The following is a 72,089-nucleotide window of genomic DNA, read 5'->3' as shown; positions in this document are numbered from 1 at the left end:
AGATAGATAGATAGATAGATAGGAGATAGATAGATAGATAGATAGATAGATAGATAGATAGATAGATAGATAGATGATAGAGATAGATAGATAGATAGATAGATAGATAGATAGATAGATAGATAGATAGATAGGAGATAGATAGATAGATAGATAGATAGATAGATAGATAGGAGATAGATAGATAGATAGATAGATAGATAGATAGGAGATAGATAGATAGATAGGAGATAGATAGGAGATGGATAGATAGATAGAGAGATAGATAGATAGATAGGAGATAGATAGATAGATAGATAGATAGATAGATAGATAGACAGGAGATAGATAGATAGGAGATAGATAGATAGATAGATAGATAGATAGATAGATAGATAGAAGATAGATAGATAGATAGATAGATAGATAGATAGATAGATAGATAGATAGGAGATGGATAGATAGGAGAGAGATAGATAGATAGATAGATAGATAGATAGATAGATAGATAGGAGATAGATAGATAGATAGATAGATAGATAGATAGATAGATAGGAGATAGATAGATAGATAGATAGATAGATAGATAGATAGAAGATAGATAGATAGGAGATAGATAGATAGATAGATAGATAGGAGATAGATAGATAGATAGATAGATAGATAGATAGATGATAGATAGATAGATAGATAGATAGATAGGAGATAGATAGATAGATAGATAGGAGAGAGATAGATAGATAGATAGATAGATAGATAGATAGGAGATAGATAGATAGATAGATAGATAGATAGATAGGAGATAGATAGATAGATAGATAGATAGATAGATGATAGATAGATAGGAGATAGATAGATAGATAGATAGATAGATAGATAGGAGATAGATAGATAGATAGATAGATAGATAGATAGATAGGAGATAGATAGATAGATAGATAGATAGATAGATAGATAGGAGATAGATAGATAGATAGATAGATAGGAGATAGATAGGAGATGGATAGATAGGAGATAGATAGATAGATAGATAGATAGATAGATAGATAGATAGGAGATAGATAGATAGATAGATAGATGATAGATAGATAGATAGATAGATAGATAGATAGATAGATAGGAGATAGAGATAGATAGATAGATAGATAGATAGATAGATAGATAGATAGGAGATAGATAGATAGATAGGAGATAGATAGATAGATAGATAGATAGATAGATAGATAGATAGGAGATAGATAGATAGATAGATAGATAGATAGATAGGAGATAGATAGATAGATAGATAGATAGGAGATAGATAGATAGATAGATAGATAGATAAATAGATAGATAGGAGATAGATAGATAGATAGATAGATAGATAGATAGGAGATAGATAGATAGATAGATAGATAGATAGAAGATAGATAGATAGATAGGAGATAGATAGATAGATAGATAGATAGATAGATAGATAGATAGATAGATAGGAGATAGATAGATAGATAGATAGATAGATAGGAGATAGATAGATAGATAGATAGATAGATAGATAGGAGATAGATAGATAGATAGATAGATAGGAGAGAGATAGATAGATAGATAGATAGATAGATAGATAGATAGGAGATAGATAGATAGATAGATAGATAGATAGATAGGAGATAGATAGATAGATAGATAGATAGATAGATAGAAGATAGATAGATAGGAGATAGATAGATAGATAGATAGATAGGAGATAGATAGATAGATAGATAGATAGATAGATAGATAGATAGGAGATAGATAGATAGATAGATAGATAGATAGATAGATAGGAGATAGATAGATAGATAGATAGATAGATAGGAGATAGATAGATAGATAGATAGATAGATAGATAGATAGATAGATAGGAGATAGATAGATAGATAGATAGATAGATAGGAGATAGATAGATAGATAGATAGATAGATAGATAGATAAATAGATAGATAGGAGATAGATAGATAGATAGATAGATAGATAGGAGATAGATAGATAGATAGATAGATAGGAGATAGATAGATAGGAGATAGATAGATAGATAGATAGATAGATAGATAGATAGATAGATAGATAGGAGATAGATAGGAGATGGATAGATAGATAGATAGATAGATAGATAGATAGATAGATAGATAGATAGGAGATAGATAGGAGATGGATAGATAGGAGATAGATAGATAGATAGATAGATAGATAGATAGGAGATAGATAGATAGATAGATAGATAGATGATAGATAGATAGATAGATAGATAGATAGGAGAGAGATAGATAGATAGATAGATAGATAGATAGATAGATAGGAGATAGAGATAGATAGATAGATAGATAGATAGATAGATAGATAGATAGGAGATAGATAGATAGATAGGAGATAGATAGATAGATAGATAGATAGATAGATAGGAGATAGATAGATAGATAGATAGATAGATAGATAGATAGATAGGAGATAGATAGATAGATAGATAGATAGATAGATAGGAGATAGATAGATAGATAGATAGATAGATAGATAGATAGATAGATAGGAGATAGATAGGAGATGGATAGATAGGAGATAGATAGATAGATAGATAGATAGATAGATAGATAGGAGATAGATAGATAGATAGATAGATAGATGATAGATAGATAGATAGATAGATAGATAGATAGGAGAGAGATAGATAGATAGATAGATAGATAGATAGATAGATAGATAGGAGATAGAGATAGATAGATAGATAGATAGATAGATAGATAGATAGATGATAGATAGATAGATAGATAGATAGGAGATAGATAGATAGATAGATAGATAGATAGGAGATAGATAGATAGATAGATAGATAGATAGATAGATAGATAGATAGATAAATAGATAGATAGGAGATAGATAGATAGATAGATAGATAGATAGATAGATAGGAGATAGATAGATAGATAGATAGATAGATAGATAGGAGATAGATAGATAGATAGGAGATAGATAGATAGATAGATAGATAGATAGATAGATAGATAGGAGATAGATAGATAGATAGATAGATAGATAGATAGGAGATAGATAGATAGATAGATAGATAGGAGATAGATAGATAGATAGATAGATAGATAGATAGATAGATAGGAGATAGATAGGAGATGGATAGATAGGAGATAGATAGATAGATAGATAGATAGATAGATAGATAGATAGGAGATATATAGATAGATAGATAGATAGATAGATAGATAGAAGATAGATAGGAGATAGATAGATAGGAGATAGATAGATAGATAGATAGATAGATAGATAGATAGGAGATAGATAGGAGATGGATAGATAGATAGATAGATAGATAGATAGATAGATAGATAGATAGATAGATAGGAGATAGATAGGAGATGGATAGATAGGAGATAGATAGATAGATAGATAGATAGATAGATAGGAGATAGATAGATAGATAGATAGATAGATGATAGATAGATAGATAGATAGATAGATAGATAGATAGATAGATAGATAGGAGAGAGATAGATAGATAGATAGGAGATAGAGATAGATAGATAGATAGATAGATAGATAGATAGATAGGAGATAGATAGATAGATAGATAGATAGGAGATAGATAGATAGATAGATAGATAGATAGATAGGAGATAGATAGATAGATAGATAGATAGATAGATAGGAGATAGATAGATAGATAGATAGATAGATAGATAGGAGATAGATAGATAGATAGATAGATAGATAGATAGATAGGAGATAGATAGGAGATGGATAGATAGGAGATAGATAGATAGATAGATAGATAGATAGGAGATAGATAGATAGATAGATAGATAGATGATAGATAGATAGATAGATAGATAGGAGAGAGATAGATAGATAGATAGATAGATAGATAGATAGATAGATAGATAGATAGGAGATAGAGATAGATAGATAGATAGATAGATAGATAGATAGATAGATAGATAGATAGGAGATAGATAGATAGATAGATAGATAGATAGATAGGAGATAGATAGATAGATAGATAGATAGATAGGAGATAGATAGATAGATAGATAGATAGATAGGAGATAGATAGATAGATAGATAGATAGGAGATAGATAGATAGATAGATAGATAAATAGATAGATAGGAGATAGATAGATAGATAGATAGATAGATAGATAGATAGGAGATAGATAGATAGATAGATAGATAGGAGATAGATAGATAGATAGAGAGATAGATAGATAGATAGATAGATAGATAGATAGGAGATATATAGATAGATAGATAGATAGATAGATAGATAGATAGATAGATAGATAGATAGAAGATAGATAGGAGATAGATAGATAGGAGATAGATAGATAGATAGATAGATAGATAGATAGATAGATAGGAGATAGATAGGAGATGGATAGATAGATAGATAGATAGATAGATAGATAGATAGATAGATAGGAGATAGATAGGAGATGGATAGATAGGAGATAGATAGATAGATAGATAGATAGATAGATAGATAGATAGGAGATAGATAGATAGATAGATAGATAGATAGATGATAGATAGATAGATAGATAGATAGATAGATAGGATAGAGATAGATAGATAGATAGATAGATAGATAGATAGATAGATAGATAGATAGATAGGAGATAGAGATAGATAGATAGATAGATAGATAGATAGGAGATAGATAGATAGATAGATAGATAGATAGATAGATAGATAGATAGATAGGAGATAGATAGGAGATGGATAGATAGGAGATAGATAGATAGATAGATAGATAGATAGATAGATAGGAGATAGATAGATAGATAGATAGATGATAGATAGATAGATAGATAGATAGATAGATAGGAGAGAGATAGATAGATAGATAGATAGATAGATAGATAGATAGATAGGAGATAGAGATAGATAGATAGATAGATAGATAGATAGATAGATAGATAGATAGATAGGAGATAGATAGATAGATAGGAGATAGATAGATAGATAGATAGATAGATAGATAGATAGATAGGAGATAGATAGATAGATAGATAGATAGATAGATAGATAGGAGATAGATAGATAGATAGATAGATAGATAGGAGATAGATAGATAGATAGATAGATAGATAAATAGATAGATAGGAGATAGATAGATAGATAGATAGATAGGAGATAGATAGATAGATAGATAGATAGGAGATAGATAGATAGATAGAGAGATAGATAGATAGATAGATAGATAGATAGGAGATATATAGATAGATAGATAGATAGATAGATAGATAGATAGATAGATAGAAGATAGATAGGAGATAGATAGATAGGAGATAGATAGATAGATAGATAGATAGATAGATAGATAGATAGATAGGAGATAGATAGGAGATGGATAGATAGATAGATAGATAGATAGATAGATAGATAGATAGATAGATAGATAGATAGGAGATAGATAGGAGATGGATAGATAGGAGATAGATAGATAGATAGATAGATAGATAGATAGGAGATAGATAGATAGATAGATAGATAGATAGATAGATAGATGATAGATAGATAGATAGATAGGAGAGAGATAGATAGATAGATAGATAGATAGATAGATAGATAGGAGATAGAGATAGATAGATAGATAGATAGATAGATAGATAGATAGATAGGAGATAGATAGATAGATAGGAGATAGATAGATAGATAGATAGATAGATAGATAGATAGATAGGAGATAGATAGATAGATAGATAGATAGATAGATAGATAGATAGGAGATAGATAGATAGATAGATAGATAGGAGATAGATAGATAGATAGATAGATAGATAGATAGATAGATAGATAGGAGATAGATAGGAGATGGATAGATAGGAGATAGATAGATAGATAGATAGATAGATAGATAGGAGATAGATAGATAGATAGATAGATAGATAGATAGATAGATGATAGATAGATAGATAGATAGATAGATAGGAGAGAGATAGATAGATAGATAGATAGATAGATAGATAGATAGATAGATAGGAGATAGAGATAGATAGATAGATAGATAGATAGATAGATAGATAGGAGATAGATAGATAGATAGATAGGAGATAGATAGATAGATAGATAGATAGATAGATAGGAGATAGATAGATAGATAGATAGATAGATAGATAGATAGATAGGAGATAGATAGATAGATAGATAGATAGATAGATAGGAGATAGATAGATAGATAGATAGATAGATAGATAGATAAATAGATAGATAGGAGATAGATAGATAGGAGATGGATGGATAGATAGATAGATAGATAGATAGATAGATAGATAGAAGATAGATAGATAGATAGGAGATAGATAGATAGATAGATAGATAGATAGATAGATAGATAGATAGATAGGAGATAGGTAGATAGATAGATAGATAGGAGATAGATAGATAGATAGATAGATAGATAGATAGATAGGAGATATATAGATAGATAGATAGATAGATAGATAGATAGATAGATAAATAGATAGATAGATAGGAGATAGATAATTCTGCATAGTGATATATGGTCTCCTCTGTGATATCTATGGACAGGTTTGCTCGGTCACATTCGGAGGGGCGCACTCGCTCCCCACCCCCCTTACAGGCATTTCCCGTCCCCACTTTTCATTTCCAGGTTTGCATCATTTGGCTTCTTTCTCTGACTTGAGTGTTGGTGACATTTCGGAAGCTTTCCTGGTATTGGTGCGGGGAGGGGGGAGCTGCGGCTGCCAGTCAGCGCGCCTCGGAAATGTCAGCCTGTAAGTTAGTTAATGGCCGCGGTCACACTGATCTCCTCAGACATCTGTCCCTTCACTTACACACAGTTTGTAAGAATAGGAAAAGCACAACACATGGGGTGGGATCTGATGGATTTGGGGGTGTCGTCATTCTGGAGAGGGTCCCCCATATTGGGGAATATACTTGCTATCTACATGAGGAGTCATCTCCGTCCCCCTCCTCTGCTCTACTGACCTTTTCCCATATTCAATAAAAGAAAACCACCAAAGGCCCTGCCTGGGATGTCGTGTTCGTGTGTCATTCATCCCCGAGCCCGCAGCTACTGTCAGCGCTCGGAGTCCCAGCCAGCTGGACAAGTGTCCTTTAATGCTCCCCCTCCTCCTCCTGCTCCATCTCCCCCTCCCCAACTCGGTGGATGGAAAGGCCAACACTACAATCTTCCTTATCCCGGCCAGACCGTCCCTTCCTATTTCTCTTTTACTCTTCCCATCCACTTCTTCCTCCATCATCTATGAGGCCTCCCCAACCATTGATCTGCCCCTCACCCCATCAGCCCCTCTCCCTCGCCCTACCCAACCATCACTCCCACCCTCAACTCTCATCATGACCACAACCTTTACCATCACCCTCGTCCCAATCGACCTTCTCACTCCAACTTTTCTCTTCACCTTCATCCTTCCCACCATATATCCTCTTTCTCCTCCCGGACCCCCTTTCCTGATTTCAGTGACCCTCTTCATCCCTCCACCCATCTTCCTCATCACATTTACCTCTTAGACTCATCCCGATTCCCTTCTCTCACCCCAGTGTCTTCTCCTGCCCTTCTCTCCCTCCACTATCCACCAACCTTCTACCTAATTCCAGAGGCATAACTGGAGCTCAGTGCAAAATTTGTACAGAGACCCCAATCCTATCATGTCTTTGGGAACAGTGGTGTGGGGCCCCACAGGGTTCAGGGCCAGTAGAGACTGTGGCCCCTGGAAATCCAAAAAGAGTGGTGAGGGTTACCTGTGGATTCCCTTGGCTTATGGGCCAGGTGGTAGCCTCGACCACTGAGACCTGAGTAGTGATGCCATTACTTATGGGCCCCCTAGGGGTCAGGGTATGAAAGCACCCTCTGCACCCCCACCAGTTACACCCCTGCTGATCTCTCTTACACCCCATTCATCTCCTTTCCTTTATCATTTCCGCTCCTTTTTGCCAAAGCCAACCCAACCACCACAACCTGACACTTGTCTTAATTGTCTTACAATACCATCACCAACTCTCTCCCCCGTTCCTCGGCCCCACTATCTAGCACTCCGTCTCTTTCACCCCCATCATATTTTATCTTAACCTTACCCACTTTTTGTATCTCTTGTTCCAGTCTCTCACCTGAACTACCTATGGGCCCCTCACACAGGGCTCTTGCCTAACCATCACTCGGATCTTCACCATAATCTCTTGTACATTCTCCAGTTAGCCTCCTCCCAAGCCCATTGGTCTTATCCTCTCAATAATCTTTTATCTTTTACCTTTTCGTTCTCATACAGCTCGGGGTGTTTTGGTTCTCATTAAAGGGATCCAGCCTATGGAGATTTACTGGTATAAAGTCTGACCATTGCCTCTCCACCAGGATGGACATGAGCGTTTCCTTCCTTCTGGAGGAGATCATTTGCCTTCTTTCTCTGACGTAACACTTTGGACAGGGTTATGCAAGACCTGTCCCCTTTTGGGTAGAGTTTCTGCAAGCCCCACCCTTTATAGACTAGAACATGTCCAAATTTTATAGCTAATTGTCATCCCCATTGCCAGTAAATCTCCATATACCAGCCGAATCCTAAAAATGTAGGAATGTGAATGTAGCCTAAATGTGGTATCACCATAACCATGCCCACCAGCAGAGTACACGTAATCCACCGCCAGGGCTGAACGGTGAAAACCCTAAAAACAAAACCCATAAAAAACGGGAACAAACACAGTTTTTTTCTAATTCCACTCCGTTCTGAATTGTTGTTTCAGCTTCCCAGTACATTGTACGGAATATTAAATGTTACCATTACAAAGTACAATTTGTCCTGAAAAAAATAAGCCCCCGTACAAGTCTGTGAATGGTAAAATGTACGGCTTTTGGAAAGTGGGAGTAAAAAGTGAATAATGTCCGCAGAGTGAAGGGTTAAGCGTTGACTTGTGAGTTATTATGGCCGATTCCTCCTCATACACCTCCCATTGGGATCGTTAGCAGAATTAGGATTGTGATTTATTCCTCTCGCCGCATACAAGTGACATTTATACATCTATGGCGCGGCGGCGCCTCTGGTGGTGCTGCAGTGCATTAACCCCTTACACTTGACCCTCAGCGTCTCTAATTTGATGTCACCAGCAGGAAGCGATGTGCGATCGTCGCCGATGTCAGGAGTCGTCATCGTCACACGCTAATGTCCCCTCGCCGTACTTTGTACTAGGTAGTCGGGGATTTCTATCCAGTCTGAACAGTAATCTGTGCAGTAAATACATTGCTCCTATGTAGTCCTATCTGCTCTGATCTCTCCGGAAGGTTTGCTACAATGTATCAGTGCAGGTGAAATCCATCAGCCTCCAGTTCTCAAAGTGGATACAATTGTAACAAGACTCAGCTATAAGGCCTAACTCAAATTAACTGGATTTATGGGTGTGTGTCTGGCTCTGTATACTGTATACTGTATAGTACTGGGTATGGCAGCGGTCCTGAACAGCTGATCGGTACAGGGACTGGGTGCTGTCCACCCATTGATCAGATATTGATGACCTGTCCTAGCCCCTTTACGTTGTGAGCCCCATTGGAGACCATAACTAATGTCAGTGTACTCCAATATGGGAGAATAAACCTGCAAATGCATCTTACCGTTTTGTGTAGGCAGAGCAATGTGTCTCCATGGTGACAGACTACAAACAAACTAGGTGTAGTCTGATCCTGCAGTCCCGCCCCCTTGTGGTCAGACCAGAGTTTGCTCTTTTACTTTTTCAATTTGCATCAGAACAACAGCAGAGGTGAAACAATGAAGACATTCCTTTCCTGAAATCCTCTGTGCTGCTGTGCGAAGCATCCTGATGATCGCATGGACAGCAGTTTATCGCACTTTCCAAAATGGAATAAGAGGAAGATAAATAATAAGAAGCGTTCTGTGTGCTAAACTCCCCGTCACAGCAGAATATATGGGGGGGGGGGGGGGGGTGTCCAGGAGAGGACGATCTGTATATGTATATATTGTAATGAGACGAATGTGTTACAACAATTTACATTCCGGAGGAGGAAACGGCCCAGGAGCCGACACATATTTTTGTCTAAGAAAATTGCTTTTCCAATTAATGGGGGAAAAAAACAAGAAACTAAATAAAAAAAACATTTCCTCTGGCTGTTTCTTATTCTTCAGGAGAGCGGTTATTAACATATAAGGAAGCGGCGGACTCTATAGAGAGACTCCGAGCAAGCAAATGTATAGGCAAGGTATAAAGCAAGAACTGCTGCAAAATACAAAAACATCAGGCGGGACTGCCATCTAGTGGCGGAGGAGAAGACCTTCATGTCCAGGCACTCAGTAACTGGACAGACTCTAAAAACAGAATTGTTGCCCTTAGTAAGTGATGAGCACATATATATATATATATATATATATATATATATATATATATATATATATATATATATATACAGTATATAGCTCAGTGGCACCCCCGCCCAGGCGCAGGTCTGGGAGTCTTCCATAATAGTCATTCTCCATTGAAGCAGGAAACTATGCAACTAAGTAGACTAGCAAACTGGGGTGTATAAGTTTTGCTGGATTGTTCTCTTTCCAAAAATGTGGGAGGAGCAAGGTAGAGATTATTGGAGGGGCGTGGCTTCTGTAATTTTTAATTATTGCAATCCCCAGGACCGCACCCCCACCCCCCACCCAAAGGTGGATTTCAATTTGGGCAAAAATTGGGGACATCTGGCAAATATGACAGTGGGGCATCTTATAGGGGGTTCCCATGAACACAACCATCCTACTAATATTATAAGTGTGAAAGTTTGTGTGTTTGGATGTTTGTTCCTCAATCACGCTAAAACGCCTGGACGGATTTGCGTGCAATTTTCCACAAACATAGTTTTCCCTTAGGATTGAGTCACAGGCTACTTTTGGTGCCACTAAACAACATGGCTTCCTAGCAGGAGACTCACAAAAGCAGGACTCCTAGCCCCAGCTATAGACTCACACACACTGCCTGGCATTTCCTGCCTCAACCTGCCTGCACACTCCTTACTGTCACCTCAGGAGTCGCCCTCACTCTACTCACTCACATTTACATATAGCTTTCCACTATATAACATCACATTGTCTGTATCACGACATACACAATACAACACATCACATTTGCTAGCCCACCAAACTTTTTAAAGCACTTTTACAGTTTCACACATCTGTGTCCGCCCAATTCTCAAATCACCGCGGGTAAAAGCTAGTATGTAAATATGTAGACGAGTAAAAGTGAAACATTGTTACAAATATCAGTAATTACATGTATTCAGCCCCCATCCCCTTATAGGGTAAGAAAGTTTTAATGTAAAGTTGGAATCTCTGCAGGGTCTCATTGGGCCGCCCGTCCCATGGATGTATAACTGTACATGGTGTCCTATCCGTTGTTCTGCAGATAACGTCCCCATCTTGGCTGAAGCAGTTTTTGCATTTTACTTTGAGGCTGTGGGTCTGTACAATAAGGAGCTGTCAGCCCCCTCCCCTCTCCATTATAACTAGCTGGATTTATTTACAGGCCATCCTGCAAGGAGTAACTGTACAAGAGCAAACAAGACAAATGCCAAAGTGACCATAATATAGGAAGTCCAGGAGCACAGAACTGCAACTAGAGAGCAGATACCTGCAGATACCCACTACATTACAGAATCTACCATAAGGCAGGACACAGGAAAAGCGCACAGTCAGTAAAGCTGCTGCTGTCTGTGAATAATATCCCATCTGTAACCACACAGGCAGCCCGATAGATACATGTAACATTGTAAGCTGTGAATGTGCAGAATCTTCAGTCCTTGTAGTTTGCAGCTATGTGTGAGTCTGTGAGGAGAATCAGCCCCTCCATCACTGTGTGAAAATGAGAACCCCTCCCCCTCACCTCATTGTCTTTCTATCTTGCTCTTAGGGACGGATTGCCCTAGGAACAAGAAAGTCAACTGTAAATTAGGTAAAAGGGAGACACCTAGTGGCAGGAACTTTAGAGGGGATTTTGAGCCAAATTGCAGCAACATTTTTAATTAAAGTGCATTACAAGTTGGTCCAGAATCGCATGATCTATGACATGAGACTAAGTAGTGTGGTACTACAGGGACGTTAACATGGTACTACGGGTGGTACTGCAGCAAAGGTGGCATAGTACTACAGCTGTCCAGACTCTGCTGAACAGATAGCATCCAATAGCCTGGGCAGATATGACCACAATGCAATCAATGCACTTGTATGAGGTCCAGGAGGTCATGAGGGCCCACAGTGGGGGCAAAATAGGGGGCAGTATACTGTATCAGGTCCAAAAATAGGGACAATTTTCTAAACAGAGGGCCCAGGATAAGGGTTAATATACAGTAGGGGCCTATAAAGGGGGCAATATACTGTATGGAGGTCAGTAAAGGGGGCTTTATACTGTCTGGGGGGATTATTTTATCTGCACCTGGGGGATGGTTCCTGTACAGAGGGGGCATGGCCAAAAATTTTGATTGAGGAGCCCCCAGACATAATATCGCTTAGGGCCCTTGAAATGACAAATCCGCCCCTGAGGATAATTTGTACATTAGGATTGTAATATCTCAGAAAACCCTTTCACAGATCGCCTGTCAAGTCTAAAATTACTGCTAAACCAATAATGGTGCCATGTGGGGGCCTTTAATAGGAGCAGGAACATAAATTTGGGCCACAAACCAGTGACGCCCTGCAGAGATAATCATCTCTTTATAGACATGTAAATCAGCCTGTACGTGCATCAGATTTGCCTACAGACAGTATGAAGTGCTCCCTGTATACAGAGCTGCTGCAGCGGTGATGTCACGTATACTGCAGAGCTGGGGCGATACCGGCAATGTGATGCAATGCCCCCTTGTCCCCAAGAGTAAAATGCAAAATAAAAGTAATACTCGCCTCACCCACTTATACCCCGAGATATCTAGGGGTCCCCTCCAGTCTGTGCACTCATCACCTTGGGGCAGGAAGGTCAATGACATCATTACATCATGTCTACCTGTGTCTCCTCCGCCCGCAGTAACAATGGAGGCAAATGGTGGAGCAGGGAGTGGAGAGAGATGAAGCTGGGACAGTGGGACAGAACTGAATCGGGGACTGTCCTGGTGATTCTGGGGGGTTTTGGAGGTAGGGTTGGGCCGACTATACCCCAATAGAATACAATTATATCGCTGGGGTTTACAGTTCCAAACCTGTTGAACTTACAGATTCCCAAAATAAGAAAAAAATCAAGGTACAACTGGCCGTGGGTCCACGTCAGCCCTTCAGCGCATGCGCATGAGGTCAGTACACACTTCACTCCACATGTTCTGCCCTTCAAGGGTGTAACATCATGTTCTCCTAATTCTGACGTCGGGTGGCGGTAAGTTACCCCAGCTATATATTGATATGGCGCGGTATCGGGGTTCCAAATCTGTTAAATGGTACTGGAATTGAGTTATAGTAAAGTCGTCTACACATGGGTCAATTTAGATCTGCAAGATGGTTTATTTTTCTGTCCGTTGCTCCTTTCTGTGCAATGCGACACAAGTACAGTATAGCAGAAGTCATTGCTATAATCCTGCTGTCTCCGGTGGCTGCCTGGACTATGGCCCGCATGATATAGGGGCTGTATCTGCCCCCTCCGCCATCCCTATAGCATCATCACTGCTTAGCAGTGCAATGAAGGGGGAAATGGAGGAATGAGGCAGGTCAGGTCCGGGTCGGATTAGGAAATGAGAGGAAGAGGAAGGCGGCAGATTAGTGATGAAGCAGGTAATAGGAGCGCAGCGCGGGGCTGAATGGAGGAACATTGGCTTCTTATCAACGCTCTACACTGCAGATAAAATTGTCTGCTCTGTTGCAGCGATCCCATAAGGCCCGCGCTTGTGTAATCCATCTTCTTGAAAGGCTTATCCTGGACTGTTTTGTCCGTGCCTCTCAATTCTTAAAGACCTCAACTGGGAATTTATTTTTCGGCTTATATTCCCGAGTTTAATGTCCTTTCTAATGTGAGCGGTTTATTTCCAAACTCTTCAAGGACTCTGTGCGGCGGCTTAAAAAGTAAGAGCGAGGCACAAAACATGGACAGGAAGATGTAAAACAAGAGCTGCACAAGGAAGGTGCCCCCTCCCGGGTCCTGGGGTGATAAGGTATTACATGGGCCTCTCTGAGCGTGTGAATGGCAGGGTGCAGGGGCTCACTGGGCACTGCGGACATCCCTAGCCATGGCAAATTTAGCACCAACCACTTCTGTTTTAACTCCCTCCATTCCCAACCATTTCTCTTTGTGCGCCCACCAGTGGCGTGACTACCGTGGTAGCAGTGGTAGCGGCTGCCACAGGGCCCGGGCTATTAGGGGGCCCGGTCACAGCCGCTACCGCTGCGTTTTTTACTTTTTTCTTAATAGGCTGTTACCGGCTGGAGTTACTCCAGACAGTAACGGGCCCTATTTACTTATCGAACCTGGCTAGGCTGGGATCGGTAAGTGACACCGCGGGCCCCACAAAGTCTATCATTATACTTGGGGGTCTTTGCAGACCCCCGAGTATAATGATCGGAGGCCGAAGAGAGGTAAGAAACATAAAAAACACTGTTACTTACCTCTCCACGATCCGGGCAGGCTTCAGGCCTAGTTGTCTGACGTCTCTAACATCACATGAACCCGGCCTGCGTCCCGGGTCATGTGACGTCCGATGTCATTGAAGAAGGACGACAGCGGAGGACTGCAGTGGAGACAGGGGACAGGTAAGTAACAGTGGGTTTTTTTATGTTTTTATTCCCCCTGGGTCTCCGATTATTATACTCTGGAGATCCATTCTTACTGGACGTAACGCGAACGTCAATCCCTTTTACATATGTTAAAAACAGATCTATTGACTTCTCTTGGGTTTGTGCGTCCGTCCAGTTGGACAACGATAGAGCATGTTCGTTTTATTAACTGACCGTTTTTTTCTGCCTGGCAATAATTTGGCGTATTGACCATCAATTTTCGTATCACTGGTAACTCACAGCTGACTTAGATTTCAGGCGCCATTGATGATAAATCGGAAGGGGGGATGGTGACCCTGCCTCTCGCCACTCCTGCTTTTAGGATAATACAGAGAGCAGAGCAAAAGAGTAAAAAGTCGCAATTTTTTTGCACAAATTTCCAAATACACATGACATTGTCAGATTGTTGCTGATCCAATCACTGGGACCCCCACTCATCACCAAAACTGGACCCCCGGCTGCTTTTACTATGTAAAAGCGGAAAATGATAAAGCTCAACAAACCACACTGTAAGACAAAGGGATCAGTGGGGTAAAGATGGCGACTGCCGTGAGACGAAGACAACACTACATCCTGGTTTACCTTTATAACAGAATCCACGATACAGATGTGAACGGAGGCAACAACTCTCTGCACTCTGCAGTTTCTACCCCTAGAGACACTCGATAGGACACTCGATGGAACAGTCGATAGGACACTCGATGCGACACTCGATAGGACACTCGATAGGACACTCGATAATAGCATTCATGTATTGATATTTACATCCAAGCAGTCATTTGTATCTGCCAAAATTCATTGCAATGTTAAAAAGACCAAAACTTTCCCTGGCCATTCAGACACAGCAGATAGGATGTTCCCCACTGAGGCTCTGCCGCCCAAGGGCCTGCCGAAACCAGCCCTGAGCATCATATCATGGGGAATGGGTGACCATGCCACAGGAGGGGGTCACAAGGGAATTTCCCAACACAGTATAATGCCCCCTTAGGGCCCACACACACAGTATAATGCCCCCTTAGGCCCCACACACACAGTATAATGCCCCCTTAGGGCCCACACACACAGTATAATGCCCCCTTAGGGACCCCGCACACAGTATAATGTCCCCTTAGGGTCCCGCACACAGTATAATGCACCCTTAGGCCCTCGCACACAGTATAATGCCCCCTTAGGGACCCCATACACAGTATAATGCCCCCTTAGGCCACACACACACACACAGTATAATGCCCCTTAGGCCCCCGCACACAGTATAATGTCCCCTTAGGGCCCACACACACAGTATAATGCCCCCTTAGGCCCCCGCACACAGTATAATGCCCCCTTAGGGCCCCGCACACAGTATAATGCCCCCTTAGGCCCTCGCACACAGTATAATGCCCCCTTAGGGACCCCGCACACAGTATAATGCCCCCTTAGGCCCCACGCACACAGTATAATGCCCCCTTAGGCCCACACACACAGTATAATGCCCCCTTAAGCCCCCACACAGTATAATGCCCCCTTAGGGCCCACACATATGGTATAATGCCCCCTTAGGCCCACGCAAACAGTATAATGTCCCCTTAGGGACCCCATACACAGTATAATGCCCCCTTAGGGCCCACAGACACAGTATAATGCCCCCTTAGGGACCCCATACACAGTATAATGCCCCCTTAGGCCCTCGCACACAGTATAATGCCCCCTTAGGGACCCCATACACAGTATAATGCCCCCTTAGGCCACACACACACAGTATAATGCCCTCTTAGGCCCCCGCACACAGTATAATGTCCCCTTAGGGCCCACACACACAGTATAATGCCCCCTTAGGCCCCCGCACACAGTATAATGCCCCCTTAGGGCCCACACACACAGTATAATGCCCCCTTAGGGCCCCGCACACAGTATAATGCCCCCTTAGGCCCTCGCACACAGTATAATGCCCCCTTAGGGACCCCACACACAGTATAATGCCCCCTTAGGCCCCACACACACAGTATAATGCCCCCTTAGGCCCACACACACAGTATAATGCCCCCTTAGGCCCACACACACAGTATAATGCCCCCTTAGGGCCCACACATATGGTATAATGCCCCCTTAGGCCCACGCAAACAGTATAATGTCCCCTTAGGGACCCCATACACAGTATAATGCCCCCTTAGGGCCCACAGACACAGTATAATGCCCCCTTAGGGCCCACACACACAGTATAATGCCCCCTTAGGGACCCCATACACAGTATAATGCCCCCTTAGGCCCTCGCACACAGTATAATGCCCCCTTAGGGACCCCATACACAGTATAATGCCCCCTTAGGGACCCCATACACAGTATAATGCCCCCTTAGGCCACACACACACGGTATAATGCCCCCTTAGGCCCCCGCACACAGTATAATGTCCCCTTAGGGCCCACACACACAGTATAATGCCCCCTTAGGCCCCCGCACACAGTATAATTCCCCCTTAGGGCCCCGCACACAGTATAATGCCCCCTTAGGCCCTCGCACACAGTATAATGCCCCCTTAGGGACCCCGCACACAGTATAATGCCCCCTTAGGCCCCACGCACACAGTATAATGCCCCCTTAGGCCAACACACACAGTATAATGCCCCCTTAGGCCCACACACACAGTATAATGCCCCCTTAGGGCCCACACATATGGTATAATGCCCCCTTAGGCCCACGCAAACAGTATAATGTCCCCTTAGGGACCCCATACACAGTATAATGCCCCCTTAGGGCCCACAGACACAGTATAATGCCCTCTTAGGGCCCACACACACAGTATAATGCCCCCTTAGGGACCCCATACACAGTATAATGCCCTCTTAGGCCCCACACACACAGTATAATGCCCCCTTAGGCCCCCACACACAGTATAATGCCCCCTTAGGGCCCACACATATGGTATAATGCCCCCTTAGGCCCACGAAAACAGTATAATGTCCCCTTAGGGACCCCATACACAGTATAATGCCCCCTTAGGGCCCACAGACACAGTATAATGCCCCCTTAGGGCCCACACACACAGTATAATGCCCCCTTAGGGACCCCATACACAGTATAATGCCCTCTTAGGGCCCACACACACAGTATAATGCCCCCTTAGGGCCCACACACACAGTATAATGCCCCCTTAGGCCCACACACACAATAAAATGCCCCCTTAGGGCCCACACACACAGTAAAATACCCCCTTAGGGCCCACACACACAGTATAATGCCCCCTTAGGCCCACACACACACACACACACACAGTATAATGCCCCCTTAGGCCCACACACACAGTATAATGCCCCCTTAGGGCCCACACACACAGTGTAATGCCCCCTTAGGGCCCACACACACAGTATAATGCCCCCTTAGGGCCCACACACACAGTAAAATACCCCCTTAGGGCCCACACACACAGTATAATGCCCCCTTAGGTCCACACACACACACACAGTATAATGCCCCCTTAGGCCCACACACACAGTATATTGCCCCCTTAGGCCCACACAGTATAACATCCCCTTAGGGCCCCCGCAAACAGTATAACGCCTCCTTAGGGATTTGATGTTGATTTGGGTGGGGACTCTACCCCCAAACCAGTGACAGATTCTGTCCAGATTCTTCCTCCCATTCTTTTCAGCAGGAGGCAGAAATTGCAACAGGACTCTAGAAATATAATCCTCCTGCTTGGTCTTACTGCAGAATCCGCAGCTTAGGACTCCGCACTGATTAGATCCCTGAAGGATCGGGGATTCCTGGGGCAAGTAGTTCAGTAGTTCAAGAGTTCACTCCCCAACCCTTACAAATGAGCGATCACTGCCATCAGTGCTCATTGGGTACCAGCCATACTGTAGCACTGCTGCTACCCCAGCGGCCTGGGAGCTTTGCCTGCTCTTCCATGAGTTTGGGAGTCCACCCCATTTACGGAGCCTCCTAGAGCTTGGCAGGTCTACTTATAAGCATGGTGACCATGGAGGCAACAACTCTTTACACTCTGTAGGTTCTACTCCTTGAGACACTCGATGAGTGTCATTCATTGGTTTCTGTGGACCACAAAGACCCAAATGAAGGGTCAGCCCATTATAATAGGACCCAACCATAATAACCGGTCCTTCCCCGTCCTCCTCCCAGAGACTCATCTTAAGGCACCCAGAACCTCTGCCGCCCACACTTTGCAGATATTACGGAGATATTTTTACTTGGAGCGTCTTTGCTTTGCTCAGATCTCTGTGTGTTTTACTGATTCATCTTCTAATGAAGGTAATTAGGCAACAAGAACACCAAACAAATTTCAATAAAAGGCCTCGCAGTGTTCAGCAGCGGCTTGTTGGTTTTATTTCCAGGGGGACTTGCACATAATTGTAACATACATTTCACTGTATGCAGAAATCTCATCCCTTCCGTCCTGGTAACAGCGGAGAATACTTATGGGATTCTATATCCAGCACTTATTGGTTATTCCTTGTGGAGGAGGATGAGCCTTTCACCTTCCGTGTACAGAAAGAAGACGTTACCCCATGAAAAAACGCTCTCAACGGGTTCCCATAGCAAATCTCCATATTGTTATTACCCTCAGTGTCCTCAGTGCCGGATTATCGCATATTCTGGATCGTTGGTTGGTAGGGTACGTGACAATAGGTTAGACCCAGCATATCACCCCAGCCCTGCAGATAGATAGGTTACTGTCACCAGAACCAGCATATCACCCCAGCCCTGCAGATAGATAGGTTACTGTCACCAGAACCAGCATATCACCCCAGTCCTGCAGATAGATAGGTTACTGTCACCAGAACCAGCATATCACCCCAGCCCTGCAGATAGATAGGTTACTGTCACCAGAACCAGTATATCACCCCAGCCCTGCAGATAGATAGGTTACTGTCACCAGACCCCTCCATATCATCCCAGCCCTGCAGATAGATAGGTTACTGTCACCAGAACCAGTATATCACCCCAGCCCTGCAGATAGATAGGTTACTGTCACCAAGACCAGCATATCACCCCAGCCCTGCAGATAGATAGGTTACTGTCACCAGACCCAGCATATCACCCCAGCCCTGCAGATAGATAGGTTATTGTCACCAGAACCAGTATATCACCCCAGTCCTGCAGATAGATAGGTTACTGTCACCAGACCCAGCATATCACCCCAGCCCTGCAGATAGATAGGTTACTGTCACCAGAACCAGCATATCACCCCAGCCCTGCAGATAGATAGGTTACTGTCACCAGACCCAGTATATCACCCCAGCCCTGCAGATAGATAGGTTACTGTCACCAGAACCAGCATATCACCCCAGCCCTGCAGATAGATAGGTTACTGTCACCAGACCCAGCATATCACCCCAGCCCTGCAGATAGATAGGTTACTGTCACCAGAACCAGCATATCACCCCAGTCCTGCAGATAGATAGGTTACTGTCACCAGAACCAGCATATCACCCCAGCCCTGCAGATAGATAGGTTACTGTCACCAGACCCAGCATATCACCCCAGCCCTGCAGATAGATAGGTTACTGTCACTAGAACCAGCATATCACCCCAGCCCTGCAGATAGATAGGTTACTGTCACCAGACCCAGCATATCACCCCAGCCCTGCAGATAGATAGGTTACTGTCACCAGAACCAGCATATCACCCCAGCCCTGCAGATAGATAGGTTACTGTCACCAGATAGATAGATAGATAGATAGATAGATAGATAGGATGCCAAGAAGTATGTGAACCCACAGATGTCTGACATACAAGGACCTTGACATTGGGCCTCACTTGTCTCCACATAACAACCTAATTCCACATTGATCTATGGGAACCAAGAGACAACAATCTTCTTGATGAAGGGCCACTTGTACCCACAGACATTGCTCCTGGAGACTCGGGGACTGAATTCTGGAGACCTGTCAGAGAGTCAGTTGCAGCCTCATCATCATTGGACCTGCATTTCAATGCCCCAGACAATCCAATAACGCTCTATATGATGAGACCAGATTGATCCTTCATGTCTGCGACGTTTCCTGAACTCGCCAGAACCTTCCTCGCTCCGTACTGCAGAGAACACGTCAATACACAGGCGTACAAGAGAGCTCGTGTTTATTAGTCAAAAAAACGACTCAGGAAATGTAAGTCAGCGGAAAAAGGCCAGGCGTTCCTTCAGCCATTCTTCAGTGAGGTCACTGGTGGTCCGGATCTCAAACACCTGCACACGGCAGAAGACATTATCAGGTTGGGTAAAGAACCTCAAGGTATAAGACTGATTGGGCCCTAAGGCAGTAGAGGTCAGGGGCCCCTAAACACCTCTATCATGTACTTCATTTAATATACTTAAAGGGATTCTATTAAAATCAAATTTTTTCTCCCTAACATGTAGGAATAGCCTTAAGAAAGGCTATTCTTCTCCTACCTTATTATATACCACCGTTCGGTATATAATCTGGTTTTCGTCGGTATGCAAATGAGTTCTCTCGCAGCACTGGAGGCAGTCTCAGCGCTCAAACAGCACCTGTGGTGTCCCCAATGCTGCGAGAGAACTCTCCAGCACCGCCTCCATCTTCTTCAGGAACGGTCTCTTCAAGCGTCTTCTTCCGGCACTGGCTTCAAACTCCTAGGCCTCGGGCAGCCGACTGCACATGTCTGCAGGCCACTAGAAAATGGATGCTTACAATACTGTGTAAGCGGCAATTTTCTTGTGGCCTGTGGGCATGCGCAGTTGACTCTGCCCAAGGCCCGAGGCCTAGAAGTTTGGTCCCCAGACGCAAAGAAGACCTGTTCCTGACAAAGATAGAGGCGGCGCTGGAGAGTTCTCATAGCATTGGGGACGCCCACGGTGCTGTTTGAGTGCTGGGGCCCGCCCCCAGTGCTGTGAGAGAATTCATTTGCATACCAACGAAAACCGGGATTTATACCGAATGGCGACGCAGAGAAGACATCTAAAGGTAGGAGAAGAATAACCTTTTTTAAGGCTATTCCTACGTGTTAGCAAGAAAAAATTCGATTTTAATAGTAGAATCCCTTTAAAGGGGTCTTCCAGTGCCTGGTGGCAGCCGCATCCCCCAAAACCAAATACTAATAAATTATCCTCGAAAGGTCCTCCATAAAAAAAGTACCTGAGGCCAGAAAAACCCTTAAAAGAGGTTGTCTCATTTAGGAATTGCACTGGATCAGAACAACGGCCTGGCACAAGACTAAAACAGCAGACCTCTATGGACCCCACTGACTATAATGGGATCTGTCGGGTGTTCGTTCTTTTTAGCTGAAACCTGGATGAAAGTCGGACTTGAAGCCCTATCCATGGACACAGATGTGAACGCAGCCTTAGGGCCCCTTCACACGGAGTAAACGCACGTGTATTTTGGCAAAATACATGTGTAAAAATACACGTGTAAAAATCTGACTCCCATTGACTTCAATGGCATTTTTTTTTTTTACACGTGTCAAAAAACATGTCAAAATACACATCAAAATAAACGTCAAAATACACGTGTAAAATGTCATTGAAGTCAATGGGAGTCTTATTTTTACACGTATATTCTTCCACGTGTATTTTGTCAAAATACACGCGTGTTTACTATTGTGGAGGACCAGTCCTGTATCACACAGACAAGCCATTGATTTGAATGGACACTGTGTAATGCTGCATTTGCCCTGCGGGGGCACTGCAGGGAAATTAAACACTTACAGCCAGGTGTAGGTGATGTAGATGTAGTGCCCCTACCTTGGTGAGCTCTGCGATCTGTACCAGTCTGTTCTTGCTCCCGGCGTACATCATCTGCTGCTCCGGTTTACATCCTGCGTGTGACACGACACATAAGGACGGTTATATGGTTCTATAGGGACACTCCGGAGGATGCATTAAAGGGGCTCTCCCACTGACACGATCCACCACGGCTACTTCTATAGGAACCCACGAATGTGAACTGCCCGAGGTTTTACCCTCCCCCCGTCTATAGATCTGATATTATCCTATGGTAGACGTTTATAGCGGTTTCGTCTCTTGTGTCGCGTTACTATGATATAATAGCGATAATTATGGGGTGTGGGATATTGGCGGTTTTGTGCGGCACCGCGGGAGGCTCCAGCGCTACGTAAATCATATAGAAAGAAGCTTCTCGGTTTACGGGTTACTGAGCGGTAAAATGAAATGCTATTAAATGTTATTATTTGTATTATTGTGGCTGTGAAATCTGAAAGGCTTTATAGAGGAGAATTAGTGCGGAGCCGTCCTCGCCATACACAGGCAGCAAAGAGAGATAATGCTGCAAATCAGCCCCTCGCAATGGGCATATACAACGCAACAGTGCGCCAGGTCCTCCGCCGAGCTATGTGTCTCCATCGCGACAGACTACAGATCCTCCCATCTGTCCCCTATAGCTTGTAACCTACTTAATATAGTGACTGAAGGATAACGCTACACAGTGGGGAAGACTTAGAAAGACTGGAGTATCGTACACCGCTCTTAAAGGGATCCTATCATTCAGAAGGCATTTTTTCTCCCTAGCACTTAGGAATAGCCTTAAGAAAGGCTATTCGTCTCCTACCTTTAGATGTCTTCTCCGCGCCGCCGTTCCATAGAAATACAGTTTTTTACCGGTATGCAAATGAGTTGTCTCACAGCACTGGGGGCGGGCTCCAGCGCTCAAACAGCACTGTAAGTAAGCAGCCATTTTCTTGTGGCCTGTGGGCATGCGCAGTCGGACTTGTCCATTCCCGAGGCCTACAAGTTTCACCGCCTATGACGGAAGAAGACACAAGAAGAGGAGGTTCCTGAAGAAGATGGAGGCGGCGCTGGAGAGTTCTCTTGCAGCATTGGGGACGCCCCCAGTGCTGTTTGAGAGCTGGGGACCGCCCCCAGTGCTGCGAGAGAACTCATACGGTAAAAAACTGTATTTCTACAGAATGGCGGCGCGGAGAAGACATCGAAAGGTAGGAGACGAATAGCCTTTCTTAAAACTATTCCTACGTGTTAAACTTAGTTCACACGGGGGGGGCGGTAGGGGAGCTCTGTCACTCTTGGGTCAAAACCTGCGTGCCACGACTGTCGCGGCTTATGAAAGTCGCGGTTTCCCCCTCGGGAGCAGGCTCAAATGAATGGGCCGACTCTGGAAGTTGCTGCCGCCTGAAGAAAGGGCAGCCTACATAGACCACCATTGTGAGGGGGCGGATTATGACGTGGATTCCGTGCCATAATCCGCCCCTTAGGGAGAGAAAATACCTTCTGAATGATAGGATCCCTTTAATAAAGGCCCCCCTGAGGCTCCAGGGCCCGGTAGTGCTTGCTATCTCTGCACCCCCTATAGCTACGCCCCTGGATCTGACACAGCATTGTATCTGTTGTGTAGTTACAATATAACATCAATGACATTATTTTTTCGGATCACTTACCTACTGGACTGGAGAATATCATACACAGTGGGTAAGAGACGCGACCATCGTCATGCTGGTATCTATAGCTGTATACCAGGAATGTGGCCCGGAGTCAAGGAGATCACCGACAAAGCCACGAGAATGTGAGGGAAATGTACACAGTATATGGAAGAGGATAGACTATTATATTCTCCTCTACTGGGATACACAGGGCTGTGCAAAAGTTTTAGGCAAGGTGGAAAAGTGCTTTCAGAAATGGAAGGGTTAATAGTTGATTCTTGTCAATGTAAATCCCATCAATATTTGGGGTGACCTTTGTCCTTTGGAGGAGGAGTCCTGGAAGTGATGACCCGGCCCCGCAGAGCCCTGATCTCATCATCATCATCCAGTCTGTCTGGGATGACATGAAGAGGCAGACAGATTGGAGTTCTCCAAGATGGCGGCGGGAACCACCTCCCTGCCCAGTCCTGCCAAAAACTGTCTGCAAGGACCAAGAAGGACTGATGGAAGGCAAAGGGCAAAGGTCACACCAAATATTGATACAATTTACATTTCTATTTTCTTCAATCACAAAAATAATTACTGCACAGAATTTTTTTTCCCACGTGTGCTTAAAACTTTTGCACAGTAGGATGAGAAGAGGATTTTTTTTTCCAAATATAATTGTTACAGAATATTTTAAGGATATCGAGGCTGACGTTCCGGGAGCTCATTCTGTAGATCATCTGGGGAAATATCCTGAAACACAAAGAAACGTTCTGAGTTGTTTTAGTAACAGGAGGCGTCTGAGGTTCCAGGGTTCAAGGACTGTTCTTAGGATAGGTCATCAATATGGTCCGGCCCCTGGCACCCCCACTGATCAGCCTTTTATAGAGGTTGCAGTGTTCAGACAAGCGCTGTGGCCTCTTCTCTGCTTACCAAGCACAGCGCCATATATTGTATAGTGGCTGTCCTTGGTATTGCAGTTTAGCCGTATTCAATCAAATGAGACTGAACTGCAAACAGGACGTGTGACCAAGGAATGTGATGTCACGAGACCTGTGGAGCGGAAGCGGCGCTCACTCGTATACTGGCTGCTTCGTATATCTGGTTGGTGAGGGTGCCGGGTATTGAACCCCTGCTGATCTGCAACTGATAACCTATTCTAGGGGTATGTCCTTAATATTTAAAGGGGTTGCACCGTTATGGACACTAATTTCCCATCTAAAGGTCGGGGGATGAGTGTCTGATGGCTGGTGGCTCGAACGTCGGGTCCTGCAGTGATCAGGACGACAGGGCAGAATGGACCTTCTGGATTTACCATGTGGCCTTAGTTTATCATACAGAAGAGACAGAGATACGAAGCTGCAATACTCCAGTTGTCCACCAGTCGCACCATATAGCCAGGCCCACCAGAGACACGAGTTCGAGACCTCCACTTATTTTTGGATTACCTACCTCAAACTCCTCCTCCAAGACCACCAGCTGCTTCTCCTTGTCAATTTTCACTAAGAAGGAGACAAGAGTGATAAGTTCTCGGACGTCTTTCAGACCACGCTATGGAACGCGTCTCGTGTTTTCTTACTCACAGCCGGTCACTCACTCAGGATGGCGGCATTATTGGTCTCCTTCCTGAACCGAAACTTCTTCAGTCGTTCCCTGAGATCAGGATCCACGTCACACACCACCAGAGAGTCTGACTACGGAAAAGGAGCGGCACGTTATGGGGTCAGCAGCAAGTTGGATGGTCATACTAAGTCATACTAAGTCATGGACTCTTACTAGGGTTGAGCGATCGGGATTGGAGATCGGATTCCGATCAGCGATCGAGTAAATTTCACGAACGTGATCGAAATTCCGATCCCGATCTTTTCCAGCGGGATCGAGGTCAGAGGTTATCTCATGATCGGCTAAACCCTAAAAGTGACTTTTCCCATAGAGAAGCATTGACTAGGGTTGAGCGATCAGGATCAGAAAAGATCAGATTCCGATCGGCGATTGAGCAAATTTCCCAATCGGGATCGGCTGAAAAATTATCGGAAATCGGATTTTAAAATCGATCCTGAAATCTCAAGATCGGCTCAACCCTAACTTTTACTGATCTCGAAATCCCATATAAAATGCAGGGTCTCATCCTTGGCCAAGGTGTAGAACGGATACGAAGAACGTCTCTGACTCTGGAGGACCTGCCCCATCCTGCACTACATAGACAACCCACTGAGGTCAAAGGACCTGATGTAATGTCTAATTTCCCCTGTGGGGGCGCTGTAGGAATAATGAATACTTACTGTCAGGTTTCCCCAAAGAAGATCTGGTCATTGGGAGATCCCATATGAACGACCCTTTATTATCTTATCACCAAGAACCTTATTAACATGTAGGGATTTCCAAAAAAGATGGTGGGATGATATATTTTTGTGCTACACGGACACTGTATGGCGCCATCTCCGAGCTGTTGTAATGGACCGCAGGTTATGGACCCACCAGGTCACCCAATCGGTTCCACTTTGGGCCACTCCTAAGGGCTTGGACTAAGTAACCTCCCCGATTTTCACCCTTTAACCCCCCATAAGGGGATCTGGACTTCACTGTGCAGGGGACGACCAGGTCGCAACCTCTCGGAGTGGTCCCAGTAAAGGTGACAACTGGTCACGGGCCAGTGTGTAGCAAGAGAATCAATGAATATGGCCCGAGTTCATGGCCAGAGTTGTTGACAGCATGCGCTCAAAGTCAAGCCATGGTCAATAACAGGAATCAGGCAGATCAGGATGAGCAGACAAATACGTAGTCAAGAAACAATCAGTATGCAGGATAAACCAGTAGAAACCATCGCAAGAACAATCTAAGTTTGACGCTTATTGAGGGCCGAGCAGATCTAGGGAGAGGATCGCAGGCGGGAACGTCAGTCCTTAAAGTTACAGGGAGGACGGGCACATCGCCCTATGGACAGACCCGGCTGCATCAATGCATGGAGAGCCAGGAACCGCACGGTCTGCTGGGACATATAGTACGCCAGGGATCGCAGGGCCTCGGCATTACAGCTGTTGTGCACTGTAGTGGGAGTAATACACGGCCAGGAATAGGCTGTATGTGTATATATATATATATATATATATCTGACAGATGTTGCTCCACAAAGTGTTACAGCTGCTGATGCCTTGTGAAAGCCGTTGTACACTCGCTGCCACCAACCTCACAAATCTGTACACCGAACAATGCGTAAACAGCACCAAGTGGCAGAAGTGACAGCTCAGCGGGAGGGGAAGGTGTCGACATCGTCCTGCTGCTAACATGTACTAGCTATCAACACCAACAACCTCTGCGGCAGCTCCGAGGGCTCAACTAGTCAATAATATATAATAGACAACGAGCGAGAAACCAGTCATCTGAATGCCGCTCATGTCCGAAAAGACCAAAAGATCATCGGAAAAACATACAACCTGCCCAAACTACTTACGTCCTACGAATGAACAACCAGCTGGATCATTAGATTGTTGGCAGATCCCTCCGAGAGCGTCAGGATCTGCCAACAGCAGTGCAATGTGTATGGGCAGCCGCGTCACAGCGACCTGGGCCAAGACACGAAACTGCCATGCAGACAGTCAGCTGCAGTCATGGTATACGGCCTCTAGGTGGCAGCGCCGCTCAGTCCTGCCGATCACATGTCTAGTATGACTATATACTTGTCTATAGAGTGTTGTGTAGCTGCAGCCTATACTACCCATAATGCACCATGGTGGTAAAGCAATATATGATAATGTCAATGGCAAGCCTGCTGACATGTCCCGTATACTGCTATAGATCATGTCCAGGCTACATAGGATAGTATACAGCGCCCCACCTGGTGTGCGGTCGTAATAACCATATTCTGAGCAGCCGGATTCATTTGGATCAGTTTATAACCTGCCGACCTTAGTGACCTTCTGTCCTGGTGATCCCGTGTGACACAAGGGTTACTCTACCACGCATGACCCTGGCAGAGCAGGAGCGGGTTATATAACCCCACAATGTGCGCAATCTGAGGTTACGTAGTGTCTGCTATCTGTAGACCGCACCGTCTTATTCTTTGTCTTTAGCCGTTGGAGATTTCCTTTAGTTACAGATTGATCTCAGGAGTTGTCCAAGATGGTCTGTCCATAGGATAAATCATCAATAGGACATCAGTATGACACCTGGCACCCCCGCCGATCAGCTGTCCAGCATTCCCGCCATGTTATTGTAGTCCGTCCGAAAGGTAACAAAAATATATCTATCGGTGGTCAAATATTTTTGTAACATAAGGGTGCATGCACACTACGTAACGCCGGGCGTGTATGAGAGCCGTACACGCCGGCGTTACAGCAGGGCTGCCGAGCACTTCCCATTCACTTCAATGGGAGCGCTCGTAAACGCCGCTGTTACGAGCGCTCCCATTGAAGTGAATGGGAAGTGTTCGGCAGCCCTGCTGTAACGCCGGCGTGTACGGCTCTCATACACGCCCGGCGTTACGTAGTGTGCATGCACCCTTAGAGTCAGTGTATAACTGGGTAGTGATGTCATATGCATTGTCTGGTGTTGGGCTCAGTGTCATACCTACAGTATACGGCTATGCCCCATTAGGAGCCCCATCAGGGACAAAAGTCCTGCATGCACGACCTTTTGGTCCTGCAAAATGACAGGTGCCATAACAGACCCCCTTATAGTCAGTGTTTTCTTGGGTCCATTGTATCTCTCATAAGACAGATTTGTCTTTACTGTTCGTTCCTTTCTTCTGTTCATAGGATGGACCAGCAGAATGGGGAGGAAGATGCCTTAGGTCCGGTTCACATCGGCCCCGGAGTCTCCACCAAAATCGGCAGAAAGGTCCTGCATGTAGGACTTTCCTCTCCAATGGTTTCAGTATAAAAATGGCGGACACCCTACGGTTTCAGCAGATGGACTCTCCGTAATTCGGCTCCCCCATCAGACCCAAATGATGGAGACCCGTGCGCAGATGTGAACCGAGCGTCAGACGGGAGACACTTGGGGGTGTTCACATGTAGAAATTAGACGCTGAATTTGTCAAGCAAAAAAATTCTGCTTCAGGAATTTGAGATTTTTTAGGAATTTGTCAAATTCTACACCGATGTCTTTGGAGTGCGGGAGGGAACTGAGGGATTTTAGACGGAATCCATGCCAAAGGCTCCGAAAGTCTCCGATGCAAATGGGTTTTTCAAATGTAGATTGTGAGCCCCATATAGGGATATATGATATAGGGATCACAATGTTTTTTTGTTTTTTGTTTTTCCTATCAGTATGTCTTTGTAGAATGGGAGGAAATCCACACAAACACGGGGAGAACATGCAAACTCCTTGCAGATGTTGTTCCTGGTGGGATTTGAACCCAGGACTCCAGCACTGCAGTGCTAACCACTGAGCCACCATGTTGCCCCTGTCTCCAATGCAAATGTGAACATGGCCATGGGCTATTGGCTGCAATTTGGGCCACTAAACCCCTGCTCCATAAGGACTTGTGTGTGGTCGAGTCTCTCACATCACCCTGACAGGTTCCCTTTAAAATGTTGCTGCTTTTTGTCACACAACTTTAATGCAATTTTTAATCACACAACAAATGTTACCCTGTGGCCCCGAACTTAATGTTTCACCTTAAAAAAAACACTGTATCAAAATGCATTTTTTCCTATGTAGATTTAACTGCGCTGTCTGAATACATCCTAAGGCTGAGGTTCCACGTTGCAGAAAAGTTACTTTTTTGTTGCAGATTTTGTAGCGATTTTTTGAGCCAAAGCCAGGAGCGGAACGAGCAGAAAGGAGAAGTAAAAGAACTTCCGAGATATTTCCCATAACTTCTGTATTGCAACAAAATCTGCAACAAAAAAAACATCTTTTCTGCAAGGTGGGGCCTCAGCTAGGTCTATATCATAGCAGTGCGGTTATCCGTAGGGATCATTCATGCCGCTGCTCGGTGATGTACATATAAGGTGCCGCACATATCAGATAAGGATCTCCCATAACACAACTTACTACGGCCACAAAAACACCAAGACGCAAATCTACGGCGTTTACGTGGGCGACAGCAATAAAGAATATCCCCCACTGTCACTGAGGATGGTTCGTGCAGGTGGACACGACTACAGGATAGCAGGGAAGACACGGAGGACTAAGAAAGTCCAAAATCGCAATGACATTAATGGACCCCTAGTGAGGGATATGCTGATATAGGCGGGGGCAGTGATACAAGACACATACAGTATATACCCCCTCCCCAGGATATAGCAGATCCAGAGAGACATCTTACCATCCTGCTGGGCGTCTCCTCTCTGACAAGGTTCCCCGTCGGCTGATTTTGTGCCCCTGACCTGGCTGACAGCAGGATGTGGGGGGCAGGAGGAGGAGGAGGGCTGAGGGTTTGCACAGCGCAGCACTGTCAGCTCCGGCTCTGCACATGTTCCGTTACCACATCCTGTTATTACACAAAACACCAGTTTTGTCATTTTGCTAACGCCGAAAGAAATAACTTCAAGGAAAACTTCACTTTTTAGCCACAATTTGTGATATTCTGCCGTTCAGATCTGAGTAACTTTGGAAATGCTTTGATTTCGTTTTATTGAATTGTTCTTCTCTGTTCACATCCAAAGCAGAGACACTGTAACCGGGTCACATGTCTGACAACGGGGTCACATGTCTGACCTGCTGTCTGTTACCAAAGGCAACCAGTGGAAAATTCCAATGCATGTGAATGAAGAGCACCCTCCCCCCCATTAGTGAAACGTTCCAGGCTTAAAGGGGTTGTCCAGGCAAAATTGGACAACCCCTTTAACTTTTTTTAAAAAATCATACTCACCTGTCCCCGATGCTCCGGTGTCTTCCAGGCGTGTATTGGTTCTTCTGCTCCGGGACTCTTCCGGAGTTCTGCTGAAGCCAGTGATTGGCCTGAGCGGTCACGTGACCGATGAGGTCAATCAGTGGCCTCAGGAAGACACCCGTGATGTCACAAGTAGTGGCATAGCATGACACTCGCTGATTGGCCACAGTGGTCATGTGACCGCTTAGACTATTCAGTGGCTTCAGCAGAACTCCAGAAGAGACCCAAAAGCAGAAGGACCAGAACGCATCGGGAGGACGCCGGAGCATGAGGGACAGGTGAGTATGAATTTAATTTTTTTTTCAGTTTTTAAAAGTTTAAAGGGTTGTTCATTTTTGCCTGGACCACCCCTTTAAAGGGGTATCCCCACGTCGCATACTCACCAGTCTTCGATGATGTAAATTCTATTTCTTCCGGCTTTCTTGCGTCATTGGTGGGCGGGGTCACATATGTAAAGCCAGCGGCAAGAAGTCGTCGCTTCTATGCCGCTGGCCCTGTGTGTGCGCTCCCGATGCAGCTAGGCATCGGACGTACAGCCTTCACAATGTAATACAGACCCGGCATCCGCTGTAATAGAGAGGCGGATGCCGGGGAGTGTAGACGCCGGCACAGGTGAAGCCAGCAGCGGCAGGAGGGATGCTGATATTCTGCTCCTCCGAAATCGAAAAATGACTGTGACGGGAAAGGGTTAAAGTGAGCTGAGGGTGCACGTCTGCGCTGCATTGTACATCAGCTCAGCACTAGCCTATGAGAAGGCTTTGTAAGCTTTGTTAGTCGGTGACTACAACTGAGACCTGTCACTGGAGAGAGATTTCAGCAATGTTATAATGGCTAGGACGCATAACCCTAATTATAGAGTATATACTGTAATTACCTCAACACCCTGCGGGATAACACGATACGTGCGAGCGGGACCGTCTGTATCATCCATGGCCAGATGAAGTCTATTGCAACCTTTGTGTTGGCCACTAGATGTCAGCAGAGCATGCACAAGAACAGGCTCACTTTCCAGGCTGCTGTAAATGTACAGGTACAGTGATACCTCGGTTCTCGAACATAATTCGTTCCGGGAGGTCGGTCGAGAACCAAATTGTTCGAGAACCGAAACAAAAAAACCCATCGGAAATAATGGAAACTGGATTAATTTGTTCCAAGCCCCAGAAAATGCCTATTTACTGGCCTAATTTGTATATAATATGTAGAAAAACATGAGTCTCAACAAGAAATAAGAAATAAAAGTGTATTTATTAAAACAAAAAAAATAAAATGTATTGTACAGTACAGTAAATTGTGTTTCATTTACTGTACCTGTACCAACCTTTATGGCAGGAGGGAATGAATGTGGAGGGAGGAGGGAAGGGGGATGGTTATTGTTCTGATGGGAAGTCCTCTTCAAACAGAGGGTAACTGCTCTTCGGGTGTTTCTGTTCTCTGTCTCTTTTGCTGAGGAGAATCAGAATCTTGCTCTGCAGTTGCTTGTCTGATTTCTTTACGGAAGAATTTGTCAATGGTTTGCTGTTTTTTTCTCCTTTGCAAAATTTTGCGGAAAGTGGACATAACATTGTCATTAAAAATGTTAACTGCTCTATTTGCTACCACTTTATCAGGGTGATGTTGTTCAACAAAATTGGCGATTTCTGCCCATTTAGCACACATTTCATGAATAAGGCCACTAGAAATATCCTCCACTCTCTCCTCTTCTTCAGAAGAAATTTCTTCAACCATATCCTTCTGCTGCTGTTGTTGTAGGTGCATCAGTTCCTCGGTGGTTAACTCAGCAGCGTGACCTTCCACAAGTTCGTTGATGTCATCTTGTTGAATGTCAAGGCCCATGGTCTTTCCTATGGCCACAACATCATCAACCACAGCAACATCTTCATCAACGACAGGAGCTGACTCAGGTTCTAAAGCCTCACTGTCCCTTTCGGGCCAAAGTTTTCGCCATGCAGCATACAATGTGCGATGAGTGACATTACTCCAAGCAGTGTCAATCAAGTTTACACAATTCAGGATGTTGAAGTGTTCTTTCCAAAATTCCCTCAGAGTTAACTGTGTGTCATTTGTCACTTCAAAGCACTTCTGGAAGAGGGCCTTTGTGTACAATTTCTTAAAATTGGATATGACCTGTTGGTCCATGGGTTGCAGAATAGGGGTTGTATTGGGGGGTAAGAATTTTACTTTTATGAAGCTATAGTCATCAACTAGATCTTCTTCTAAAGCTGGGGGGTGAGCAGGAGCATTGTCCATCACTAATAGACATTTTAATGGCAAATTTTTTCCTGTCAGGTATTCCTTCACTCGAGGTGCAAAAACTTCACGCACCCACTCTGTAAAGAATTGTCGGGTAACCCAAGCTTTGGTGTTAGACCGCCACATCACAGCCAATTTACTCTTCATGACATTGTGTCTTTTGAATGGCCGGGGATTGTCAGAATGATAGACAAGCAAGGGTTTTACCTTGCAATCACCACTTGCATTTGCACAAAACAAAAGAGTAAGCCTATCTTTCATAGGCTTGTGCCCTGGTAGTGCTTTTTCCTCTTTGGTTATGTAGGTGTTGGCTGGCATTTTTTTCCAGAATAATCCAGTCTCATCGCAGTTGAAGACCTGCTCAGGAACAAACCCTTCTGCCTTGACATAGTCACTAAATTCTTTTATGAAGCTATTAGCAGCCTCCTGGTTTGCACTAGCTGCCTCCCCATGCCTAGTGACGCGATGTATGCCACTTCTATGTCTGAAATTCTCAAACCAACCTCTGCTGGCTTTAAACGTGAAAGCACCTTCACCACTTGTACCAGGTGTTTCTGTGTTCAGGTCACTAAATATTTGGAGTGCTTTCTCACAAATAACAACCTCATTGATGCTGTCACCTGCTAACTCTTTTTCTTTAATGAAAATAAGGAGCAGCTTCTCCATTTCCTCCATTATCTGAGGCCTTTGCTTAGTTAACAGTGTAACACCTTTGGCAACACTGGCAGCCTTTATAACAGCTTTATTCTTAAGGAAGGTAGAGATGGTTGATTTTGGCATGCCATACTCTGCAGACAGATCCGACACACGTGTGCCCTGTTCATATTTGCCAATGATTTCTTTCTTGAGTTCAATCGTTGTTCTCACAGCTTTCCGCTTACCTTTGTCTGCATTACCACTTCTGGCTTTCTTTGGACCCATGTCTAAGGGTTAAATTCAGTGTACAGTACAGTACAGTAATTTGCAGTACAGTGCAGTACTCTCTCTCTCTCACTACTCACAATGATGACGCAGGTAAGGCGCTGGGCCGAATGAACGCCATTCGGCTCAACTCGGCTAATCTCGGACGTTCGGCTGTTCGAGTTCCAAATATTTGTTCGGATTCCAAGACAAAATTTTCTCGAATTTCCTGTTCGAATACCGATTTGGTCGAAAGTCAAGGCGTTCGAGAACCGAGGTATCACTGTATATAGAAACAGCGCCACTCTGGGCTGCAGGCTGTGTCTGGTATAGCAGCATTCATTACTGAATTGAATAGGGTTCACTTACAATAACAAAACAGGTGAAAATTTGACAGTTTGGCCATTTTTTACTGTATAGGAAAATACTTTCATATGGGTGTAGTTCAGGCAGTTTCGGAGGTGGGGGCCCAATTTGTGACTTGAATTTAAAAAAAAAAATTTCACTGTTTTGTTTGCCCCTTGGGGACTTGAACCCCCGATCATTAGATCACTATTAATCCAGCGGCACGGTTACATAGGACAGGCTCTTCCGAATATAACAGAACATCCCCCATGAAAATTAATTCCTCCGTTGCAGGGATATTAATTTATTTCACAATATGCAAATTAGCCATGTGGAGCACTGAGGGCGGCTCGGTTGCTCCAAACTGCTGCACCCCTCCCTACTCTGATGAATGACAGGGGGGGCTATGCTGAAATTTCGCCCGGCCCCGTATTTTTCTGTCGGCGTATCAGAGCAGTTTGGAGCAACATGGCCGCCCCCAGGGCTCCAGAGGGCTAATTTGCATATTGTGAAATAAACGAATATCTCAGCAATGGAGGAATGGATTCTTATGGGGGAGGGGGCGTTATATTCAGGTGAGTCTGATCTATCTGACCCCAATTCTTCAGTTTAAAGGAACGTACACCTGGAATCTGTTATAGTCAATGGGCTCCAATGGTGTGCACAATTTTGGCGGTCTGTCTGTCCGTTGTTCTGGTCCTTTGGTGGACACAGATGTGGGTATAGCATTACGGAGAAAACAAGGGACACCCTACGGAGATATAATAGTGCCCGGGGCCCTTAGACAAGTCTGCACTTCTTCTGCTCCTACAACAGGGCTCAGTAACTGGCGGTGGAACTACAACTCCCAGCATGCTCCATGCACTTCCTTAAGAGCTTCATGCAGAGTACGATAAGTATACATGCTGGGAGTTGCAGTTATACAACAGCTGGAGAGCCGACCGTTAGAAGACTGGCGCAAATGACGCAAGTGTGAACACAGCCTTATTGGTATGTGAGCAGACGGCGCGGTATTGTGTGACAGTGCCGGCCTCCCTCCCATACACAGACATGTCGCACCCTGCTCTGAGCCGCAGTGACACGGGGACCGCACTGCCGCAGTGACACACTAGGCACACTATTCACACACAGCCGCGGTCACTCACAGGCCACGCCCCTTGCATTGTTCTTCTCCCGTCAGTCAAAATGATTCCAGCCAATGAAATGGGAGCACCGCTGTAAGGGGCGTGTCACAGGGGAGGGGCTTCCAGCGCGGCTGTCAATCACTCGCGTCCCTGAGCCAATCCCTGCGCGCGGGCGGATTCTGTGCGGCACTGCGTGCGTAGTGACGTCAGTGGCCACGCAAAACGTAACGTGCGACGTGCTGGCGGCGGTGGTTTGCCTGTGTGGCTCCCCGGGGGAGTGCAGAGGCCTGACCGGGCGGTGAGTGAGGGGTATGAGGGTCCGTGTCAGGCTGGAGGTCGGGGGCAGCGGCCGAGGGGATGAGTACAGCGCGGTGCAGACGGGCTCAGAGAGGAGAGGAGGAGGGATCACTAGTCGTCCCCCTTTCTTTCCCTCACTCATCTCCATAGCAACGGGCTGGGGGCTGTTCAGTCGGGGGGTGGGGGCATTGGTGAGGGGTAAGAATGGGGAGTGTGGGGGCCTGGGGGTGCAGGGCGAGTCTGTGGTCTCAGGCCTGCGGTGCCTCAGCCCCCCTCCCACTGCGAGCAAGTCTGGGGCAGCCCCTCATGTGCTCAGAGCTCACTGTATATACTGTATGTAGGTGACTGTATTATATACTGTATGTAGGTGGATATAGATAGGTGACTGTATTATATACTGTATGTAGGTGGATATAGGTGACTGTATATACTGTATGTAGGTGGATATAGGTGACTGTATACTGTATGTAGGTGACTGTATTATATACTGTATGTAGGTGGATATAGGTGACTGTATATACTGTATGTAGGTGGATATAGGAGACTGTATATACTGTATGTAGGTGACTGTGTATACTGTATGTAGGTGGATATAGGTGATTGTATACTGTATGTAGGTGGATATAGGAGACTGTGTATACTGTATGTAGGTGGATATAGGAGACTGTATATACTGTATGTAGGTGGATATAGGTGACTGTATATACTGTATGTAGGTGGATATAGGAGACTGTATATACTGTATGTAGGTGACTGTGTATACTGTATGTAGGTGGATATAGGAGACTGTATATACTGTATGTAGGTGGATATAGGAGACTGTATATACTGTATGTAGGTGACTGTGTATACTGTATGTAGGTGGATATAGGTGATTGTATACTGTATGTAGGTGGATATAGGTGAATGTATATACTGTATGTAGGTGGATATAGGAGACTGTATATACTGTATGTAGGTGGATATAGGAGACTGTATATACTGTATGTAGGTGGATATAGGAGACTGTATATACTGTATGTAGGTGGATATAGGAGACTGTATATACTGTATGTAGGTGACTGTGTATACTGTATGTAGGTGGATATAGGTGACTGTATACTGTATGTAGGTGGATATAGGTGATTGTATACTGTATGTAGGTGGATATAGGTGAATGTATATACTGTATGTAGGTGGATATAGGTGACTGTGTATACTGTATGTAGGTGGATATAGGTGACTATTATATACTGTATGTAGGTGACTGTGTATACTGTATGTAGGTGGATATAGGTGACTGTATACTGTATGTAGGTGGATATAGGTGAATGTATATACTGTATGTAGGTGGATATAGGTGACTGTGTATACTGTATGTAGGTGGATATAGGTGACTGTATATACTGTATGTAGGTGACTGTGTATACTGTATGTAGGTGGATATAGGTGACTGTATACTGTATGTAGGTGGATATAGGTGACTGTATACTGTATGTAGGTGGATATAGGTGAATGTATATACTGTATGTATGTGGATATAGATGACTGTGTGATATATATATATAATGGATTACATGCTGTATGTGTGTATAAATTATATTCAGTGTAACCAGGCCTGTATATAGTGGATGTTATTTACAGTATATAGTGTATCTGGGCCAATGTATAGAGTACTGTATGTATGGGGTATATTATGCAGATTCTTAGGCCTACAGTGTATATACATTATACAGTATGTACTTATAGAAAATTATACAGTAGGCATTGCATATTATATACAGTGTATGGGGCACACATATATTTATATTGTTTTGTATACATATATATATTTTGTATTCTCTTCTACCCCATAGATTGTGAGCAGGGCTCTCACTACTATTCTATGGGGTCCTATAACTTATATATTACACAGTATATAGTGCACCTTTTATATATATAGTCTATAATTTCTGTGTGTGCACTGAAGTGCTGTGTCCTATATATTCCATCTAGAGATGAGCAAGTAATGGCCGTTTAGAATATCACGCACCCATAGGAATGAATGGAAGTGGCCGGCACGCTGACTTGGCCGGCTACTTAGCTGCGTCCTTTCATTCCTATGGGTGCATGCTATTATCTCTAATGCCATGATATGGGGCAGCGCTGCTTGTAGGATCCCCCTGTTCATACCCTAGTAGTGATCCCAGTACAGGACATTACGTAGCTGACTAATGCTCAGAGTCGCCTCCCAGTATAATATTCCGGCCAGTAAATCCGCCTGAGTGTAACATCTAAGATCAAGACTTTATAATGGATCTTAATAAAGAAATCTGTTTCCTTCTCCTCTTATCAGGATGATGGTGGAGAGGGGAGGAGGAAGGGGCTGCTGGGAAAGACCGAAATAAGTGCAGGTGCTGCTGCGCTCCTCTACAGACCGTACACTGTGGTGTGTGCAGCTCCTATGCACGTCTCTGTGTTTCCCTGTACATTTCCTCCCGCCCATCTGTCCCCTCACCTCTTGCATTCTGTAAGTTCAGATATTTTTGTCTTATTGCATCTTTGCTGATGTTTTAACAATTCAGGGCAAAAATAAGCAATGTTTGTTTGTTTGTTTTTTCTAGTTGTTTTTTTTTTAAGTTTCAGCAGCTGTCATGATATGACCCCGATCTGAGAACGTAGTCCTGTCCCGATCATGCGCTGGTCACGTCGCCGCGTTGGGGGTGAATTTACACACAGCTGATCTATATTCACTTTCTCTTCCATCCGAACTGGGGTCTGCAGATGTGCGTGTGCTCGCTGCCAAAACAGCCCCAAATGCAACCGCTCTCCTGCGAATTAAAAGTTCTAAAAAGTGTCAGAAGGGTTGCCTAGTTCATAAGAGAAAAGCGGAGGGGTCTAACACCCAGCACCCCTGCTGATCAGCTGTTTGAATGGGCTGCCCTCCTTCTCTGCTTCATGTTGGCTTGATTTGAAAACAATGAAGGGGTCATGGCACCCCTTTAAACAGATGACCAGTAGGGGCTAACCTTTTAATGGTTTAAGGAGAGGGACTGAGATCGCCAGTTTAGGGCTTTAAACTCCAGCAGTATAAGGACATGCTGCTGGTGAAAGGGTCACAAATTTCAGATTTGCCCTTGGCGCCCCCTTGTGAGGTGTTTTGAAGGGTCAGGGAGCAATTTTGACACCTAAGCCACACCCCTTTGTCCCGCAGGGAGCAGCAGGTGTCTGAGACCCATGATAAAGTATATAACTAGGAATTTCCTGTGCAGGAAGTCTTACATTTCATTACATGATGCTTTATCCGGTGTCTTCTTTGTTTCAGGTGTTTCCAGGTTACATATCACTTAGCAGACTGGTTATCCCTCATGCGCCATCCTGTGACCGGGCTCCCCCTGTGCGGAGAACTGTCCGCCATGTCATAGGAGTCCCCGCACCCTTTAGTTGTTGACTTTCACACCTGCACAATGAAATTCCGAGACCAGGTGAGCACGCTATCCGAGTGGTTTAAGGGCTGGAACGAGTGCGAGCAGACGGTGGCCCTTCTGTCCCTCCTGAAGAGAATCACCAGGACCCAGGCACGATTCCTACAGCTGTGCCTGGAGCACTCGCTCTCGGACTGCTCTGAGATTCACATCCTCGAGACCGAGGCCAACAGTGCTGGTGAGTGACCGCTGTCTGTTACCATCCCCGAAATACTATGTCCACCTTCACTGCCATCAATACAACTGTGATGAAGAATTCAATGACTGTGCAATAGGTGTTAACCCCTTAGCGACCTATGACGTACTGTTACTTCATGGGGATGTATGGCGCGAGCTCAGGAGCTGTGCTCTCTCTCCATACAGGGCAGATGCCGGCTGGGTAATACAGCCAGGACCTGCCGCTAACAGCAACGATCGCTGCTGTTAACCCTTTACAAACTGCGGTCAAACGCGACCGCAGCGTGTAAACTGTGCAGGCAGCAGCCTATTGAAAGTTTCCAGGCTTGTCCTAGCATTGGTTCTATTGCAGGATGCCAGAGGCCGCCTCTAATAGAACTGCTGTCATTTCACTATTCACTGCCATACTGTAGTATTGTATGAGCGATCAGAACCCCCAGGTTTCAAGGATACCTAAGGGGTCTGATCATAAATGTCAAAGAAGAAAAAATTAAAAATTAAACCCATATGAAAATGGCGCAAATCCTTTTTTTTTTTCTCCAATTGCACCTCATTCTGAAATATTTTTCCAGCTTCCCAGCACATTGCACAGCCTATTGGATGGCGCCATTACAAAGTACAATTTGTTCCGCAAACAATAAGCCATGACTGCAGGTATCCCTTCCACGTTGGGCTGTTAGGGGCGCAGGGCGGAATATCTGTGTAAAATGAAATGGCCCAAAATGGAAAAAAACCCAAAAATATAACTCGTCTGTCCACTAGGAATCCAGCGCCGCCTCTCCTCCCAGCGACTGCTGCAGCCTCTAGGTGCCATATTGTCACCGTGCCAGTAATAGGGCACCTGACCCCGTTGTGGCCCCACAGTGGTGAAAGTAAAGATTCGTCGGGAGGACCAAGACAGAGTCATTGGCGACGTTGGATTTCTGGGGACAGGCGAGCAGTCTTTTATTATTATATTAAAGGGATCATTGGATACCCTTGTTTTGTCCCTACCACATCAGAATAGCCTTAAGAAAGCTTATTCTTCTCCTACCTTTAGATGTCTTCTCCGCGCCGCCATTCGGTAGAAATCACGGTTTTTATCTGTATGCAAATGAGTTCTCTCGCAGCACTAGGGGCGTCCCCAATGCTGCGAGAGAACGCTCCAGCACTGCCTCCATCTTCTTCTGGAACGGCCTCTCCTTGTGTCTTCTTAAGGCTATTCCTACATGTTAGGGAGAAAAAGGGGATCTAATGATGGGATCCCTTTAAGCCCTTTGCAGGGACCCGTGATGCAGGAGGCAGCGGTGCAGAGGACCGTTTTCTCTGTTGCCATAGTGAGCCATAGATCTGCATAGGTGCCAGAAAAACAAAGTGAGAATATTCTGCTCCTGTGCGAATTCCTCGTTACATTGCAGCTCATGAGAGTGAATTGATGCCGAGTAAAGGACGAGCTCTGTATAATAAACGTTCGGTTCCGATGACTTGATCGTTCCTGTTTGCCGTCCGTGAATGGAGACTTTCTTATATTGGTGTCAGTGGTACAGGGGCGCAGCTTGTTATGGACGGGGTCTGTAGATAGGATCGGAATAACATTGGACAATTATCATCTGTACGTATTCATGAATGACGAAGGGAATACCGAACACAGATGTGAACCCGGCCTCATCTATAGTGAGGAGAGATCTGCTTTTTTATTTCATTGGCACAGAAATGCTGAATTCAGGAGCTGCCCATGAAAGGTTTCATCTCTTCTCTATACATATCCTGGGTGCGGTCTGTATAGATGTGTACGTACTAAATGGTTCTTGTAGTGATTCTGCAGTGAAGGGGATGCCCAGGACGGCACATGAATGCTGTAATAGTAAGCGGGACGCGGCGTATTACATTGCGAGACGCTTTGTACAAGTGACAGTGACCCCCCAGGTGTTCCCGGCAACAAACAGCTCCATTCACAGCCTTTACTCCATACTGGATGGAAAAATGAAAGCGCCGTTGTCTGCCGGGGGCCCCTGCTCTTATGTAATGACACAAACAAGAACAGCAGGAGGAGCGAAAATCTGTGCGGGAAGTGACAGGGGAGCATTTACATGTTTCAGTCCGCAGTAAGCAAGATTTGTTGGGGGTTTTTTTTACATCCTTTTAGATTTTTAATTTGGTATTTGTCCGAGCTTATACACAAGGCTAATTGTTTCTGTTGCAGCGCTGCTTTGTGTCAGCTCATACTATAGACTACACCGCTGCCATGTATGCTGGACTCTCCAGGCTCACAATATGTCCTATACTGCTGCCCTATACATGAGGCTCACAATATGTCCTATACTGCTGCCCTATACATGAGGCTCACAAGATCACCTACAGTGTTGGCCAAAAGTATTGGCACCCTGCAATTCTGTCAGATAATACTCGTGTTCTTCCAGAAAATGATTGTAAGCACAAATTCTTTGGTATTATCTTCATTTACTTTGTCTTCAATGGAAAACCACAAAAAGAATTGTCAAAAAGCCAAATTGGATATAATTCCACAGCAAACATAAAAAAGGGGGTGGAGAAACGAAGGCCCCTTCACATCTCAGGGGGGACCTGGAGCAGCAGCCAAAGAAGAAGGGTCTAAGATTCCAGCAGAGCCTTGTAAGAAACTCATTGCTGGTTAGCGGGAGCGGTTGTGCGCAGTTATTGTGTCTAAAGGTTGTGCTACCAAGTATTAGGCTGAGGGCGCCAATACTTCTGTCCGCACCAGTTTTGGAGTTTTGTGTAAAATGATCAATGATGTGACTTTTTTTTTCATTCTCTTTTGTGTTTTTTCATTGCAAGCAAAATAAATGAAGATATTACCAAAGAGTTTGTGCTTGTAATCATTTTCTGGGGGACAGCGAGGATTATCTGACAGGACTGCAGGGGGCGATACTTATACTGTATATACCCTGTGTCACTTATATACTATATAAGAGTCTGTGCTGTGTAATCATTATCTGGGGGACAGCGAGGATTATCTGACAGGACTGCAGGGGGCGATACTTATACTGTATATACCCTGTGTCACTTATATACTATATAAGAGTCTGTGCTGTGTAATCATTATCTGGGGTACAGCGAGGATTATCTGACAGGACTGCAGGGGGCGATACTTATACTGTATATACCCTGTGTCACTTATATACTATATAAGAGTCTGTGCTGTATAATCATTATCTGGGGGACAGTGAGGATTATCTGACAGGACTGCAGGGGGTGATACTTATACTGTATATACCCTGTGTCACTTATATACTATATAAGAGTCTGTGCTGTGTAATCATTATCTGGGGGACACCGGGGATTATCTGACAGGACTGCAGGGGGCGATACTTATACTGTATATACCCTGTGTCACTTATATACTATATAAGAGTCTGTGCTGTGTAATCATTATCTGGGGGACAGCGAGGATTATCTGACAGGACTGCAGGGGGCGATACTTATACTGTATATACCCTGTGTCACTTATATACTATATAAGAGTCTGTGCTGTGTAATCATTTTCTGGGGGACACCGAGGATTATCTGACAGGACTGCAGGGGGGGGCAATACTTTTGGCCAACACCGTATACTGCTGCCTTATACACTGGACTCACAATATCGCCTATACTGCTGCCCTGTACCCCGGGCTCCCTGTGATCTGAATTTTGCACCCACCCCTTTATTATTGCCTTATTTCCACTAATATGCTGTACTATGGGGATAACGTCCATCCCTATGGAGAGACCACCTATTAGGTGTGTGGAGACTTATATAGCCATAGTCGCTCCACTGCAAGGGAACATGGGAGGAATATGCAAATCTGTCTCCCAAGATGTAAATAGTGAGACAGTGCCTCTGTTGTGCTGCCCTGTATGGGAATCACCCTGAACATCATGCCTGACTTTCCCAGAAGTCTTTACTGCATAATGCCCATAGAGGGCAGTATAACACGGGCACTGTCTCCCTGTTTACATCTTGGGAGACAGATTTGCAGATTCCTCCTAATATGCTGTAGTAATAGTATTCTAGCCTGCATGTAATATCCTAATATACCAATGACGTCTCCATTGTGCATGGACATAACCTGCTGGGTAATATTAATGTGGTTAATTATTCCGATGTCCTTGTCTCCAGCTCTCATCAGTCAGTGGCACCAGGAGTCTAAGGAGAAGGTGATCGCTCTGCTCTTGTCCCATCTGCCTTTGCTGCAGCCCCGCAACACAGAAGCAAAATGCGAGTATATGAAACTGCTGCAAAAAGTGCTGGCGTACACCACCGAGAGCAACCTGTACATCGAAGAAAGCCGGCAGCTCCTGTCCTATGCACTCATCCATCCGGCCACCACGCTGGACGATCGTAACTCTCTGGCACTGTGGCTTAACCATCTGGAAGAGCGACTGTCCACCGGCTACAGCCGGCATGGCACGCATCTGCGGCAGGGCTCTGACGAGTGGCAGGCCCCAGGGGAACCCAGCCTGGGAGAGTCGGGGCATAGTTGGCATGAAAAGCCGATGCGTGAAAATGGACTTATGCCCTTCCCTTCTTCCAGTTCGGTGCCCTCTGCCATCCAGAATGTGGGTGGTAGCACAGGTAGGAGTTATTTGGGCATAGATACTAATGATACCATCTCTCTGCAGGCTCCTTTACCAGTCCTGACCTATTCCATTCTGTTTTGCAGTGCTGTCCTGCCAAATGCACCCAAGTCCCTTGAAACGCTCCATGTCCCTGATTCCCACCTCCCAGCAAACGTCTAGCGAATGGGGCGGGACCGAGGAGGCTGCCGGGCGAGCGGTCTTCCTCACCCCAGACCATGCTCCCCTCTCCCCACAGAGCAGCGTGGCTTCTTCGGGCAGCGAGCAGACAGAGGAGTCTTGTTTGGGACGCAACACATTTCAAGAAGATGGGAGTGGGATGAAAGGTATGAAACGCAAAAGGTTATGCTTGCATGGTGCAATGTACATGGTACATCTATGGGGCTGCTGGAGCTCGGAGCTGACAATCCCATAGAGTTCAGTGGTCTGGCATTTGTCACCCAAGGGGGCGCTAGCTTTACAATTATAACGTTGGAGTCTGCCACCCCATATACACATAATACCATTGAGCACATAGAGCAGGGGGCTGGTTCTGATCACATGACCTGTTTCACATCTGCTCTAGGTATCGTCCTGGCACAGATCCATCTAAAATCGATGCAAGCCCGACTGTTTCATCCAGCGATTTCCATTAAAACAAAACAGAGACCCAACAAAACCCAATTATAGTTTGTCCTGTCATATTGTTTTTCCAATATATTGTATTGCTTGGCCAGAGTTGAGCTGAAGGCCCATCCTTGTCATATATAGAGGACTGAGATCCGCCCCAGGTTTCACCACCGTTCCTCTGACCTTACATTGATGTATTACGTTTTATTTTCAGTGATGTGTTCACTCTTCTTACCGTTATTTTTTTACCCTCTCCAGATGTTCCCACTTGGCTGAAAAGTTTACGTCTCCACAAATACGCGTCGTTGTTCTCTCAGATGAGCTACGAGGAGATGATGATGCTGACAGAGCAGCACCTTGAATCACAAGTAAGCGGACATCAATTCCTTCCTTCGTTCGTACATATACACAGTGTACAAGGGGTATAACGTGCTGGGCCACGATGCTTTCTTGTAATGCGCAGGGTGCAGTTGCCTTTCCCAAGGTACCGTATATACTCGAGTATAAGCCGAATTTTTCAGCCCAGTTTTTGTGCTGAAAAAGCCCCCCTCGGCTTATACTCGAGTCAGCAAAAAAAAAAAAAAATTTTTATTTTTTTTTTTAATAGGAGGGGGGTCTATGACCAGCCACGATATCAATGTATAGAATCTCCCATAAAACAGTGCAAAAAAAAGATTTAAAAAAAAAATAAGAGTTCTAAATCACTCTCACTTTCCTTAGAATACATACAAAAGTAGAAAATGACTGTGAAACACATACACATCAGGTATCCCTGTGTCTGAAAGTGCCCGGTCTACTGTATATAGGGGATCTGCAGTGCTCCTGTTCCGTCGGGAAGGGGTTAATAGGAGGATTGCAGATCCCCTATATTCAGTCAGACTGAATTCCAAGTAGGGGAAGAAAAAACAGTCCTCAAGCTCAGGGAAGGGGCAGACAGACAACCAAAACACCCCCTCCCCTTTCACAGCATCTACTACACCCAAAAACTCCGACCATTTTAACTTTTGAAATTTTCCAGCAGCTGCTGCATTTCCCCCCTAGGCTTATACTCGAGTCAATAAGTTTTCCCAGTTTTCTGTGGTAAAATTAGGGGGGTCGGCTTATATTCGGGTCGGCTTATACTCGAGTATATACGGTATTTGGTATATTTTTATTTAAATTGACTTCTATGGTAAGATATTTTTTTTAGCAGGAGTCTGTCATCAGGAACGTTGATATCAAACCTACCACAGTGTAATGACAGCATGCTGAGCACCACCATCAGACGCACCATGTCCTTGAAAAAGCTGTTGCACATGAGCCCCAGTTCAGGGTTGCAGTAAAGAAGCTCTGCCACGCCCCCATTGCACTTGACCCTCGTTTGCATATTTCTGGTGACACACTTTTTCATTGGACACCTATCCTCTCTCCACAGGATAGGGAGATAAGTGTCAGGTCACTGGGACCCCGAGTAATCAGAAGAACAGGGGCCCCTCTGCATCCTCCAGCTGAATGGTGCACCATTGCACGCACTTGAGCATTCCATCCACTTCTTTGGGGATTGTGGTCAGTCCCAGAAGTACCCTAGAAGTGAATGGAGCGCTTCTCATACACAAGCATTGGTACATCATTCGCACAGGAGATTCTCGGATCCCCCGTTCCCCTGATCGCTCAGGGTCTCAGCAGTCGGATCCTCAGTACTCGCGTCTTATCCTGTCTGTAATGACGCTCCCTTTAATATAGAGCAGCATGGTGGCTTAGATCCAGCATCTACTCGGAGCTCACAACTTCTCTTGTGTTTGTGCTGCAGCCTCTTCCCTGTACACCAGTCACATGGTGCCGGGGCAGAGTTGTAATATCAGCAGGCCCCACCATATGTAGTGCATTGTGCTTGGTGTCCAGTGAAGAGGCTGCAGCTTCTTCATTAGGGCCCTGGCTTATTACATATTGATGACCCAAGGTAAAAACCTTAACGTTTCCAACGCACATACCCAAGTACTCACGGTGTCTTTCCTCTACTAGAATGTTACTAAAGGGGCTCGGCATAAAATTGCCCTGAGCATCCAGAAGCTACGGGAGAGGCAGAGCGTGCTGCGATCACTAGAGAAGGTAAGAGGCTCTCGGACCCGGGAATCTTACATGTACTCCGGTAGGCGTCTCTCTAACTCTCAAACTTTTTCTTTTTTTTTTGGACAGGATATTCTAGAAGGAGGAAACGTCCGCAACGCTCTGCAGGAGCTTCAGCAGATCATTATTACACCTATCAAATTCTACCGCCCGACAGAGTCTGTAAATAGCGAGCAAACTTCCCAACACAGGCCCAGCCAGGACTCTGCCAGCAAAGGCTCCGATGAGAACGAGCCGCCCACAAGTCTGACAGCTGACGGCTTTCAGCAACAAAGCGCCCCGACGAGTGACTTAGAGACGTCTGTGCCACCTATAGCAGATGGCGACATCCCTGGACAGCTTACAAGAGTACTGGGTAAAGGTGAGTGTGTCAAAACAAGGCTCGCTATCCTGACTGCTCTGTGCACGATCTGACACTTCTGTCTTTGCACAGTCTGCACACAGTTGTTGGTGTCGCGGCCGGACGAGGAGAATATAACTTGTTACCTGCAACTGCTAGAGAAGTGCCTGACACACGAGGTAAGCGGGGAATTACTAGTCTGCAAATCAGAAGCTAGCACGCTAATAATACAATACAGAACTGACGAATAACTACTGACCTCCGACGCCTCCCGTCCCACAGGCATTTACCGAGACACAGAAAAAAAGAATCCTCTCCTGGAAACAGCAAGTCCTGAAGCTGCTCCGAACATTTCCCCGCAAGGCTTTACTGGAAATGCAGGGGTACAGACAACAGAAGGGGTGCAGGTGGGCTGTATACGGGTGCAGGAAAGGGGTTGGACTAATGACGGATTCTAGTTGCGTAGTGCTGCAGAGCTGTAATCTGCAGACTAGGATCAAGTGAGTAAGGCAGGTCGTATTAGTCCAATGATCTGGATAGTCCTACAGTACATTGCTGCACGTTGTAATAGCGAGCTGTGCACAGGGTTTGAACACTAGGTGGCAGCAGAGGGGGGGGTTTAAGGCTGTATTCATACTGGGTTTGCAATGTCTATTTGTTGTCTTGGGTATACAACAAATGTATCTTCAGCCCCCAACAAATGCACAGAGTGACCTCCATAAGAGCTGCTGTTATGTCACTATATATCTTAGCTGTTGTATTTGATAGCACCCAGTGTTAAAGGGGATGTCCGGCTTGGTGAACTATCCTTATGATAGATCATCAGTTGAAGATCAGTGGTGGTCCGTCACCTGAGACCCCTGCAGATGTTTGCTGTGGCTGACGTATACTCCCTTCACAGGCCATGTGCCGTCACATCCATCACTTATGTGACCTGTTTGCAGCTTCGTTCTCCTCCTGTGATCTGCAATATCAAGCACAGTTGGCACGTAGAGGTACGTGAGTGCTGCAACGTCTTCAGCAGATAGTGAGGGTCCTTGGTTTCAGACCCCGCCGATCTTCTGAGCCTGGATAGCCCTTTTAATTGTCTGTAACTTTGGTTACAGATTTGTGACAAGTGTCCATATACCACAAACCTGCACTACAACATAGCTTTTGGTGTAGACTCATTCTAAAGGGGTCCTCTTAGCTGACACGTGGCCGCTTTACACCCGGATACTGATACGGAGTAGCTTTTTGTGCTTATTTGTCCTCTTACCCACGTTCTTGTCTTCACAGCTGGGCTTTCGCTTCAAACTCTCTCCCCATAGCTGGATCTGTGGGGCCATCCTTGGCACGAAGAGGGCAACGCCCATTTCAGATGCCCCCAAGGGCTGTACCACCTTCACGGATCGGTGTAATGAGTCCTGGGTCGATTGGGGGCGTCTCTCCGCGACATGCACTTACCAGCCAAAGCACCGGCAGCCAGGGTCGACAGGTAAGTGGCCACGGTTTGTGATCTCGGTAGCCATGATTTGTGACGGTGAAGAGGTCAGGACCTGCAGCTTTTTGTTTCTTTTTAGAACTTGTGGTTTGCCAATCCTGGAGGAAGTAACAGTATGCCGTGCCAGAGTCACAGCTCCGTGCAGCGCACCCATTCCTTACCCGTGCACACGTCTCCACAGAGTATCCTTAAGTTTCCTCCTGGTAAGTTCTTAGGTATGGGCAAACTCTGATAACCCCTTATGATGGGCACCTTGTTACGGGGGTCATTAAGAGCCCGTATTTTACAGCACCGTGTTTTTACGATGCTCAGTAGGCCGCGCACTGGAGTCCCTTACCACGACTTGGCTATCTAATGACAACTGTGAAGAATCTCCAATCCTGGACGTGTATAGGGGAAGGCCAGGACCCCACTTTCCATCCGCCGCACCACCAGTCTGTATGGTGCTGTTTCCCTAGCTGACATAAGCAGTCACGTCCCATTTATGTGAGGGGATAGTTACAGCCAGTCATATGCCCACTGATCTGGTCACATTCACCTCTGTAAGGGGCCATATTGGGACTGGAGTGGAAACGTGGGAGAGTACTGTAATGAACAAGGAATGGTGCTGCCTAGCGAAGAACATCTCTGGGCCCCAATCTGTAGTAAAGTAGTTTTAGTAAGTGGCCGAGCTAAAAAATAATAATAATAAAAGACCGTATTGGGGTGTGACGTAGAATATTCATCATTACATGTAGTGTCCGGGAATTGTATGTTCCTCTTCTTCTTACTAGATTGCCAGGTTCCCGGTGCAGATCTGGAGATTAATCCCCGGCTGGAGTCTTTATGCCTGAGTATGACTGAGCATGCGCTAGAAGGTAAGGCCACATCCGGGCAGGTCCCATTGTACCTAATAGTCATCCCGTCACATGGACGCCCTTCCTGCCTCCTTAGTGTAAAGTGGTGACTGCCAACCTTTTGCTTTCCAGTGACATTATAAACCCCAGCATGTCCTTCTATTCTGGTGTAAAGAAGGAAGTCTGATGTGGCGACTTGTCTCCGTTCTGCTTTGCACATATAAGCCGTTTTGCAGCCCTCTCCTTCATGTAGTGGATGGTGTTCGATCCGTTCAGACATGCCACCCATATTGACATAACTTGCCTTTCCTTTTCCAACAGAGGGTACAGACAAGACCTCGACAATCTGACACGGCGCTGGCTGAACCCTTCTCTACGAGGGACTGCTGATCCTATAACCTTCCCATGACCTCGGCCTGGGAAGTGCCGAAGCTTTCCCACGATACCCCCTGAGGCCATCACTACATCATCCACCCACTGCGTTCTAATACTCGTTTCAGCTATCATAACTTTTTAACTTTGGTTTAATATCCAAGTACACACGGCACCGCTAAGCGTTCATGTCGAGGAAGCAGCTTTTTCTGTCTATACATGTTTACCCTGATGTGGTAACATGGGGGGAGGGGAGCTTAATGAAGAGTCTTATTCTGGTGCACCTATTTACACCTGCCATGCACTTGGAAGGGTCACGGTGGCAGAGAGCCTGGTTGTGGCGAGCAGGAAGGAGCGTCGCTTTGCCGGGGCAGGTTTGTTTATGAGTTGCGGAGCCAGGAGCTCCGAGGAAGGAACCTCTGCCGGGCAAACACACTAAGCTACGGAACAGTAAGTGTTCCCACTACAAGGACTGGCACCTGTCAGACAGGATGCCGCTCTGTGCAGTCCCTTGTCTACTGCCGGGCGGGCAGGAGGGAGGTGTAAAAGATCAGGGCAGAACCTAATAGAGCGTGGTGGCGCTACCCTGTAATAAATGGCACAGCCTACTGTTATCTTCTCGGTAGTCCGAATAACCCTCGTGATGGACTGTCCGATCCGCATCACTTCCCTCCTCCTGCAGCGGCGGACTGGAAGCTGCCCCCTGTGCCACACGCGGAGCGTGGAGGTAAAGAGCTGGGCATCGCTGCCAAGACTGCCTGTGGCCACCTTCTCCAAAGTATTTTCAGAATAGCGCTAACTATTTATTTCTAACATAGAAACACGGCTCCTTTTCTGATAGAAGACGAAATTGTTATTTTAGATACATTTTATTATGAATAACTTTTGTTATGACTATGGCTGGTAACCATGAGTACAGATTATTAAAAGAAAATCTAAAAATCGACTCCACGTGTCAATGGCCAGGGCCTGCGTGTGTTCGTTGCAAGGGGTTAAAGCAGGGGTGCCCAATACGTCGATCGCGATCTACCGGTCGATCGCGAAGGAAGTGTGGGTCAATTGCGTGATGCAGCCAGAAGCGTTCATTTTGACTTGGTCAATTTATAAGTAGCTCAACCCCTGTACAAGTGTGAGCACCCCTGGGTTAAAGGATAAAATCCTGTCTGTTTGCAGCCACCACTAGAGGGAGCCGACTGCTGTTTGACCAAGATCAAGATGTAAATAGTATGCACGTGTACAGTACAACAGACAGGTGTGGGAAATGCTGCACAGTGAGAAGGCTTCCAGAAATAGAAGGGTTAATAGTTTATTTTTGTGAATGAAGAAAAAAACCGTGAATCCCATCAATATTTGGTGTGACCTTTGCTCTTTGCCCCCCATCAGTTCTTGGTACTTGCAGACAGTATTCAGCAGAACTGGGCAGGGAGGTTGTTCCACCGCCATCTTGGAGAACTAAGACCAGATCTTCTGTGGATGTTGCTTGTCCAATCCGTCTGTCTCTTCATGTCATCCCAGACAGACTGGATGATGTTGAGATCAGGGCTATATTTGTGGGCTCGGCTCATTTGGTTGCATGATAGCAGTCGCCGTGTAAGACTAGCATCAAAACTGGACCATGGCACAAGCTAAGAACGTGGCCTGGACTGATGGATCATGGTAGAGGGCTTGTATGTATTTGTCGCCATCTCTTCCCCAGTGTGATCCTCTGGGTAATGTTCCACTAGGATGGATTGAGTCCTGGCGCCAATGTGAATGTTAAAGCGGTGTGCAGTAATAGCACACGGACCCCATAGACTATAATGGGGTCCGTGTGCTTGCCACACGCTGCCCACACAAATCATGCGGATGTGAAAGTAGATTGTGAACTACTTTCCTGTCTGCATGTTCCCTGCGGAGATCTGGTGGCAAGCACATGGACCCATTACATTATAGTCTATGGGGTCCGTGTGCTTTTACTGCACAGTGCTTGCAATTGAGTTGGGTAGTCTGTTCGGGTAGGAGGGTCCCCATGTGGACTTGCCCGGACGGGATACCAACACAGATATGAACGAAGGGTAAGAGAAGTGCTGGAAAAATAAACTCAATCACAGAACAAACCTCACCTTATAGGACTGAAAACCTCAAATATCTTCAGGGTCTTGCCGGGCAGTCTGTTCTCTGGCTGCATGAACCTTCGTAAATGATGTCCTATTATTTCTGCAGCACATCTTACATGTACCATGTGCAATACAATAAGGAGCAGTCTGCCCCCCCCCCCGCCTATACATTACTACTACTCGGTTTACATGTCATTCTGCCAGGAGTAACTACACTAGCTAAAAAAAAAAGCCCATGTGCCCACAATATATGAGATCCAGGAACACTGACCTGCAAATACAGGGTATGCTGCAGCAAAACACATCCCAGCTCTAGGAAAAGAGAAAACAGAACAGTCAGGAGAGCTGCTTATTGTCTGTGATTAATATCCCATCAGCAATCGTACGAGCAGCCAGAAGTAGACACGAGCACATAGAAGGCTTTTCTTACATTGTAATCTGTGAGATATACAGAATGTTCTGTCCAGTGCACAGAGAAAGCAGCACACAGATATGTGACGGATGTGAGGAAAACCAGCCCCTCCTCACTCACTTGGTGCAGTGAGAACAGGCCCTCCCCCTCCATTCACTGTGAAGACTATGGACAGAACTTCCCTAGATAAAGGGATTGAACAGCAAAGTAGCTCAAAGGGAGACACCTGGTGGAAGACGCCGATCTTGATAAATCTCCCCCAATCCCCAAATATAGCAGTCTATTAACTACTGCCCTCCCCATGGCGTACTAGTATGTCAGGAGCCAAAACCTGTGTTGTACGAGCTGATGAATTACCGTAGTACACCATGAAGATGGCGGCGGCGGCTCAGGAGCGATCTGGGGAAGGAAACACACGACGTTCTGTATCAGCTGTCAGCATACATACACCATTGGCAACCATTTAACCCTTTAATATGTAAAAAAAAATTCAAAAATTGCAGTTTTTTTGGTCACATTGCCTCCATCTAAGCAGATCTGACAATCAGAGGTCTGGGAAAGCTGTGTGACAACCGCTGCCGGAGCTTTAGTGACGGTCGTATTATATCCGCACACCCAGGTGAGCAGTAAACATAATTCGGCGGCGTTACATTTCTGTAGTGTCGGCTGAGGCGAGTTATTAGCAGCGCTGCCATGTTTAGCACTTCATGGACGTCGGATCTGGAGACGCGGTGACAAATCTCTCCTTAGGCGTGACACTAAAGCGAATGGGGGGAGCGTCGCGGCTGTCACTGCGGGGTTGTCAGCATGTCGCTGTTCTGACAACTGAATTGCTCCGCTGCGCTTCATCATTTGCTTTTATGTAGCTGGAAAAGAGGTTTGTCGGATTAGGAAGTCCACGGGTGCGGAGAGCGGCAGACATCGCTTCTGTCCCATTAGAGCCTTTCCTAGAGACTCCGGATGTAGCTGAGCATTGTCAGGCGCCATTATATAACCGTACAATGCTGACGGATCCGCAGGCCTTGGCTCGTCTTACTGCAGAGAGAGCTGCTGGAGAATATCAATAGGGTGGCAATGACTTGGCAGGCAACGATCTGATAGCAGGGAACGAGGCAACATGAACATGCCATTATTGGTTGTGGCCACTAGGGGCAGTGCTTGTTTGGAATCCTACACACTTTAGGGCAGGGGTGTCAGACTCTCGAGGGCCACATCAGGGTTAGGGTTACTTTCAAAGGGACGTGTTTTGGCCCAAATTGCCAATGTACATTGCTAAAAAAAACTAAAGGGACCCTCCAATAACACCTCATAAATCTGAAGGAATGAAATCTTCTCATTGAATGCTTTGTTCTGTACAAAGCTGAATGTGATGACAACAAAATCACACAACAATCATCCATGGAAATCACATTTATTAACCAATGGAGGCCTGGATCTGGAGTAACCCCAAAATTAAAGTGGAAAAACACTATAGGCCGAAGCCCTGCTGTATGACCTCCCTATGACGCCTGGGCATGCTCCTGATGAGGCTGAGTAGTGTGTGTGACCTCCACGTGTCCGTATGACCTCCCTACAACACCTGGGCATGCTCCTGATGAGGCTGAGTAGTGTGTGTGACCTCCACGTGTCTGTATGACCTCCCTACAACACCTGGGCATGCTCCTGATGAGGCTGAGTAGTGTGTGTGACCTCCACGTGTCTGTATGACCTCCCTGCAACACCTGGGCATGCTCCTGATGAGGCGGAGTAGTGTGTGTGACCTCCCCGGGCCTGTATGACCTCCCTACAACACCTGGGCATGCTCCTGATGAGGCTGAGTAGTGTGTGTGACCTCCACGTGTCTGTATGACCTCCCTACAACACCTGGACATGCTCCTGATGAGGCTGAGTAGTGTGTGCGACCTCCACGTGTCTGTATGACCTCCCTACAACACCTGGGCATGCTCCTGATGAGGCTGAGTAGTGTGTGCGGCCTCCACGTGTCTGTATGACCTCCCTACAACACCTGGACATGCTCCTGATGAGGCTGAGTAGTGTGTGTGACCTCCACGTGTCTGTATGACCTCCCTGCAACACCTGGGCATGCTCCTGATGAGGCTGAGTAGTGTGTGCGACCTCCACGTGTCTGTATGACCTCCCTACAACACCTGGACATGCTCCTGATGAGGCTGAGTAGTGTGTGTGACCTCCACGTGTCTGTATGACCTCCCTGCAACACCTGGGCATGCTCCTGATGAGGCTGAGTAGTGTGTGCGACCTCCACGTGTCTGTATGACCTCCCTACAACACCTGGACATGCTCCTGATGAGGCTGAGTAGTGTGTGTGACCTCCACGTGTCTGTATGACCTCCCTACAACACCTGGACATGCTCCTGATGGGGCTGAGTAGTGTGTGTGACCTCCACGTGTCTGTATGACCTCCCTACAACACCTGGACATGCTCCTGATGAGGCTGAGTAGTGTGTGCGGCCTCCACGTGTCTGTATGACCTCCCTACAACACCTGGGCATGCTCCTGATGAGGCGGAGTAGTGTGTGTGACCTCCCCGGGCCTGTATGACCTCCCTACAACACCTGGACATGCTCCTGATGAGGCTGAGTAGTGTGTGTGACCTCCACGTGTCTGTATGACCTCCCTATGACGCCTGGACATGCTCCTGATGAGGCGGAGTAGTGTGTGTGACCTCCACGTGTCTGTATGACCTCCCTATGACGCCTGGGCATGCTCCTGATGAGGCTGAGTAGTGTGTGTGACCTCCACGGGCCTGTATGACCTCCCTACAACGCCTGGACATGCTCCTGATGAGGCTGAGTAGTGTGTGTGACCTCCACGTGTCTGTATGACCTCCCTACAACGCCTGGACATGCTCCTGATGAGGTTGTGGATGGTCTCCTGAGGGATCTCCTCCCAGACCTGGACTAAAGCATCTGCAAACTCCTGGACAGTCTGTGGTGTGACGTTGGTGGATGGAGCGAGACATGATGTCCCCGATGTGCTCAATCGGATTCAGGTCTGGGGCCGGGCCAGTCCATAGCTTCAATGCCTTCATCTTGCAGGAACTGCTGACACACTCCAGCCACATGAGGTCTGGCGTTGTCCTGCATTAGGAGGAACCCAGGGCCAACCGCATCGGCATATGGTCTCACAAGGGGTCTGAGGATCTCATCACGGGACCTAATGGCAGGCTGCCTCTGGTGAGCACATGGAGGCTGTGCGGCCCTCCAAAGAAATGCCACCCCACCATTACTGACCCACTGCCAAAGCAGTCATACTGAAGGACATTGCAGGCAGCAGATCGCTCTCCACGGTGTCTCCAGACTCTGTCACGTCTGTCACATGTGCTCAGTGTGAACCTTCTTTCATCTGTGAAGAGCACAGGGCACCAGTGGCGAAGTTGCCAGTCCTGGTGTTCTGTGGCAAATGCCAAGTGTCCTGCACGGTCCTGTGTTGTAAGGACATTACATCACAGTTGGATCAGCCTGTAGTGGGGGGTTTTTCCACCTTTAATTTTGGGGTTGACTCCAGATCCAGGCCTCCATTGGTTAATAAATGTGATTTCCATGGATGATTGTTGTGTGATTTTGTTGTCATCACATTCAGCTTTGCACAGAACAAAGTATTCAATGAGAAGATTTCATTCCTTCAGATCTAGGCGTTGTTATTGGAGGGGTCCCTTTATTTTTTGAGCAGTGTATATTGTACCCCAGACAAGATATAGCGGTTCACTTTGCTGCCTTCTATGGCACCATCTTCCTTCCAAGTTTTCTCTCACTGGATGTTATTTCTCATCTCCACTTCAAAAACCATCTGGCAACAAAGTAATATGTCAAGATGGCGGCCTGCTCCTTGTGCTAGTGCCCCCTCTGCCTCTTGTTGCATGTTACCATGATGGACTACATTGATCCGTACCAATTCCAATTGTGTTCAAGTTCTCTGGAGCACCCCCGCAGGAAAAATGAAGCATTACACAATTACCATTGAACTCAATGGGCTGTTTGGATGATCTGTGAATGTTCCAGACTCTCCAAAGAAACTTTTTGGTGGCTGTTTTTCACTCTTGAGATTTCAAGATCGTGAAATTTGCTCCATCGCTGATCGGGATTTGATCTTTCCCAATCCCGATTGATCAACCCTAAAGAGGTCCTGAACAGGGGAGCCTATCCCCCATACCACCGATATTAACCCTCTAGTTTCCAGCATAGAAGACTTCTTTGTAACATGTAAAGTTTTTACTACAGCTACAATGTGTTCCTGGCACAGTCGTTGGCTATTTCTTGTGTTTACTCGATTGTTGATGTGCCCAGTGAGAACAGGTTGTGAATATCGCAATGTGCGGCTGTTGTGCGTGTGCTGGGAGGGATGTTACATAACTATAGGTACAATATATGGGAGGCCAGCCAAGGCTGTGACATCATCTGTGGCTCATGCTCCGACACGCGTGTACCAACGCACGCCCAAACTGTGGGGAGTCCTGGAAGAACACAAATGTTTGTTTGTTAGGGTTCAGGGTGCTGACGAGTCCTCCCCTATTATATAATACCAGTAATTTGGACCACACCGGCATAATACCGGGGAGTTCAGGATGTTCTATCCTCATCAGTCACGTTGCTTTAGTGAATGAAGGAACCGGTGTAACAACATTGCTCAGTAATGTACACATTTTATTGGTGTCTGTCATGTCTGTATCACACTGTACAAGTCATGTTTACCAGAGCTCGAGACATGTGTCGTTCAGGAACAGCCGGAGTCTACAAGATATGCTATATCCTTCATTACCTACATCACAAGCTTTATTGTATGATAGATAGATAGATAGATAGATAGATAGATAGATAGATAGATAGATAGATAGATAGATAGATAGATAGATAGGTTACGGTGATTCTGCTTCTGGTGACACTGACCTATCTATCTGCAGGGCTGGGGTGATATGCTGGTTCTGGTGACAGTAACCTATCTATCTGCAGGGCTGGGGTGATATACTGGGTCTGGTGACAGTAACCTATCTATCTGCAGGGCTGGGGTGATATACTGGGTCTGGTGACAGTAACCTATCTATCTGCAGGGCTGGGGGGATATGCTGGTTCTGGTGACAGTAACCTATCTATCTGCAGAGCTGGGGTGATATGCTGGTTCTGGTGACAGTAACCTATCTATCTGCAGGGCTGGGGTGATATGCTGGTACTGGTGACAGTAACCTATCTATCTGCAGGGCTGGGGTGATATGCTGGGTCTGGTGACAGTAACCTATCTATCTGCAGGGCTGGGGTGATATGCTGGTTCTGGTGACAGTAACCTATCTATCTGCAGGGCTGGGGTGATATGCTGGTCTGGTGACAGTAACCTATCTATCTGCAGGGCTGGGGTGATATGCTGGTTCTGGTGACAGTAACCTATCTATCTGCAGGGCTGGGGTGATATGCTGGTTCTGGTGACAGTAACCTATCTATCTGCAGGGCTGGGGTGATATGCTGGGTCTGGTGACAGTAACCTATCTATCTGCAGGGCTGGGGTGATATGCTGGGTCTGGTGACAGTAACCTATCTATCTGCAGGGCTGGGGTGATATGCTGGTTCTGGTGACAGTAACCTATCTATCTGCAGGGATGGGGTGATATGCTGGTTCTGGTAGCAGTAACCTATCTATCTGCAGGGCTGGGGTGATATGCTGGTTCTGGTGATACTAACCTATCTATCTGCAGGGCTGGGGTGATACGCTGGTTCTGGTGACAGTAACCTATCTATCTGCAGGACTGGGGTGATATTCTGGTTTTGGTGGCAGTAACCTATCTATCTGCCATGATCACATGTGGGTTGTCATTTTCCCTGCAATGCAGTTCCAAATATGTGTTGAAGTTGTGTTGTCTATGGCTGTCTATACTTGTACAACAGGTTGATGATCCCTGCCATAGGGGACCAGCAAAGCTCCAGGTTGGGATCTTACCCCCAGGATCTTTGCATTGACCATATGGCTGATTCTACCCTTAGTTTTGCTATTAGTGCTGTGACCATATTGTTGCACCTTGTAATGTCCTCGCCCATTCACTTATTCTAGCTCTGTATCAATGTCACCAGTGTTGCTCTTCGGTCGCTGGCACTGTCTCTGTGTAATGATACTCCCATAGATATTCCTTCATAGCCCTGGGTATAGGAAGTTGCCCAATTCCCTCATATGGCATGACAGCATTGACGGTGGCCCTACAAAGTTCTTGGAGACTTAAGGGGTTGTTGCGATTCAAAGGAATGGACAAAAGTGGCTCAAAAAATGTGCAGGATCTGGGGTCATTGTAATGCTCCAGCAGGTGGCGAATGGAAGGAGAATGGAAACTGCCCCAATGGAAGCTGAAATGTTGACCCCGGTACTGGACACGGGCGTGACGTGTGCGGCCTCGTCGGCGGAAAGTGACAGCAAATGCACAACCCTCTTGAGATGAGTTCCGGAGGAGAAACGTCCCATCGGGCTGGCCCAGTAACAATATATCCGCCTGGTACTTATTCAGAGCGCCCCAGTAGTAGGGCAACCCATTAGCGCCCTGAAGATCCGGGATGGTGGGACATTTCACATTGTTCTCAACGCTCGTGTAGAAGTCGACTTCTTCTCCAGCCTTCTCTTCATGCTGGATCGCGGCTGGTGGAGACATTCTGGAAAGATTCTCAATCAAGGTGATTTCGCAACCAAATCTTCATCCTTAGCACGACCTGTGGCCAACAAATCATACATTAGATAAATCGTAACGATCCTCAGATCTACCAAGCACAGGTCAACCAATGTGTTACTGGGGGGGGGGGATGTCCCACCTTTGAGTTACCAGTGATAACAAGAACACTGGAGAGGAACGTTCACTGGAACACTGCAATAGTGACACTCTCGTCCATGTGGCCATGTCTGGTACTGCAGCTCATTTCACCTTTGCTTCCTTCAATGGGCTATGCTGGAGTACTGGACAGGCGCAGGGGCGGAGCAGCTGCCACACACACTTTGCTGCATATCCCCTGCAAAATCCACATGTGTTAAATATAGATTTCCTGGGAATTTGCTGCAGTTTCATTCTGTCCATGCAAAGGGTAAATTCTGCAGCAAATATTTGCAAAACTCCAAATCCAGGGCACAGATCAACTTCCACACTGGGGTTGAGCCGATCTTGAGATTTCAGAATCGTTTTTAAAATCTGATTTTCGATCATTTTCTAGCCGATCCCGATTGTGAAATTTGCTCAATCGCCGACTGGGATCCGGTCTTTCCTGATCCCGATAGCTCAACCCTATTCCACAATGAATTTTTATTTTTCTGCAGGCTTTGGATGACGTTTGATAAAATTCCCTTAGCTGCTATGGTAATATGCAGCAGATTGTCCGCCCCCCCATGTGTGAACCTACCCCAAAGGTACTTACGTAAATCAAGAGCAACGTATAACAAAAAGTTCTGCAACTCTCTAACCTACAGACTTTCTCAAGGACTTTTGTGCTTGAAACGCGTCAGCGAGTGATCAGATTCAGCTGAACGTCTTCTGCCTCTAGATTCGGTGCCAATTTCTCACCATGTTCAAGATGGTTCTTGCTTTTAGCAGACAAGTCTATTTTTGTCCACCTCCGAAGACTGAACGCCTTAGTCATGTTCTTAGCTTGCGCTTTCCTACAACTGTATTCCCGTCACAAAGGACGACCTAGACTAGAGGAATCTCAAGGATAAGCCATTGTCTACACTACATAACATTGTAGCAGACTCCCAGCTGTGACAAGCAGCGGCTCTGTACTGGTTTTACTTTCTGTATGTAACCATAAAAGCTTCCTTTCACTGACAGCAAGCAGAGGTGTTTAAAATATCAAGGAACTGGAATGTAAAAAGCCGCAGACGTCTAATAATTTACTGATTTAGGCTGATGCCCCTGGGACGTCCCATAGCGAAAAAGCGGTGACAACATGTAGCGATTCTTCCCGCAGTGGTTTTCTGTTACAATTATATCTATGGGCCGGCGTTTCTATAGATATAATTGACATGCTGCGATTTGCAAAAACGCGCCAGTTTGGGAAATCGCGCCATGTCCACACCGTGGTTTGTACCACAAAGTGGGCATGGAATTTGCTAGAATCCCATCCACTTTACCCTGACTGTAAAACGCTGCAATTATTCCCGCGGCACTATGTTACGACTCTAACTCATCGACGTCCTCTAGGTACAGAAGAGCGGACGGCTCCCTGCTTCACCATTTGCCCCTGTCTCTGCTCCTGGTGTCTTGGGACAGTAGATGTAATGTACTGATGTCACTTACCCTTCATTCACATCTGCGTTCGGTATTCTGCATGGGGATCCCTGAACGGAATACCAAACGCAACTGCAAGCGGTGTGCAGTAAAAGCACACAGACCCTATAGACTATAATGGGGTCCGTGTGCTTGCCACGCGCTGTCCGCACGAATCATGGGAAAGTAGATAGTGAACTACTTTCCTGTCCGCATGTTCCCTGCGGAGATCTGGCGGCAAGCACACGGACCCCATTATAGTCTATAGGGTCCGTGTGCTTTTACTGGCACACCGCTTGCAGTTGCATTCGGTATTCCGAATCCAAATGCAGATGTGAACGAGGCCTAACATGGCGCCTGTGCTGCAGGTCCCTGAGGTTTCATTTAATATATAGTGTGGGGGCAACCTGGAGGCAGATGTTATACAGTGGGGGCAACTACTGGAGGGGGATCTTGCATTATAATGTCTGATGGGCCACTGGGGTGGGACAGGATAATGTGTGATGCCTTGGCAGAGGCCTTTCATTGTGTGATGGGCCACTGAGGGGGTATTATACTATGTGGGGGCCACTGAGGGGGTATTATACTATGTGGGAGCCACTGAGGGGGTATTATACTATGTGGGGGCCACTGAGGGGGTATTATACTATGTGGGAGCCACTGAGGGGGTATTATACTATGTGGGGGCCACTGAGGGGGTATTATACTATGTGGGGGCCACTGAGGGGGTATTATACTACATAGGGGCCACTGAGGGGGTATTACACTATGTAGGGGCCACTGAGGGGGTATTATACTATGTAGGGGCCACTGAGGGGGTATTATACTATGTGGGGGCCACTGAGGGGGGTATTATACTATGTGGGGCCCACTGAGGGGGTATTATACTATGTGGGGGTCACTGAGGGGGTATTACACTATGTGGGGCCCACTGAGGGGGTATTATACTATGTGGAGGTCACTGAGGGGGTATTATACTATGTAGGGGCCACTGAGGGGGTATTATACTATGTGGGGGCCACTGAGGGGGTATTATACTATGTAGGGGCCACTGAGGGGGTATTATACTATGTAGGGGCCACTGAGGAGGCATTACACTATGTGGGGGCCACTGAGGGGGTATTATACTATGTGGGGGCCACTGAGGGGGTATTATACTATGTAGGGGCCACTGAGGGGGTATTATACTATGTAGGGGCCACTGAGGGGGTATTATACTATGTAGGGGCCACTGAGGGGGTATTATACTATGTGGGGGTCACTGAGGGGGTATTATACTATGTAGGGGCCACTGAGGGGGTATTATACTATGTAGGGGCCACTGAGGAGGCATTACACTATGTGGGGGCCACTGAGGGGGTATTATACTATGTGGGGCCACTGAGGGGGTATTATACTATGTGGAGGTCACTGAGGGGGTATTATACTATGTGGGGGCCACTGAGGGGGTATTATACTATGTAGGGGCCACTGAGGAGGCATTACACTATGTAGGGGTCACTGAGGGGGTATTATACTATGTAGGGGCCACTTAGGGGGTATTATACTATGTAGGGGCCACTTAGGGGGTATTATACTATGTGGGGGTCACTGAGGGGGTATTATACTATGTGGGGGCCACTGAGGGGGTATTATACTATGTAGGGGCCACTGAGGGGGTATTATACTATGTAGGGGCCACTGAGGAGGCATTACACTATGTGGGGGCCACTGAGGGGGTATTATACTATGTGGGGGCATTATACTATGTAGGGGCCACTGAGGGGGTATTATACTATGTAGGGGCCACTGAGGGGGTATTATACTATGTAGGGGCCACTGAGGGGGTATTATACTATGTAGGGGCCACTGAGGGGGTATTATACTATGTGGGGGTCACTGAGGGGGTATTATACTATGTGGGGCCACTGAGGGGGTATTATACTATGTGGAGGTCACTGAGGGGGTATTATACTATGTGGGGGCCACTGAGGGGGTATTATACTATGTAGGGGCCACTGAGGAGGCATTACACTATGTAGGGGTCACTGAGGGGGTATTATACTATGTAGGGGCCACTTAGGGGGTATTATACTATGTAGGGGCCACTTAGGGGGTATTATACTATGTGGGGGTCACTGAGGGGGTATTATACTATGTGGGGGCCACTGAGGGGGTATTATACTATGTAGGGGCCACTGAGGGGGTATTATACTATGTAGGGGCCACTGAGGAGGCATTACACTATGTGGGGGCCACTGAGGGGGTATTATACTATGTGGGGGCATTATACTATGTAGGGGCCACTGAGGGGGTATTATACTATGTAGGGGCCACTGAGGGGGTATTATACTATGTAGGGGCCACTGAGGGGGTATTATACTATGTAGGGGCCACTGAGGGGGTATTATACTATGTGGGGGTCACTGAGGGGGTATTATACTATGTAGGGGCCACTGAGGGGGTATTATACTATGTGGGGGCCACTGAGGAGGCATTACACTATGTGGGGGCCACTGAGGGGGTATTATACTATGTGGGGCCCACTGAGGGGGTATTATACTATGTGGAGGTCACTGAGGGGGTATTATACTATGTAGGGGCCACTGAGGAGGCATTACACTATGTGGGGGCCACTGAGGGGGTATTATACTATGTGGGGCCCACTGAGGAGGCATTACACTATGTGGGGGCCACTGAGGGGGTATTATACTATGTGGGGGCCACTGAGGGGGTATTATACTATGTAGGGGCCACTGAGGAGGCATTACACTATGTGGGGGCCACTGAGGGGGTATTATACTATGTGGGGCCCACTGAGGAGGCATTACACTATGTAGAGGTCACTGAGGGGGTATTATACTATGTGGGGGCCACTTAGGGGGTATTATACTATGTAGGGGCCACTGAGGGGGGTATTATACTATGTGGGGGCCACTGAGGGGGTATTATACTATGTGGGGGCCACTGAGAACGTCTCACAATGGGTCCAGCTATGACAAAAAACCAACCAAGATCAACAGGTTTTTTTATTTGTATTTTTTGTATAGTCTTAAGCCCCAGTGTGTTTGTTCTGAAGAGTCTGGATGGGATTTCGTTGACTCCCGTCCACCACACTGCTACTGTACACTATGGAAGGTTAGCCGCCCGTGATCTCGCCCGCAGCAAACTCACCCCGTGCACCCCTGGCCTTAGGCCACGGACACATGTAGTGAAATGCAGCTAAAAACACAGTGTTTTTTTCACAGCGTTTATTCCACAAGGGGAGGTCAGCGCTGGTTTTTGTGTATGGAGCTGCCGGCCATGGCTCTGTTCACTGTGGAGTTGCTGTGGGGCCTTATCGCAGCTCATTTAGCAGGGCCATAAGCCTCATTGTACATAGCAGCCAATCACAGCACAGCTTTCATTTTTTCAGACCAGTGGTAGACATGAAAGCTGCGCTCTGATTGGTTGCTATTGACAATATGGCCACTCTTCATCTTACACAGGCGAGTTATATTTTTTGATAAGACTGGAACACAATTGGGACGTCTGTATGAAAACGGTCTACAAGAACCGCTGTCTGTTGTTCATAGCGGCCAATCGCAGCTCAGCTTACATTGTTCTAGAGGACTATCAGAGATTAAAGCTGCGCTGTGATTGGTTGCTATCGGCAATGTTTATTTCAAACATAGAAGTAGATTTGTGAAAAATGTCTAAAAGGAAAAAAAACAAAACTGCTTGTTGCCCATAGCAACCAATTAACCAATCACAGCTCATGTTTCATTTCTTATACTGCCCTGGTACAATGAAAGCTGCGATGTGATTGGTTGATTGGTTGCTATGGGCACAGACAGGATTTCTTTCAGGCAGTTTTGAGGTCTACCCTACAATGTGCTATATAAATATATATAAATATACACACTGCTTAAATTGGCCAGCAGAATTACAAACGGTCTTTCAGCGTTGCGGTATAAAGAAATCAAAGCCTCAATAATCGAATGTGTCTGAAGCGGAACATTCAAAAGACAGTTACTTGCCTCCCCTGGGCTCCGGCAGGCTTTGGGCCTACTTGATGACATCACAGAAGTCACGTAGGCCAGGCTTGCATCCTTATGTGTCGCAATGCAAACCCAGCTCAAGTGACATCTCTTCCATCATTGAAGATACCTGACATCAGCGGAGAGCGCGCTGGAGCCCAGGAGAGGTAAGTAACAGTGTTTTATATGTTTGTATCCTCCCCTGGGTCTCCGATTATTATACTCTGGGGTATAATAATTGTACATGTGTGGTCCACAATGGGGGATAATACTGTGTGCAGGGGCCACTATGGGACATAATACTGTGTGCAGGGGCCACTATGGGGGATAATACTGTGTGCAGGGGTCACTATGGGGGATAATACTGTGTGCAGGGGCCACTATGGGACATAATACTGTGTGCAGGGGCCACTATGGGGGATAATACTGTGTGCAGGGGTCACTATGGGGGATAATACTGTGTGCAGGGGCCACTATGGGACATAATACTGTGTGCAGGGGCCACTATGGGGGATAATACTGTGTGCAGGGGCCACTATGGGGGATAATACTGTGTGCAGGGGCCACTATGGGACATAATACTGTGTGCAGGGGCCACTATGGGGGATAATACTGTGTGCAGGGGTCACTATGGGACATAATACTGTGTGCAGGGGCCACTATGGGACATAATACTGTGTGCAGGGGCCACTATGGGGGATAATACTGTGTGCAGGGGCCACTATGGGGGATAATACTGTGTGCAGGGGTCACTATGGGGGATAATACTGTGTGCAGGGGCCACTATGGGGGATAATACTGTGTGCAGGGGTCACTATGGGACATAATACTGTGTGCAGGGGCCACTATGGGACATAATACTGTGTGCAGGGGCCACTATGGGACATAATACTGTGTGCAGGGGCCACTATGGGGGATAATACTGTGTGCAGGGGCCACTATGGGGGATAATACTGTGTGCAGGGGTCACTATGGGGGATAATACTGTGTGCAGGGGCCACTATGGGGGATAATACTGTGTGCAGGGGCCACTATGGGACATAATACTGTGTGCAGGGGCCACTATGGGACATAATACTGTGTGCAGGGGCCACTATGGGACATAATACTGTGTGCAGGGGCCACTATGGGACATAATACTGTGTGCAGGGGCCACTATGGGGGATAATACTGTGTGCAGGGGCCACTATGGGGTATAATACTGTGTGCTGGGGCCACTATGGGGGATAATACTGTGTGCAGGGGCCACTATGGGGTATAATACTGTGTTCTGGGGCCACTATGGGACATAATACTGTGTGCAGGGGCCACTATAGGACATAATACTGTGTGCAGGGGCCACTATGGGGGATAATACTGTGTGCAGGGGCCACTATGGGACATAATACTGTGTGCAGGGGCCACTATGGGGTATAATACAGTGTGCAGGGGCCACTATGGGGTATAATACTGTGTGCAGGGGCCACTATGGGACATAATACTGTGCGCAGGGGCCACTATAGGACATAATACTGTGTGCAGGGGCCACTATGGGGCATAATACTGTGTGCAGGGGCCACTATAGGACATAATACTGTGTGCAGGGGCCACTATGGGGCATAATACTGTGTGCAGGGGCCACTATGGGGTATAATACTGTGTGCTGGGGCCACTATGGGACATAATACTGTGTGCAGGGGCCACTATGGGGCATAATACTGTGTGCAGGGACCACTATAGGACGTAATACTGTGTGCAGGAGCCACTATGGGATAGAATACTGTGTGCAGGGGCCACTATGGGATAGAATACTGTGTGCAGAGGCCACTATGGGGCATAATACTGTGTGCAGGGGCCACTATGGGGCATAATACTGTGTGCAGGGGCCACTATAGGACATAATACTGTGCGCAGGGGCCACTATGGGACATAATACTGTGTGCAGGGGCCACTATGGGGGATAATACTGTGTGCAGGGGTCACTATGGGACATAATACTGTGTGCAGGGGCCACTATGGTACATAATACTGTGTGCAGGGGCCACTATGGGGATAATACTGTGTGCAGGGGCCACTATGGGGATAATACTGTGTGCAGGGGCCACTATGGGGATAATACTGTGTGCAGGGGCCACTATGGAACATAATACTGTGTGCAGGGGCCACTATGGGACATAATACTGTGTGCAGGGGCCACTATGGGGCATAATACTGTGTGCAGGGGCCACTATGGGGCATAATACTGTGTGAAGGGGAGGGGGGGGGGTTGGTCGGTCGGGGTGTTTGGGGCAAGGGGGTTAATTATTCCAGAGTATCCCATAAATTTTTTTTGCCCAATTTCAGCCCTGTATATATATATATATACACAACAACCATGAGGGAAGACAAAACTGTCTGACATATCATTCCATGTGCTCCATTTTGATAGATTTTGGAGCAATCCCACCTTGTGAATCCATTAATTGTACAATAATATTAAAGGGGTTGCGCCGCTATCCATAAGGTGGGGGATAAGTGCCCAATTGTCTGATCGCCCCCCCGTTATCTGGAGGACCCAGCATACCCTTAGGCCTTGTTGTGAATGGAGCACCAGTGTGCTTGTGTGACCGGCACCACCAGGCCATTGTAGTTCCAGCAGCCGCATACCAGTGAATGCAGCGTCCGGGCCCCCCCACAATTGTACACTTATCCCCTGTCCTGTAAATAGAGAAATAAGTGTCAACAATGGGACAACCCCTTTAATAAATCTCCCAAAGCATCTATAATAGTGTCTAAGCCTACATTCACACCACCAAGTGTCATCCGAGCTATTGGGTCTGTGCGTGGGCCGTATTTGGCGCCTGGTCACGGACTCCGCCAATTATAGTTATCTATTCTACTAGAGGCCAGGACTCCATAGATAACTATAATACTGGGGGTCTATGTCACAGTGAATTCGGCTCACACACAGAACGAGTTTCAAAGGCGAAGGCTTTTATGGGACGGGGGGGTTTTACAATGTTGGGAGTTATAGTTGAACAGGTGATAGCAATGAGGCCGCCAACCTCTGATCCTGGTGACTGGAATATAGGACGGACTGCGCCGCGCTGTAATCTCTGCACCTTGGTACGTTAGTGTGTTTATTGCTGCAGTAAATGCTGTACTAATGTGCACCTGACATATACGGATATACTGTGCACAGGGAAGGGTCTGCTGCTAGTGTACTTATAATAGCACTGGCGAGAGGCTGGGTCAGCGGCAATATGGCGGCTCCCCCTGGGCCCCTCCACGGCATCCAAGGTACCTGCTGTCCCCAGCCTGGCCTCTCCAAGCTGCCATGTCACCTGCCCATTGCCAATAAAGAACACTTGGGCACTCCTTCCTCACTGGTGTAAAGGCTTCCACAGCCGACTGTCTTATATAGGTGGGGGCCACCCGTCAAATGGTTTTGGGGAAAAGCGAATCAGGCATGTAACACCGCCAGGGGCGTCTGATAACTGTTTACGCCCCTCTACCTTTTGAGAACACATGCATGCTCGCCCAATCCAAGCATGCATAGATATCCGTGCGTCTAAGAGGAATAATCATCCTAAAGAGTATGTGGCCCATTAAAGATGGCTGCCATTATGGTACACAATACAATGACTCTAGTATGGGGCTGTCATGCTGCCACTGGGGTATCAGAGATGGCGGTGGGCACTGGGGTATAGACTCTGGGACAGAGACCAGTAACTGCAAGACTCATGGCCTTCAATTAACCTTGGAGAAAAAGCAAAATATCTCCCAGACATTAATACACAGATAGCAATTCAGTAGGTTAGAAAAGCTGGGTGACGACCCTTAGAACTGCCAGCAAAGTGTCACCCAACTTTCCAACACACAGATATAACTAAATACTATAAAACAATGCGGCGGCAGAGGCGATCCTGTGCAGGTCCTGTACTACCGTATATATAATGACATATCCTGTATCATCACTATGCAGCAGTAATAACTTTATAATGGCGGTATAAAGAGTTATAATCCAGGAGATCCAACCAAGTGACAAACCCCGCTCTGCTGCACTGACACAACCTGACTCCATCAGTTCCCCTGACGGTCAGAGAGCCTGCTGAGATATGTCGTATCCCCGGTACTCACCAGAGGCCATGGAGCAGAGCGCACATCTGAGCTGCTGACAGTCCTGCCCAGCAATGAGCGGCTTCGGCTCTGCCCTCGGCTTGTGGTATAATAATTATTATTATTATGACTAAACCGTCTGTGTAGTGATAAAAATACACCGAGGGCGTGAGCGAGCGGCGAACCTGCAACGTGTACCTGGAACAGGACTCTCTGTATCACACACACATGGCAGGAGAGGGATCCCGGCCCCCCAGCGCCCTGCACTCACCTGTTTATGGACATTGTTCCTGTAAGACACGTGGAGTAGTCACCGGAGCGTCTGTTACTCGGGCGTGGCCCTGACTTAAACTTAACCCCTTTAAGACCAGGACATTTTTTTTGGCCTTTAGGACAATTTGTATTAGGAATTTTGAAAATTCGGGGTCTTGATTTGTCCGGGACAAGTTATAGTTTATAAAGTATATTAGGCTAGAGATGAGTGAGTAGTATCCGATCAAATACCTCGCTCCCATAGGAAGGCGTGTAAGCGGCCGAACACCGAGGGGTTAAACGCAGTGAATAGTTGATGCGCTTAACCCCTTGGTGATCGGCCGCTTACACGCATGCCTACGGGAGCGAGGTATTTGATCGGATACTACTCACTCATCTCTGTATTAGACGTGTCGTTACAGAGGTTGCGTTTTTACTACTTTATTTTATGTCGTTTTTTTTTATAACCCACGAAGGAAGGTAATTTTACCTTAATTTTTTTTTTTACGACATTACACCGGTATACTTATGCTCTAAGGCGCTATTCACACCATCCTGAACTTTGTCCATGTGACAGCTGTTTTTTTTACGACTTATTTTATTAGCCATCACACGACTGCATTAAAAAATCAATAACTTTCTTCGAGGCTATTCACATGGCCATTCGTTTAACAAACAGCGTGGTCGGCCCATTTTTAGGATGCGTCCTATTTGTGTCTGTTTTCATGGATCCCTAGGCCTATGAGGGGTTGATGAAAACAGATCCCACACGGATGTATCACAGTCCTCTGAACAGAGCCAAACAGGCTAGTGTCTGGGCCTAGGATGATCCATAGTAATCCCCCCCTCATCCCACCACTACCTTGTATGGGCCAGAGGGGCCCAATGCAAAATATGTAACAGGGCCCCAACCTGCCATGTACTATCTACAATACTGGTTTCTTCTTAGGTGGTAGAGAAGGCTTTGGGCCCTCCTGAGGCTCCAGGGCCCGGTAGCATTTGCTGCTTTTTCACATCTCTGCATTGCAACTTATGATTGCAGCAATGAACAGGTTAACTGGCAGTATTAGAGTACGTTCACATTGTATTTTTTGCAGCTGGATTTTTGAGACCAAGCAAGAGGGGAAAAGGACCATGACCGATCTTCAGGTGGATTTCACCTCTGGCATGAATAAGAAACAGAAAAAAATATTAAAAAAAAAAAAATTCATGTGGAAAAAATTCTGCTACTGACTCCCATTGTGAGGTTGTTTTTTTTGGTAGATTATGCCTCGACGTGAGAACAGGTCTTGTAAAGAATATCCACTCAATACACCAGTAAGAGGTCTCACCTACCAGGAGAATGGGCTCCCCAGTGCTGTTACTCCCTCCATTGACGTCTATAGAAGTCTCAGCTTTTTTTTTTTTTTTTTTGTCTCCATTCAGTTCCTGGGACTATTTTTGTGGCTATACCGTAAATATCTAAGGTGTGAATTTCCCCTTTAAAAGCAAATTGTAAGATCATGTCGTGAGCCAAAACCTCAGGAATTCTAATTAGTGACTTTGATCTACTTCCTCCATGATGCCGATTCCTCCTCCCAATGATTCACAGCCGTGAATCTTTACATGACAGTCATGACCAATATAAATCCATCTCTACATGTGTTCACCGTCTATAAAGATGTTACATCAGATCGGTCGCTGCTCGTCGGTCAGGATACATGTAGCAGATCTGGGCAAACGGCGACAGTAGACTGCACCATCGTGGTAATATCAGGGCCGGAAATTCTGCGGGGTTATGACCTGACGTATAGATAAATATATACTGTATATATACCGTGTGGGTATAATCCTTGGATAGTGTTTGAGAACAGAGCACAACAGTGAGCAAATACTGTATATATACAACTCTGATCATGCCGGATAACAGACGACAACAGTGAGTAAGTGCCTGATATGGAGGAAGGTCCTTGATGTGCAAGCCAGTGCTGCTAGATTTGCTTCTGTGAACATGTAGGTCGTAGAGAGGCGACATTTGATGCAGATCGTTCCAGTCATTTCGTGCAACAGGAAGAGATAGAGAGGAATAGGGAGGACGCTGTTTCCCGGCTGGGGTACTACTACTCCTTCAGGACTATTATCCCATCAGATTCACAACAATAATGGAGGGAGGCCGACAAAGCAACGCGAGCAGAGGACTCAGGCACGCAGGATCCATGACATCTCAAGGATGACTCTGAAGACACCCGGAGCCATTACAGGAGACTTCTGGTTATTACAGACAATTCTACAGCTAATAAGGTCGAGTAGCCGAGGAGGTGACATCTACCCACACGATGCTCCTCGTAATTGTATGTGAATAGATCCTCCAGACTGTCCTATGGGAATCCTACTCGCTGCTCTCCGGATGAGTCAGGTTTGTGGTTAACCCGAAATTGTACAAAATGACATCATGAGAATTCAAGGTCAAGAACTCGTCTTCCAACAGGACGGGAGAATTGGTTCATTGTCCAAGACCAGATAAAGAGGTGACGGAAAAAATTCTTGTGGTTGCAGAAGCAGCATAGGGGTAAGAAGAAAAGATGACAGGGCGCAGGCTAAGAAAGCACCAGAAGTGCCAAGTCCTGGCAGGTAGGAAGGGGAGAAGAACGCGAAAGCTGCCAGTGACCCCTATTACCGCCATCGCCCTCCATTATAACACTGAAGAAAGTTCAACAAATCTTCAGCGTCGAACCAAAGTCAATGAAACAACTGTCACAACATTGTAAGGTAGAGATTCTACAATGTCGCCACTCTAAGGAAAGGATCCTGGTCTAGGATGATGGCGGAAACACCTCTGGATATAGCGGTGCCCAAAACACTACACAAAGTGGGGAATTCACCGATCCCCCTACACTGGAAGTCAGACTTGGGATGCCTCGGCCTGACCTACAGTGTTGGCCAAAAGTATTGGCCCCCCTGCAATTCTGTCAGATAATCCTCGTGTTCTTCCAGATAATGATTGCAATCACAGATTCTTTGGTATTATCTTCAGTTAATTTGTCTTCAATGGAAAACCACAAAAAGAATTGTCAAAAAGCCAAATTGGATATAATTCCACACCAAACATAAAAAAGGGGGTGGACAAAAGTATTGGCACTGTTTGAAAAATCATGTGATGCTTCTCTAATTTGTGTAATTAACAGCACCTGTTACTTACCTGAAGCACCTAACAGGTGGTGGCAATAACTAAATCACACTTGCAGCCAGTTGAAATGGATTAAAGTTGACTCCACCTCTGTCCTGTGTCCTTGTGTGACCACAT

At 46.1% G+C, this 72,089-nt stretch overlaps 3 protein-coding genes across 6 annotated transcripts; 1 reads left to right on the top strand and 2 right to left on the bottom strand.

The window, feature by feature from the left end:
* Positions 1-20,428: 20,428 nt before the first annotated feature.
* On the bottom strand, positions 20,429-30,417 carry GMFG (glia maturation factor gamma). Of its 2 annotated transcripts, none has more exons than XM_075260471.1 (7): positions 30,312-30,417; positions 25,638-25,734; positions 25,493-25,542; positions 24,744-24,793; positions 24,074-24,156; positions 22,407-22,480; positions 20,429-20,891 (listed from the first exon to the last, which is right to left on the bottom strand). In XM_075260471.1, exons 1-7 carry the CDS (start codon positions 30,312-30,314, stop codon positions 20,820-20,822), a joined length of 429 nt encoding a protein of 142 aa, XP_075116572.1. In that variant the 5' UTR covers positions 30,315-30,417; the 3' UTR covers positions 20,429-20,819. The 2 variants fall into 2 exon arrangements, with proteins under 2 accessions (XP_075116572.1, XP_075116573.1); XM_075260472.1 differs by lacking the exon at positions 30,312-30,417 and adding an exon at positions 27,492-27,603.
* A 5,297-nt stretch (positions 30,418-35,714) lies between these two features.
* Positions 35,715-50,644, top strand: SAMD4B (sterile alpha motif domain containing 4B). Of its 3 annotated transcripts, none has more exons than XM_075260138.1 (13): positions 35,715-35,795; positions 39,078-39,415; positions 43,529-43,984; positions 44,073-44,312; positions 44,854-44,963; positions 46,597-46,683; positions 46,771-47,062; positions 47,135-47,220; positions 47,324-47,424; positions 48,320-48,518; positions 48,604-48,727; positions 49,298-49,381; positions 49,682-50,644. In XM_075260138.1, the coding sequence occupies exons 2-13, from the start codon at positions 39,220-39,222 to the stop codon at positions 49,708-49,710; spliced, it is 2,004 nt and encodes a 667-aa protein (XP_075116239.1). In that variant the 5' UTR covers positions 35,715-35,795; positions 39,078-39,219; the 3' UTR covers positions 49,711-50,644. The 3 variants fall into 3 exon arrangements, with proteins under 3 accessions (XP_075116239.1, XP_075116237.1, XP_075116238.1); XM_075260136.1 differs by having other exon boundaries at positions 47,324-47,448; XM_075260137.1 differs by having other exon boundaries at positions 35,751-35,795; positions 39,088-39,415; positions 47,324-47,448.
* A 7,663-nt stretch (positions 50,645-58,307) lies between these two features.
* LOC142185602 (suppressor of cytokine signaling 4-like) lies at positions 58,308-58,880 on the bottom strand. Its single transcript, XM_075261028.1, has one exon. It carries the CDS (start codon positions 58,878-58,880, stop codon positions 58,308-58,310), a length of 573 nt encoding a protein of 190 aa, XP_075117129.1.
* Between the last annotated feature and the right edge of the window lie 13,209 nt (positions 58,881-72,089).

This window comes from Leptodactylus fuscus, chromosome 11, assembly GCF_031893055.1.
Source record: "Leptodactylus fuscus isolate aLepFus1 chromosome 11, aLepFus1.hap2, whole genome shotgun sequence".
Lineage (NCBI taxonomy): Eukaryota > Metazoa > Chordata > Amphibia > Anura > Leptodactylidae > Leptodactylus > Leptodactylus fuscus.
This window is presented reverse-complemented; position numbering and strand designations above follow the sequence as displayed.

What these genes read in the sequence shown, in the direction of transcription:
- LOC142185602 (XM_075261028.1), bottom strand. Translation starts at nt 58,880, where the DNA reads ATGTCTCCACCAGCCGCGATCCAGCATGAAGAGAAGGCTGGAGAAGAA.
- GMFG (XM_075260471.1), bottom strand. An exon ending in TCTTGGAGGAGGAGTTTGAG is followed by an intron (nt 24,794 to 25,492) that starts GTAGGTAATCCA and finishes TTTGTGTTTCAG; the next exon opens with GATATTTCCCCAGATGATCT. An exon ending in GATATTCTCCAGTCCAGTAG is followed by an intron (nt 22,481 to 24,073) that starts GTAAGTGATCCG and finishes TGTCACACGCAG; the next exon opens with GATGTAAACCGGAGCAGCAG.
- SAMD4B (XM_075260136.1), top strand. Translation starts at nt 39,220, where the DNA reads ATGAAATTCCGAGACCAGGTGAGCACGCTATCCGAGTGGTTTAAGGGC. An exon ending in TGCTGCGATCACTAGAGAAG is followed by an intron (nt 46,684 to 46,770) that starts GTAAGAGGCTCT and finishes TTTTTTGGACAG; the next exon opens with GATATTCTAGAAGGAGGAAA. An exon ending in TACAAGAGTACTGGGTAAAG is followed by an intron (nt 47,063 to 47,134) that starts GTGAGTGTGTCA and finishes GTCTTTGCACAG; the next exon opens with TCTGCACACAGTTGTTGGTG.